The 72,089-nt window shown below is 42.8% G+C and overlaps 1 non-coding gene across 1 annotated transcript; it reads left to right on the top strand.

Annotated features, from left to right (window-relative positions):
• Positions 1-24,460: 24,460 nt before the first annotated feature.
• Positions 24,461-24,617, top strand: LOC144592511 (U1 spliceosomal RNA). Its single transcript, XR_013547138.1, has one exon. It is a non-coding gene; the product is annotated as a U1 spliceosomal RNA (small nuclear RNA).
• The last annotated feature ends 47,472 nt before the right edge of the window (positions 24,618-72,089 follow it).

A 72,089-nucleotide genomic window follows, 5' to 3' on the forward strand; every position in this document is an offset into this window, starting at 1 on the left:
GCCACGACTGAGCATATCAGGGTCCTTTGGGAAATGAGATATATGGAGTAGAACTGTCAGCAAAACAATGTAGAATCTTTATCAACATGATCTTTTTATATTTGCTGTTGTTTAAGTTAACATACATGCATGTTATATGACTTTTGGCTGTCTGGTGTTTGATTCTCTCGCCTATAAGTGGTTTGTTTGTTCATCACCAGTACAAATAGGGTCCTTTGATTTTCACATTAGCTTCTCTACAGCAGAGAGATGTAAATGATGGGTTGTCCGTCACTCATTTTGTATGTTCCATTACGGCACTGAGAGAAGAGAAGTATGTTGAATGAAGGAATGGGTCAATTTGTTAAGGACAAATTTAAGGCATCAATCTGACATTACATGGGAAGAAATGTGCATGTAAGTAATAGATAAGGAAACTAAAAAGTCCATAGACAGAGAAGGCTAGTCAAACTGCCCTCATTAATATAATTTATATATATATATGTGGCAGCAGGCAGTAGATAGGACTGTTCAGTACTTTGTAACTTTGTCAGCGGCAGACACGTGGCAACGCCTGTGTACTGTTATGGTTGTATGCAAAACAAAGTATTTCACAGTACCAAGGTACTCTAGGTCCATGTGACAATAAAGTATCATTCATTCACTCACTGTCCGTGAGAAGGACAGTCTACAACATCAGGCAGGGAGATACTTTGCAGATATGATTTGGAACCTAAAGTGACCATGATTTGCACTGGCCGAACATGTAGATGAAGGGTTCCCTGAAATCGCCTGCATCAAACCAGGCATCAAACGTCTTGTGCATTTGCACCAGATTGTGCACCATGGTGACAGAGATCAAGGAAGACCCAAGTCTGCCTGTTTTGCCACTCAGCACATCAAACACAGTCACTGCCAGAACAAACATGACTATCATTATTTGTTAATATACAGAGAGAGTCAGCCCTGGCAAAACTGTAATAAAAGATCTCAGAAACTTTTTAAATATTGAGTTGAACTACATTTCTCAATATAATACATTTTCAAGATGTAATCCCATTGTAAATGTATAACTCTATGGCACAATTTCTTCGCAAAAAAAATAGTGATATAAATGGTGTTTTGCTACCATTGAAATTACATTTGATCACCTGCTATTACCTTTGTACCTAAAATGATTTCTCAAGCTCAACGCACATCGAGTTAATGAAATGCTATCAGAAGATTCTATCGACTACATATCTGCCCGTGTTAAATAAAGATCTGTTGCATTTGCAATTCTGGTTACCATCTGGCATGTTGCCTTCACTCTGCATGTTGCCTTCACTCTGGCATATTGCCTTCGCTCTGCTCAACCACTGTGGAGCAATCACACTTCAATGCCTGCACTGTTGTTCAGAATTTATTGTCATTAATTCCCACGGAATCTCAGTCGGAAACAACTGCTGTTAGCTCATTCACTCCCACAACTCTGCCCATGGATTTGTCAATTGTACATTTCCCTCTCACTCCCATTATATGGTTTAATTGCTAATTTGATATTTTGTAAGACCACAGGTGTGATTATTTAACAGTACTTGGATGAAAAGATCCCCAAACTGAAAGGCCAAAGGAATATGAAGATCAGCAAGGGTCTATCGTTCATGATGATTACAATTATAGCACAGAAGTTAGAATCTCATTGTCCATCTGGCGCCTCAAGGGATTCGCAATTTTTTATCAAGTGGATGTCAACACAGGCAATTAATAACTGTTTAACAAATAATTGGCCTTAAACTGCAATAAATATTAAATCCTTCAAATGGAATTAATGAGACTTCTCTGGATATATTTTATGGTTCACAGTTGGTTGACTTGAGCCATAAGTTAATTTACAGGAATTCAATAGAAGAATTAGCGCACAGGAAGTGTGGGTGTTATGAGCTGGAGTGGCAAATTACCTTCATAACTTAAAGATGTTTCAGTATTATGTGTTGTCTTTGCAAAAAAAATTGTACATGATGAAATGCATCCTGCAAAGTGTTGCGGGTATTGCAGGTATTCCAGTCAGACCCCACTCTGCAGTCAGTGAGCTCCTGTGTGCAGTGGTTTGGAAGTTTGCATCTATTACATTAGTGAGCCGGATCTTTGGCTTGCATAACCATTCATTACACCAACTTTTAAGGAAATCAATGTATGTTTAGTTTAGTTTAATTGAGAGATACAGCATGGAAACAGGCCCTTCGGCCCACCAAATCCACGTCGACCAGCAATCCCCGCACAATAACACTATTCTATGCTCACTAGGGACAATTTACAATTTTACCAACCTGTCTTTGGAGTGTAGGAGCACCTGGAGAAAACGGGGAGATTACTTAAAATTTTTAAGTAATATTTTTCACAAAATCGTATTGTTCCAAAGTGCTCTGCAAGTGGATTTGGAGTACAGGCACTAATGTGATGTTGGAACTGCAATCAGAATGACTGGAAATCAAGGAACTAATTAAAAGCAATGTATTCCTGGACTGGAAGCACAGTTATAACTCTAGGGAGAAGAAGCAGCTCTGAAGGCAATAAAAACGCATGACTCAAAGAACAGATGATAATTGGGAAGACAACATATCAAGGGATTCATTGATATCACAGCATTTGCATATATTCATTGATATCACAGCATATATTCTGTGACAACACATTCAAGGATCCTTCTGCTGAAAGCCAAGAATGAAAAATAAACCAAGGACAAAGAGGCAGTCAATGCCCATTGGAAGAAGCAATTTAAAGAACACCTCAATAATGATTCTGACCGTGACATGATTGTTCTTCATTCTATCGCAGACTATATTCGAGGTTTTCAACTTTTGTCTATAGTCTGTCATTACAGATTCATCCTGCTGACTAGCATTTTATTTCTAAATATATAAAACAAATATCTACTAAGTTCTGACAAATTGGTTATTGGAACCCACAACCTTCCAACTCAACGCTCTGGTTTCATGACGGAGCGGCACAGTGGTGCAGCGGTATAGTTGCTGCCTTACAGCGCCAGAGACCCGGATTCTACACTGACTACGAGTGCTGTCCATAGGAACGTTTGTACGTTCTCCCTGTGACCCCGTGGGTTTTCTCCGAGAGCTCTATATTTGCGTGGAGCTCGGAGAAGCAGGAAGTTTGAAAAAGGAAAAAAATAGTTCATTGGCTGGAAAGTTTGTTACAAAAGAAGGTGACTCACAGGTAAAGGCAGTTTAAAAAGAGCGGTAAGACCCAGGTTGTAGTGGAGCTCAGAGAAGCAGGGTGTTTGACAACGGAGGAAAAGAGTTCATTCGCTGGAAAGTTTGTTACAAAAGAAGGTGACTCACAGGTAAAGGCAGTTTAAAAAGAGCGGTAAGACCCAGGTTGTAGTGCGGTACTTGCGTGGAGCTCAGAGAAGCAGGGTGTTTGACAACGGAGGAAAAGAGTTCATTCGCTGGAACGTTTGTTACAAAAGAAGGTGACTTATAGGTAAAAGCAGTTTAAAAAGGGCACCAAGACCTTCAGGTAATTTACTCATCAATTTACTAATCAGCCCTAAAGTAGTTGATTAGCTAGCAGATAAAAATAAGTGCAAATGTAGTGGAGTGGTGTGACGCTTTGGCTCAAGAGTCTTTGGTGAGGAGACTACGCTTGTTTGAACTTTGATTTTTGTCACTGAAGAAATGGCAGGCAAGTTGGTGCAGTGTGTTTCCTACAGGATGTGGGAAGGCAGGGACACTGCTGGAGCGTCTGGAAAATACACCTGCAGGAATTCTGTCCAGGTGCAGCCCCTGAATGAACATATAGTATAAGAAAATAACTGCAGATGCTGGTGTAATGCATTATTATCTTCCCATCCCCTCTGAAGAAGGTCTCGACCCGAAACATCACCCATTCCTTCCTGCCTGACTTGCTGAGCCACTCCAGCACTCCGCGAACAAACACCCTCAACCTGCACCAGCATCTGCAGTTATTTTCCTTCAAAACTAGACCATCATTAACACTTCTAAACACTTCTAAACAATGACCCCTGACACCAGAAACACTGCGCCCTGCTACAATATCTCTTACATGAACTGCTTCTTGCCTGCATTGCCTTAACTCTTTTAGTTTCAAAACTCCACACATGCATCATTCTTCTGGTATAGCCCTCCAAAGGGCGCATATCCTATTACACCTATTCTATTATGTTGCTCATCCTCAAAACCACTTCATCTTCCCCTTCACTCTTACCTCCTAATCTAATAATCTTCCTAGTCGTTCAAAACTCTTCCTTCACACTATCAACATCCTCAGCCTCCTTATCATATAATTCAGTTTGTCTTACCACTAACATTCTTGAAGTACAAATACTCTCTAACACCATCTCCATTCTTCTCAATACGCATTTCAGAATAGCCAACCCGACAAAACCCCCAAAATCCTAATCACCCCAACTATTCGACTCCTTCATGTTATCCATTTACTCTCTTATTTTTGTAATAAAACTAGTAATATTCTCTGTCTGATCCCTAACTCCCATCATACAACTACCTTTTACTATAGCACAGACACCTCCTTCCAGAGCCAACAAATAATCTAGGGCATATCTGTTCTGCATAGTAAAGAGCCTAAGTTCAGTAAGTCCCTGGGTAATCATGTCGAGGGCCCCCGTGGTTGCATTACCCAAGATAGTGAGACCACAAATGAGGTAATTGCGATTATTGGCAGCCAAATAACCTCCAGTGAAGCCTAGACTAAAGAAGCTCGCCCATCCCTATCCCACAGAGCTCCCATGTGTTCCTAGAGATGTGGGATCTTTCCACTTTGAACAAAATTCTTCTGAAACAGTTTTAGTCACCAACCTTTGACGAGAGACCCACTGGGAGGGACAGGCAGTAAAGGGTTCATAAATAAGGTGGGTTTAGACGTTGTGTCTGGAGATCTTCTCGGGAAGAACCCCATGGTGGAATAAATCTGATGTGCTAATCCAGTATCACGTGTGATTATTCAGACTGAAGGTAAAAAATTTGATTTAACACTGGTACAAATCGAAGGTATTTATTCACAAAATGCTGGAGTAACTCAGCAGGTCAGGCAGCATCTCGGGAGAGAAGGAATGGGTGACGTTTTGGGTCGAGACCCTTCTTCAGACTGAATGAACATGTTGGGGAACTGGAGAAGCAGCAGGATGACCTCAGAGCCATCTTTTCAACTATTGAAAATAGTGCTCCTAACTTTAAATTTCACTTTATTGATTCTCCATTCACTAACTGTTTACTATAGAGTCCTAGAGTGATACAGTGGAAACAGGCCCATTGGCCCAACTTTCCCACACCAGCCAACATGTCTCAGCTACACTAGTCCCACCTGCCTGTGTTTGGTCCATATCCCTTCAAACCTATCCTATCCATGTACCTGTCTAACTTTTGGGATAGCCCCTGCCTAAACGACCTCATATTCTCACTTTAATACAATCAGTCCGTTACATTTTCCAGCAGAGGTTTGATGGGCTGAATGGCTTCTCCATGCTGAACTATTCCATTAGCAAATAGCTAAGTAAGGGTGTCATAGAGAAATTTGGATGAACATTTAATGTTTTATTTAGAATGATAAAAAATGTAAAATAAACTTCAAATTAATTAGTTATGCAAACAATTCATGGTGGTTGGTAACAACCAGCTTTCAGTGGTTTCTTGAGTTGTAAGTAATTGCCCTGAGCAGGGAGGAAAGCTCATTTTTTAAATTTGTTCTCTAAATGTTTAAAAATGCAACTTGCACTGACGTACATAAATGATCATAAACAGGCCATTTTGAGATCAAGTAGTGCAAAAATAATAATTTGTTGATAAAAGGAATTTGATAGAGAGGACAAAGAAGATTTGTTTGCCTCCATTACTCATAGAGTCACACAGAGTAGAAACAGGCCCTTTGGCCCAACTTGCCCACACTGACCAATATGTCCCGTCTATTCTCGCCCTACTTGGCCGATATCCCTCTAGATCTGTGCTATCCATGTACTTGTCTAATTGTTTCTTAAATGTGATAGTCCCTTCCTCCTCCAGCAGTTCGTTCCATACACCCACCACCCTTTGTGTGAAAAAGTTACCCCTCGGATTCCTATCAAATCTTTCCCCTTCACCTTAAAACTATGCCGTCTGGTTCTTGATTCCCCTACCCTGGGCAAGAGACTCTGTGCATCTACCTGATCTATTCCTCTCATAATGTTATACACTTATACACCTGTATGATCATCCCTCATCCTCCTGCGCTCCAGGGAATAGAGTCCCAGCCAACTTAACCTTGCCCATGAAAAGTAGGAAAATAACTGCAGATGCTGGTACAAATCAAAGATAGACACAAAATGATGGAGTAACTCAGCGGGTCAGGCAGCATCTCAGGAGAGAAGGAATGGGTGACGTTTCGGGTCGAGACCCTTCTTCAGACTGAAAATATAATCTCAGAATCACTGATGATACAGCCCTTATTGGAACTTTACAAGAGCAATGCATCCAGTCTAAACTCCATATCTTGCTAATTTGTTCCTTTAGGATATTTATCTGGAATGCTAAGATTAGACCTGCACTGCTACTCCTGACTGTACCTCTGACCCTAACCATTCGTAGCCTTTAGAAAACCCTCATATCACTTTTGGTTCTTTTGCCAATCGGCCTCATTTAGCATCCTTGAGTTCTCAATCCCTACAGCCCTGGAAACAATTTCTATCTGGTATGTCTATACCCTTCATGATTTTAAATATCTCCACTATATCCGTACACAAGCACCTCTGTTCTCAAATGAACAAAGCCAGTCTAGAAGATAAGAAACGGAAGTACAAATCAAATATTGAATCACAAAGAGGTGTCAAAAGAATCATGTTATCGTGATAAAGAATTTCAACTTCCCTGATATTAATTGGCATTGCTTAGTGTGAAAAGATTAGATAGAGTAGAATAAAGTGCATCCAGGAAAGCCTTGTATGCAGAAGCAGTTTTTTAATAATGGGTGGGTAGTTCCACTTGGAATCGGACAGTGCTAGACCTAATCCGAAGGAATGAAGCTGAACAAGAGGCTGTAGGGGTCAATAACGGTAGGACCTATACCTTAAATGTGAGGTTAGAGGAACAAGGGTGTGAAGAAAGCATTTGAAAAATTTTGCTTTCACAAGCTGGGGCATAGAATAGAAGCACAAACTTTATGAATAATTAGTTAGGCCACAGCTGAAATGATGTGTGCCGTTCTGGTCATCACATTAGGGGAAGGATATGATTGCACCAGAGATGATGACAAATGTAAAATATTGCATGGGAAGGAAGGATTCAGTTATGTAGAGAAACCAATGGGGCAGTTATGAAGATAAATCAATAGGGCATTAAACTCTACCTGCTATTTCTCTGCCCATTTCAAAATTCCAGAAAAGGGCCAGAAGTTTAATCCGAGTAAGTGTGAGGTCTTGCACTTTGGGAGGTCAAATGTAAATGGAAGATATATAATTAATGTCAACACTCCTAACAGCATTGATGTACAGAGGGATTGTGGTGTCCAAGACTATAACTCCCTGAAAGTGGTAGCACAAGTAGACAGAATGGTAAAGAAGGCATATGGTACGCTTGCCTTCATCAGTCAGGGCATTGGGTAAAAGTGTCAGGGCGTCATGATGCAACTTTATAGGACTTTGGTGAAGCCCAATTGGAAGTATTGCATGCAGGTCTGAATGCTCCAATACAGGAAGGAAATGGATGCTTTGGAAAGAATGCAGCAGAGGTTTACCAGAATGATGGAACTGAAGATGCTGGTTTACAAAAAAAGACACAAAGTGCTAGAGTAACTCAGCGGGCCAGGCAGCAATTCTGGAGAACATGAATAGGTGACACCTTGGGTCCAGGCCTCGGGTTGGGAACCTTCTTCAGATTCAGTCATCAGTCTAAAGATGGGTCCCAAAGTGAGTCCATACCAATCCATGTTCTCCAGAGATGCTGCCGTGCCCACTGAGTTACTCCAGCACTTTTTTAATGGTGTTTTACCAACATGTTGCCTGGATTAGAGGATATGAGCTGCAAGGAGAGAATGGACAAACTTGGATTGTTTTCTCTGGAAAGCCAGAGGTTAAGGGGAGACCTAATAGAAGTCTGTAAAATTATGAGAGGCATTGATTGGGTAGACAGTCAGAACCTTTTCCTCAGGAAAGAAATATCAAATACTTGGCGTTAAAGTGAGAAGGGCAAAGTTTAAAAGAGATGTGCAGGGCACAGGATGGTGAATGTCTGGAAAGCACTGCTGGGGATGGCGGTGGAGGAAGATACAACAGTGGCATTTAAGAGACACTTGGATAGGTACGTGGATATGCGGGAAATGAAGGGATGATGTGCAGGCAGATAAGAGTTTGTCTTGGCATCATGATTTCCTGTTTTATTTCCTTTCTAAACTTCAGGTTCACACTTGTATGAACAACTTGCTCTTTTCTCCTCACTGTTTTACTTTATGTCATCAATGGAGCTCAAACCTAACAACCTCCCACCTTTATCACTCATGGGGAAACTAGTAAACCTATTGCTGAAACATCTCCACATTAAGGGCCTCCTCAGCCCCCTTTGTTCAGTTAAGGTTGGTCTCCCAGTTTAGCCATAAATATTAAATATTGCTTGGTGTTCTAGTGCTTTTCACAAATTAGTATGTCATAATCATACAAACATTTCAACAGAAACTATCACATGAGGTATTTGGAGTCTGTGGGAGATGATAAACAATGAGAATGCATTGAGCAAACACATTTGCAAGCTATGTCTCTGCCAGATCTCTTTCACTAGCTGTCTGACCGAGGATGTCTTTACCTGAGACAGTAAGTCTTATTCCCTTTCCACAGATCCTGCTTGACCTGTTGATTATCTCTTCTCCATTTGTTTTGCCAGTGTACTTGATTAAAATCTCCACACCTCCAAATGTTTTTGAAATGTCATTGATAGTTGACTGGCTTGTTCTCTCCACATGTGCTGCCTGACCAGCAAATGTTTCCAGCATGTCCTTTTTTAATTTCTGATTGTTTATATCAACAGTAATTTACTTTTGTAATGGGGTGTCTTAGTTTATTAGTAACAGGGTACAACATTCTGTGGAATTCTTTACTCCCCCTCTTCTCTGATTCTCACTTGACACATGTAATGAAAACTCTTATTAATACAGTCAATAATACAGTCAATACAGTTTAGTTTATTGTCACGTGTACCGAGGTGCAGTGAAAAGCTTTTGTTGCATGCTATCCTGTCAGCAGAAAGACAATATATGGTTACAATCAAGCCATTTACAGTGTATAGATACATGATAAGGGAATAACGTTTAGTGCAAGGTAAAGTCAGCAAAGTCCGATCAAGGATGGTCCGAGGGTCAACAAAGAGATAGATAGTAGTTCAGCACTGTTCTCTGGTTGTGGTAGGATGATTCCATTGCCCGATAACAGCTGGGAAGAAACTGTCCCTGAATCTGGAGATGTGCGTTTTCACAATTCTCTACCATCTGTCTGTTGGGAGAGGGGAGAAGAGAGAGTGGCCAGGATGCAACTCATCCTTGATTAAACTGCTTGCCTTGCCGAGACAACGCGAGGTATAATTGGAGTCAAATGAAGGGAGGTTGGTTTGTGTGATGGTCTGGGCTGCATCCACAATTCACTGCAATTTCCTGCGGTCTTGGATGGGGCTGTTCCCAAACCAAGCGGTGATGTATCCTGAAAAAATGCTTTCTATGGTACATCTGTAGAAGTTGGTGAGTGTTGTGGAGGACATGCCAAACTTCCTAAGCCTTCTAAGGTAGTTGTGGCATTGGTTTGCTTTCTTGGCCATTGCTTCAATATGGGGGTCTGGGAGAAATTGTTGGTGATATTGCCTCCTAGGAATTTGAAGTTTTCAACCTTCTCTACTTCATCATCACCAATACAAAGTGGGGCATTGCTTCCTGAAGTCAATCACTAGCTCCTTTGTTTGCTGACATTGACAGAAAGGTTGTTGTCTTAATACCAAGACACGAGGTTCTCAATCTCCTTCCTTTACTTCGTCTCATCATTATTTGATATCCGGCACACAATGGTGGTGTCCTCTGCGAATTTGAAAATTGAATTTGATTTGTACATGGCTGCACAGTCATGGGTGTACAAGGAGTAAAGAAGGTGGCTGAGAACGCATCCTTGTGGAGCACCAGTGTTGAGGATTATCGCAATAGGAAGGAAAACAGATAATTTACTCAATTTTAATGTAAGCTTTAATTGTTTCCAGGTACGGATAACACTATGTATAATGGAATTACCTCCATATTCTTGCATGTGTGATTTTACGTAATCTCTAAGTTGTAAATATCTAAAATAATTATTAACATGTAATCCGTACTTCTGCTGTAACTCCTGAAACGAAAGAAAAGTTCCCTTATGATAAAGATCTCCCACCCTTTTGATTCCATAACTTTTCCATTGAGCAAAGCCTCTATCTAAGACAGACGGTTTAAAAGAAGGATTATTCGCAATAGGAAGGAAAACAGATAATTTACTCAATTTTAACGTAAGCTTTAATTGTTTCCAGGTACGGATAACACTATGTATAATGGAATTACCTCCATATGTTTTTTTATTTAAATTTATTGGAGCTAAGAGGATCGCACCAATATCGAATGGTAAACAATCCTCTTTCTCCATCTTTAACCAATCCGGTTGTTGATCAGAATCATCCAACCAGCAGGTTATATTTTTAATATTAACCGCCCAATAATAAAATAAAAAGTTAGGTAAAGCAATTCCTCCATTAATTTTAGACTTACATAAGTGTCTTTTATTTATTCTATGAGTCTTGTAGTCCCAAATAAAATTAGTAACAATTGAATCAATTTTTTTTAAAAACTTTTTTGGAAGGTAGATCGGCATTGCTTGAAATAAGTATAGTAGCTGTGGCAGAAAGATCATCTTTATAGCATTACTACGACCAACTAATGATATAGGAAGTGTTTTCCAAAATTGGATATTTCTGTGTAATTTAACAAGTAAAGGAGGAAAATTTGATTTAAATAAAGAAGTATATTTCCTAGTCACGTAAATTCCAAGATATTTAAACTTTTCATAGGCAATTTTGAAAGGAAATTGTTGAAGTATGGCCGGATTATGCTCCATTATTGGCATAATTTCACTTTTATACCAGTTAATTCTATAACCTGAAAATGAACCAAATTGAGTTATGAGATTTAATAAATTCGGAATGCTAATTTCTGGCTTTGTAATATATATTAATACATCATCCGCATATAAAGAAATTTTATTGGTTGTATGTTTAGTGTTGTAGCCATAAATATGTGAATTTGATCTAATACTCTCAGCAAGTGGTTCTATAATTAGGGCAAATAAAAGTGGTGATAGTGGACATCCTTGTCTACAACCCCTAGCTAAATGAAATTTAGATGACAGCATTTGATTAGTTAATATTCTAGCTGTTGGGGATGTATATAAAAGTTTCACCCATGCACAAAAATTTTCACCTAGTTGAAATTTTTCCATCACTGAGAAAAGATAGGGCCATTCTACTTGATCAAATGCTTTTTCAGCATCTAGCGAGATGATTGCTAAATCTTCATTTAATAGTCTATTTGAATAAATTATATTAAACAAGCGTCTCAAATTGAAAAATGAATATCGTTTGGCTATAAAGCCTGATTGATCGGGGTGTATCAAATTGTCTATAACTAGACTTAATCTCTGAGCTAAAATTTTCGCTAATATCTTCTGATCAGTATTTAAAAGAGCTATCGCCCTATACGAACCAGGGTCTTCAGAATCCTTATCTTTTTTAGGAATGAGGATTATTGTTGATTCAGTCAGAGTTTGTGGCAATCTCTGTTGTTTAAAAGCGTGACTATATACAGTTTGCAAACGTGGAGAGATCAAACCACTGAATTTTTTATAAAATTCATTATTTAAGCCATCAGGGCCAGGAGTCTTCCCATTTTTCATGGATTTAATAGTCTCTTCAACGTCTTTCATAGTTATTTCTGCGCCCAGTAAATTTCTATCACTCACATTCAAACCAGGAAGGTTACATTCCTGCAGAAACTTTTGCATCTGCGCAGAAGTATCTGTTATTTTTGATGAATATAATGACTGATAAAATTGCAAAAATCTCTGATTAATATCCTTAGGTAGTTTAAGCAAATCTCCATTTTCTGATCTAATTTTATGAATTGTAGAATCATCTTCTAATTTACGGAGTTGACGTGCTAGCAATTTCTGTGGTTTATCTCCAAATTCAAAATGTTTTTGTTTAGTATATTGAAAAAGCCTTAAAATATGAGCTGAAAGGATATAATTTAACTTATATTTGAGAACTGCAATTTTATTATGTATTTCAATAGAGGGAGCGATGGCATTTGTTATGTCTAACTGTCTTATCTGACTTTCCAGGTCATTCTGTTCAGCTCGGTTCTTCTTGTTTTGAGACGCTTGAAAAGCAATAATACATCCTCTCACAAACGCTTTAAATGTTTCCCAAAGCAGGGACGCAGGTGTTTCAGGAAGGTCATTTGCGTTAAAAAAAATCTCAAATTGCGATTTAAGATAGTCATAACATGCTTTTTCATTTAAGATTTGCGGGTTAAATCTCCAATTAGTCTGTTTCCCCATTGCTCCTTGGAGTTTTACCCTAAATGTTAAAGGGGCATGATCGGATATAATAATATTATGATATTTTGAATTATACGTATAAGGAATAAGTTTGGAGTCCACCAAGAAATAATCAATTCTTGAATAAGTTTTATGCACAGGTGAATAAAATGAATACTCTCGGCCTGAAGGATTATCAATCCTCCAAACATCTTTTATATTTGCATTATTTATTTAAGAGTTTAATAATTCACACGACTTGGATTTTGTTTTCCTTTGAGTTGAAGATCTATCCAAATAAGGATCTAATGTACAATTTAAATCTCCTCCAATTATCAAATTATATTGTCCAAATTCTGGAATGGTATTAAATATTTTTTTTAAAAATAACGGATTATCAAAATTTGGTGCGTAGACATTCACCAATATCAATTTTGTAGAATATAGTTCTCCCACTAATATAACATATCTACCTTCAGTGTCGACTATAGAGGAAGTATTTATAAATGGTATACCCTTACGAATTAAAATAGCAACACCTCTTGATTTGAAGGGAAACGATGAGTGAAATACTTTATCAATCCATTTGCCTTTCAGTCTATTATGTGCTACATTTTTTAGATGAGTTTCCTGAAGGAACATTATGTCTGCATCAATAGATTTTAAATGTGAAAGTACTTTACCTCTTTTAATTGGTTCATTAACACCCTTGACATTCCAACTACAAAATGTAATACCTTTAACCCCTGTTTTCCTAATAGAATCTTGCATCTTAACCGATAAATGGTCTATAATAAAGCAAATGGTCTGGCACCCGGACTACAACATTTTTCTTGAATGAGGGGTGGATGATTTTTTGTACAGCGTAGAGTGCCTCCCGGAAATATCTCCCAAAAGTATATAATTTCTGAAAAAAGACATGATAATAAAAGTTAAATCTAAAAAAAAAATCAATATCTAAAAGGTTAAAAGAGTGCAGGAAAAAAGAAGAGACAACTAAAGCTACAACTACAATTAGTGCAGTTAGTGTTAGCCACCCTAAGGTGGCAAAAAATCTAAGGACTTCCGTAAGATGTAAAAAAAAAATTAATACTAGCTCCGTTTGTTAACACAGTTATTATTTGTTTTTTGTTTTTTAAAAAGAGAGATAAACGGGGCAGGCCCGAAACTAATTAGTCTATATTAAATCGATTTTTCTATCTAAAGTGTATTAATTAAGTATTCAAAGTAAGGTTTACATAAATCAAATATTACTTATACTTCTTATTAGTGATGATTAATAAAAATATACATGTTTTTTTAATTAATAATTATTAGTTACGGTTAATATACGTATAGTATATACACTAAACTTAAATCTTTGAATTTTCATATTTTTAAAGTCCAATTAAATGTCTGCCAATTAAGATAGCCATGAAATCATAATCAAGCCTTCAGCGACCTTTCGATCTCCCGAGCAAATTCCAGTGCTTTATTATAATCAGTAAAAAAGGATTCTTTTTGATTGTAGGTCACTCGGAGTTTTGCTGGATACAACATACCAAATCTGAGCGCTGGGATCTTCTTAAGAATAGATCTTGTCTCGTTAAACAGTGCTCTTTTCTTAACCACCTCAAAGGGATAATCTCTGAAGATACAAATCTCATCGCCTCGGAATGATAAAGCTCTGTTACTAGCAATTCTTGACAACATATCTTCTAAAACGTGAGCATTATGCACCCTCAGAATCAAATGTCTTGGAGGCGCATTAGCACCTGGCCGTGCTCTCAGTGCTCTATGGGCTCGATCCAGCAAGGGCTTTGAATCCATTTTCAAAACTTCCTGTAATAACTCAGCAGTAAAATCACGAACGTTTTTATCTTTTTCTTTGCCTTCTTTAACACCAAGGATTCTTAAATTTTGTCGTTTTGAATGACCCTCTAAGTCAGTACATTTTTCGGTTAATCTCATCACTAAATCAGAAAGACGCTGAGTCTCCGACAATACTACTTTTGTAGTTTCAGCACTCGTCTCGGCTAAAATTTCCAAGTCACCTATAGCCTCATCATGTTGTTCTATTGACGCGGTAATGTGGTTCAGCTTACCAGAAAAATCAGAGTCCAACTTTTGTAACTTGGAGGTTACTTCCTCCATGTGTTCATTCATTTCAGCCTTTGATTTATCCAACTGCTCCTTAATAGTAGATAGTATATCCCCCTTCATTCCTTTAAGGGAAACTAATTCAGCTTTCATCTCTTGTAATTCAACTGTCATATTTACCACTTTAGACTTCATATCTGAAAGCTCCTCACCCACAACGCTGCGAAATTCTTCCAATCCAATTTTTTTAGGCTGTGGATTCCGGGTTGTTCGTTTGGCAGTTTCTTCCTGACCCGCTGCTGAGGTTTGAGCTGTAGCAGAGGCTTCCATCTGACTTGGTTCTTCTTCTTCCACGGGTCTTGTTCTGACCGTTCCTTTTTTAACGATTTTTAACGGGGGGGTGCGACTTGTCGAAATTCACTTTTAAAAGTCGCGATCTGATGATGTCACCCACCCTTCGTTGAAAATTGCCGGTAAGTTGCAACGGGCCCGACCCGTTCCTCTCTTCCTAAATCGGAATATTCACGGAGCTAGTTGACGTGCGACTTGTTCAGTCCATAACGCCACCGGAAGCTCCCTCCAAATGTTTTTGAAATGTCATTGATAGTTGACTGGCTTGTTCTCTCCACATGTGCTGCCTGACCAGCAAATGTTTCCAGCATGTCCTTTTTTTATTTCTGATTGTTTATATCAACAGTAATTTACTTTTGTAATGGGGTGTCTTAGTTTATTAGTAACAGGGTACAACATTCTGTGGAATTCTTTACTCCCCCTCTTCTCTGATTCTCACTTGACACATGTAATGAAAACTCTTATTAATACAGTCAATAATACAGTCAATACAGTTTAGTTTATTGTCACGTGTACCGAGGTGCAGTGAAAAGCTTTTGTTGCATGCTATCCTGTCAGCAGAAAGACAATATATGGTTACAATCAAGCCATTTACAGTGTATAGATACATGATAAGGGAATAACGTTTAGTGCAAGGTAAAGTCAGCAAAGTCCGATCAAGGATGGTCCGAGGGTCAACAAAGAGATAGATAGTAGTTCAGCACTGTTCTCTGGTTGTGGTAGGATGATTCCATTGCCCGATAACAGCTGGGAAGAAACTGTCCCTGAATCTGGAGATGTGCGTTTTCACAATTCTCTACCATCTGTCTGTTGGGAGAGGGGAGAAGAGAGAGTGGCCAGGATGCAACTCATCCTTGATTAAACTGCTTGCCTTGCCGAGACAACGCGAGGTATAATTGGAGTCAAATGAAGGGAGGTTGGTTTGTGTGATGGTCTGGGCTGCATCCACAATTCACTGCAATTTCCTGCGGTCTTGGATGGGGCTGTTCCCAAACCAAGCGGTGATGTATCCTGAAAAAATGCTTTCTATGGTACATCTGTAGAAGTTGGTGAGTGTTGTGGAGGACATGCCAAACTTCCTAAGCCTTCTAAGGTAGTTGTGGCATTGGTTTGCTTTCTTGGCCATTGCTTCAATATGGGGGTCTGGGAGAAATTGTTGGTGATATTGCCTCCTAGGAATTTGAAGTTTTCAACCTTCTCTACTTCGTCATCACCAATACAAAGTGGGGCATTGCTTCCTGAAGTCAATCACTAGCTCCTTTGTTTGCTGACATTGACAGAAAGGTTGTTGTCTTAATACCAAGACACGAGGTTCTCAATCTCCTTCCTTTACTTCGTCTCATCATTATTTGATATCCGGCACACAATGGTGGTGTCCTCTGCAAATTTGAAAATTGAATTTGATTTGTACATGGCTGCACAGTCATGGGTGTACAAGGAGTAAAGAAGGTGGCTGAGAACGCATCCTTGTGGAGCACCAGTGTTGAGGATTATCGTAGAGGATGACTTGCCCCCATCCCCACTGATTGGGGTCTGTTGGTCAGGAAGTTGATTAGTTTTGTTTAGTTTTGTTTAGTTTTGTTTAGTTTTGTTTAGTTGTGAGATTCAGCATGGAAACAGGCCCTTTGGCCCACTGAGTCCAGGTTCGATCATCCATCCACTAGTTTTATGTTATCCCGCTTTTGTATCCATTACTTGCACATTTGGGACAATTTACAGAGGCCGATTAACCTAGAAGCTGGCACATCTTTAGGAAGTGGGAGGAAACTGGAGCACCCGAAGGAAATTCACACGGTCTCAGGGAGAATGTGCAAACGACACAGAGACAGCATCCCAAAGTAAGGATCGAACCTGGGTCTCTGGTGGTGTGAGGCAAAAGCTCTATCAGAAGACATATCTGTGTAGGGCCTCCTTTATGTACAATATTATATACAGTTCTAAAAACTTGACCTGTGTTTGCTTCGTCCTTTTTCAGTGACATATACACCACATTTTTGATTGCTTTTTTTTCCGCTGTTTCATTGATTTTTTGGCATCTGATATGAGCTTCATTATTTTTGTGCTTAAAAATCTTTTTTCTTAAACTCATTAACTTGTTTTGCTTTGTCATCACTCACTCCTACTACATTAACACTGCACCACTCACGAGACAAATGAATTCCTTGTGTTCGTTCAAGTCCAAGATGATACTTGCTGCCTACACTACATCCTAGTTTTCTGTTTTTAACAATTAGCCAGGGATATTCTTTCTTTTTGTTTAAGTACATTTCTTGTATCCAACAGTCTGGAAGATCACATTTTTCAATATCTTTTGAAATGTCTTCACATGCAGCATCAGGCAAAACAGCTGCATCAGTTACATTATAATTTTCAAGTAATTTTGCCTTCTTTTCTGGCTGAGTGTTTTCATTATCATTTATTTCTTCATCGATCTGAAGACACTGTCTTTCGAAGTATCTCAGTATGCTCATTTTCACAGGGGTACACAAATCTGAAATTTATAGATATTTGATAGTGATTTGATAGTGATATATAATAAAATTTGATAGTGATACATAATAAAATATTTCCGCTTGCACTATTGTTTTGCTAAATAAAACCACCCACAATGAAATATTCACCATTCACGATTTAGGCTGAAATAAACTATTGGTACTACTTATTTCATTTTCTCCCCATCCATTCTAATTTAACTGAAACAACTGAGGCACAGCGGCAGAGAGGCACAGCGGCAAATAAAATGACGTGGAATAATAAAATAACGTGACTTTACCTGAGCCCGTGCTCGCGGTCTGGTAGCCCTGACAGTGAGTTAAGAAATTCCTCCCTTTAATTTTATTCAAAGGAACGCGGTGTCATTAATACATGGTCAAAACACAATTACATTTACTGAGGAATGTGGATCGATGCATTGATGACACATTGTATAACTACTACCTGTTAAATACTGGGTGTTAACAAGTGCTAACAGTGGCAGTTAACAAACCGTTTTCGTCTGAGTTGAATAAAGTGATAAACGACTTGAATCTTCCTGCAGTACTCATTAAACCCGAGCTGGAAATTGAAAACTAGGGGAACGCTGTCCCCCTGCCTACTCCTCCATTTCCATCACTGCCAAAATGGCCTTGTCTGCTGGGTGGATTTCTGTTAGAAGGACCATTAAAAAATTTTAAAACTTCAAGTGAAGGAGAATTAGTTGAAAAGTTGCTGCATGTAGCTGACAAGATTTCAGCAGACATTTAAAAAAGGGCTTCCTTTGTGAGATGAAATCCCCTTGTCAATTCCATAAATCATGGAGCTACAAGACAGCTTAATAATCTAAAGATAGAGTTACAAATATCTCTGAGGACAGTACCGAGAGACCTGATTGTCAAACCTGAAAGTCATTAAATGACAAAAGGAATTAAATAATTCATATGAGAACATATTAGGTTAATCGGCCTCTTAAGTCAGCTGCACCATTTAATAAGATCAGGGACCGTGATCTCTTATGCCCCTGAACTTCTTTATAGATTAATAAAATATTAATATAGACCTGAAAAGAAACTAGGAAAAAAAAAGCCTGTTGCATTTCAGACTTCAACAAGATCCAATCAGCTGTGGAAAATCTTCAAATTGGAAATCTGCAATGCTGTGACTTTTCTGATTTAGTTATGCCATGTGTTCCTATGTGCGTGAGGAATTATTGACAACTAAAGTTATCATTGTATGTTTTGGTTGAACAAATTCCTAACAAAAACGCCATTGAATCCTATTATATTATGAAAAACCTATGTATTCATTCTATGTATTTATTTATTTGTTTATTTTATTTTTTATTTTTTCCGTTCAATACAATGCAACAAATTGACCATACAGTTGTGAAAGTTAAATAGTACAAAATAGACAATAGACAATAGGTGCAGGAGTAGGCCATTCAGCCCTTCGAGCCAGCACCGCCATTCAATGCGATCATGGCTGATCACTCTCAATCAGTACCCCGTTCCTGCCTTCTCCCCATACCCCCTCACTCCGCTATCCTTAAGAGCTCTATCCAGCTCTCTCTTGAAAGCATCCAACGAACTGGCCTCCACTGCCTTCTGAGGCAGAGAATTCCACACCTTCACCACTCTCTGACTGAAAAAGTTCTTCCTCATCTCCGTTCTAAATGGCCTACCCCTTATTCTTAAACTGTGGCCCCTTGTTCTGGACTCCCCCAACATTGGGAACATGTTTCCTGCCTCTAATGTGGCCAATCCCCTAATTATCTTATATGTTTCAATAAGATCCCCCCTCATCCTTCTAAATTCCAGTGTATACAAGCCTAATTGCTCCATCCTTTCAACATACGACAGTCCCGCCATTCCGGGAATTAACCTAGTGAACCTACGCTGCACGCCCTCAATAGCAAGAATATCCTTCCTCAAATTTGGAGACCAAAACTGCACACAGTACTCCAGGTGCGGTCTCACCAGGGCACGGTACAACTGTAGAAGGACCTCTTTGCTCCTACACTCAACTCCTCTTGTTATGTTTATCAAAAATAAAACAATATAATCACACATGATCCAGACAAAGCAGCGGGTGGAATCAGAGTATTTGTGCAGCCATCTGTTTCAGAAGTCTTGGAATTCTCTACTCAGACAATCCCAACTATGGTCATCCCAAGAGCAGATTTTGTGAATAAACTCAATAATGCACATTATTGAGCAATTAACGTGTTCACATCTCCTCTGTAAACCTATTTAAGTAACTTAGTAAAGCTCATAAACCCAATAAACCAATGCCCATTTTAACATTCTACATGAAGTCCTTCAAAAAGATTGGTTAGCTCAGTTGGTTGTCATTTACACCAGTGTGCAATTAAACTCATTGTTCATCTGAAGCTCACAGAGTAAATAATAAATATACAATATTTATAACTATAACAATAGATACAACTAGCCCAAGTGGACCCGTTGGGCCCAAACCTCTACAGCATTGGTGCAGCACCCTCTCCTCCCCCCTCCTCTCCCCTCCCCCCTCCTCTCCCCTCCCCCCTCCCCCATCTCCCCCCTTCCCCCTCCCCCCTCCCCTTCCCCCCTTCCCCCCCTCCCCTTCTCCCTCCCAACCTCCCCCTCCCCCCCTCTCTGTCCCCTCTAGTGCTAGTGTTGAGTGCAAGGGTGGAGGAAATGTAATGAATCATTTTAACCGGCCAGGAGGTTCAGGAGCCAGTTGCCGTTGGAGGCCCCATGGTTAAGATTAATTTCAGTTCAGTTTAGTTTATTGTCATGTGTGCCAAGGTACAGTGAAAAGATTTTGTTGCGTGCTAACCAGTCAGCAGAAAGACAATACATGATTATGATCGATCCATTTACAGTGTTTAGATACATGATAAGGGAATAACATTTAGTGCAAGGTAAAGCCAACAAAGCCCGATCAAGGATAGTCCAAGGATCACCAAAGAGCTAGATAGTAGTTCAGCACTGCTCTCTGGTTGTGGTAGGATGATTCAGTTGCCTAATAAGGTCGAGCTTATTCAGTATTATGGTGTTTTATGGTATTTAGGCTGATGTCTGGTCAATAAATGGTATTCTGACATACTGTAGGTGTTCTTATTGTCAAGGTGATCCAGAGCAGAATGCAGTGCAAGAGATGTTGTGTCCTCCGGAGATTTTTTTCTTCTGTACATAAAGGGTCCTTGATTTTCTGGAAGACTGGTGCAGATGTGGGCTATTACCACTTTTTCAAAGAACTTCATTATGGGCGATGTTTGAGCTATCGTGTGTTAGTTATTAAGACAGGTCACTTTGCTTTCCTTGAAGACTGGAATGAGGACATCTTTCCGGAAGCAAATGGGGACAGTAGACCGTTGAAGTGAGGCCTGAAGATGTCGACAAAGACTGTGGCCAGTTGATTACTGCGCAATACCAGAACCTGTACAGGGACTCCATGCAGGTCGGCCCCGATCAAACAAATAACCTCCATGGCAACTGACTTCTGCTACGAAGATGTATGGGACAGAGACAGCAGGAGATAAGGGAAAGTGCCTAAGTGGAACTTTGGTTGCAAGATCCTAAGGGGAGTAAGAGGCGTCCGTGGCTGACAAGGGAATTCAAGGACAGTATAAAAATAAAAGAGAAATATAACACAGCAAAGATAGGCAGGAAGCCAGAGGAATGTGAAACTTTTAAAGAGCAACAGAAGATAACTAAAAAGGCAATACAGGGAGAAAAGATGAGGTACGAAGGTAAGCTAGCCAAGAATATAAAGGAGGATAGTAAAAGCTTCTCTAGGTATGTGAAGAGGAAAAAAATAATTTAGACAAATGTGGGTCCCTTGAAGACAGAAACAGGTGAATTTATTATGGGGAACAAGGAAATGGCAGACGAGTTGAACAGGTACTTTGTGTCTTCCTTAGTGAAGACAGATCCAATCTCCCAGATGTACTAGTGGCCAGAGGACCAAGGGTGATGGAGGAACTGAAGGAAATTCACATTAGGCAGGAAATGGTGTTGTGTAGTCTGATGGGACTGAAGGCTGATAAATCCCCAGGGCCTGATGGTCTGCATCCCACGGTACTTAAGGAGGTGGCGCTAGAAATCGTGGATGCATTAGTGATCATTTTCCAATGTTCTATCAATTCAGGATAAGTTCCTGTGGATTGCAGTCTAGATAATATTATCCCACTTTTTAAGAAAGAAGGGATAAAGAAAGTATAGAATTATCAACATCGGTGGTGGGGAAGATGCTGGAGTCAATTATAAAAGATGAAATAGCAGCACATTTGGTTAGCAGTAACAGGATCGGTCCGAGTCAGCATGGATTTACAAAGGGGAAATCATGCTTGACTAATCTTCTGGAATTTTTTGAGGATGGAACTAGGAAAATGGACAAGGGAGAGCCAGTGGATGTAGTGTATCTGGACTTTCAGAAAGCCTTTGATAAGGTCCCACATAGGAGATTATTGGGCAAAATTAGAACACATGGTATTGGGGGTACTGACATGGAAAGAAAATTGGTTGGCAGGTTGAAAGAAAAATTAACGGGTCCCTTTCAGAATGGCAGGCAATGACTAGAGGGGTACCACAAGGCTCGGTGCTGGGACCACAGCTATTTACAAGATACATTAATGATTTAGATGAAGGGATTAAAAATAACATTAGCAAATTTGCAGATGACACAAAGCTGGGTGGCAATGTGAACTGTGAGGAGGATGCTGCGAGGATTCAGGGTGACTTGGACAGGTTCGGTGAGTGGGCAGATGCAGTTTAAAGTGGATAAATGTGAGGTTATCCACTTTGGTGGCAAGAACAGGAAGGCAGATTATTATCTGAATGGTGTCATGTTAGGAAAAAGGGAAGTACAATGAGATCTGGGTGGCCTTGTACATCATTCACTGAAAGTAAGCATGCAGGTACAGCAGGCAGTGAAGAAAGCTAATGGCATGTTGGCCTTCATAACAGGAAGAGTTGAGTATAGAAGCAATGAGCTCCTTCTGCATTTGTACAGGGCCTTGGTGAGACCACACCTGGAGTATTTTGTGCAGTTTTGGTCTCCTAATTTGAGGAAGGATATCCTTGCCATTGAGGGAGTGCAGCATAGGTTCACGAGGTTCATTCCTGGGATGGCTGGACTGTCATATGTTGAAAGAATGGAGCGACTGGGCTTGTATACACTGGAATTTAGAAGGATGAGAGGGGATCTGATTGAAACATTTTAGATTATTAAGGGATTGGATAAGCTAGAGGCAGGAAACATGTTCACGATGTTGGGGGAGTGCAGAACCAGGGGGCACAGTTTAAGAATAAGGGGCAGGCCATTTAGAACGAAGATGAGGAAAAACCTTTTCATCCAGAGAGTTGTGAATCTGTGGAATTCTCTGCCTCAGAAGGCAGTGGAGGCCAATTCTCTGGATGCTTTCGAGAGAGAGAGTTAGATAAAGTTCTTAAAGATAGTGGAGTCAAAGGATATGAGGAGAATGCACATTGTGGATGATCAGCCATGATCACAATGAATGGCGGTTCTGGCTTGTAGGGCCGAATGGTCTACTCCTGCATCTATTGTCTATTGTCTATTTTCAAAGCAGGTGTAAAAAGCACTGAGCTCATCTGATAGAGATGCATCGTTGCCAGAGGTCGCCCCCAATTTGGCTTGTGGCCCATGATGGTATTCAAGCCCTGCCACAGTCAACTGGCATCTACTTGATGCCACCTGCTTGTTTAAATGGAGTTGCTAGCTTGTTATGGAAATTGCTCTTGGCTTTTCTGATAGCACTTCGGGTGTCATATTTGACCTTCTCATACAGTATGGGATCATCCCTCTCAAGATAGTAATATGCCCACAGCTTTTTTCTTATAACATTTATGATCAGTACCAAAAGAGTTTAAGTAATTATAAATATGACTTGCAAACCAATTCCCTTGTTATACCTCCTGACAATGTGGACCACTTTCCCAGGCCCATCACAAACATTGCATCAGCTGTGCAAGGGTGATTAATGGCTCGAGATTCCTGGTCAAGTGTCTGGAACAGCGTCATTCAAGGTGGAAATTATCACATTCAGGCTTCGCTCTGGGGAAACGGGATTCTCAGATGTGTGGCACTGTGGAAAAAAACGGGAACATAATCAAAGATACAGTTCATCATTACTTCCTCTTTGACGAGTCAGATTTTCACTTTCAACCCATTCTTATGTAATGTGTAGGAAGGAACTGCAGATGCTGGTTTAAACTGAAGATAGACACAAAATGCTGGAGTAACAGCGGGCCAATCAGCATCTCTGGAGAGAAGGAATGGGTGACGTTTCGGGTCGAGACCCTTCTAGCAGTCTGAAGAACGGTCACCACCCGAAACGTCACCCATTCTCTTCTCTCTTGTCCCGCTGAGTTACTCCAGCTTTTTGTATCTATCTTCATTCTTATGTAATGTCTGGCAAATTCTAAATTTTTAATTGTAATCTGGTAAAGAATTAAATAAATTACAGATTTGAAGTCTCCAACAATTCAGTCTAGACAAATTGACCCGCCCTACTTTTCCTCATTACACATCCTATCATTTCAGGCTCTGATGCAACAGGAATGTCTTGGGTTAATTGGCTGATTCTGTGTGTGCTTACAGTTGTATCACTCTTGTCAGAGACTAACTTTACTTAATGACTTCAACTGGCAAGTGGCTGTTTCAGCTTCTTCCCATTTCATAGTCTTATTTCTCCGTGACTCTTAACTAATTGTCCCACAGTCCCTGGTTCAATCTAAGCACTTGCAGACCAAGAGTCAAAAGTAATGTTTTTAAATTGGAAAATTAAAGGTGCCTTTAATCAGATTGCTGACTTTCATTCTACGCTCTCCAATCCATATTTTAATTCAGTAAAACTATGTGCTCAGATCTAAATAGGCTCCATTACTACACATTACGGAGCAATAAACTGCGACTTCACATCTCTTACTGTGAGTCAGTAAGGTGGTCCAACAAGACTCCAAGCACAAAGACCCAAGATATGTACTTATCTGGCAGGGAGAGACCGTGATCAAAAAGGCAGTTCTCCCAGGATGAGGTTATCCCATTGCACTTTGTGAGTCCTGATGCCAGCGATGTCCCCAAATGCGAGATACTCAACTGCAACATTTGTGGTAGCGGATACTGTGTTCGTGCTCAGAGGGTGGCATGGTGGCGCAGCGGTAGACTTGCCGCCTTACAGCGCCAAAGACCCGAGTTTGATCCTGAATATGGGTTTTTGTATGTACGGAGTTTGTACGTTCACCCCATGACCTGCGTGAGTTTTCTCCATGATCTCAAGTTTCCTTCCACACTCCAAAGACATACAGGTTTGTAGGTTAATTGGCTTGATATAATTGTAAATTGTCCCAAGTGTGTAGGATAGTGTTATTGTGCAAGGATCGCTGGTCGGCGTGGACTCAGTGGGCTGATGGGCCTGTTTCCGCGCTGTATCTCTAAACTACGTAGTCAATTCAAACATATCTTTAGAAAATGTCTAAATGAAGAATCGAGTTGGAAAATTAATAAGATGGTTACCATTTTTTGCTCACAATGTTTAAGAACAGTTTAATCATATTGCTATGGATATCAAAATGGCTTTCAATTTGCTTTAAAAAGGGATTAAACCCTATTTCCTTAAGCATGACTTGTTTCGGTGATAGTAAAGTGCTCTTTAATAGGATTATAGGCATTGGCTCAGAAATGTATTCCTCTCACATGCGACAAGGTTCTGCACAGTAGGCTGCTTTGAAAGGTTAGATCTCATGGGATCCATGGAGAGATAGCTGAATGAATAGAAAATTGGCTCACGGAAGGAAGCAGAGGGTGATGGTGGAAGATTCTTTTTTCTGACTGGAGGTCTGTGATGAGTGGTGTGCCTCAGAGTTTAGTGCTGGGCCCATTGGGGTTGGTCATCCACAGTATATCAGTGATTTGGATGAGAATGTACATGGCATGATTTACAAGTTTGAGATGACACAAAAGTGGGTAGGTAGTATTCTAGAGAGTGAAGATGGTTGTCAAAAATTGCAGCAGGATTTTGATCAGTTGGGCAGGTGGGCTGAGGAATGGTTGATGGAATTTAATACAGAGAATTGTGAGGTGTTGCATTTTGGGAAGTTTAACATGGGCAGGACCTACACTGAGAATAGAGTTATAGGGAGCATTGTCGAGCAGAATGATCTACAATGTTGAACATAGACTCAAAATGCTGGAGTAAACGGATTTCTCTGGAGATGCTGCCTGACCCGCTGAGTTACTCCAGCATTTTGTGTCTATCTTCAGTATAAACCAGCATCTGTAGTACCTTCCTACATATAGTTCTTTGAAAGTGGCATCACAGGATGGTCAAAAAGACTTTTGGCACATTGGCCTTTATCAATCAAGAGTATTGAGTATAGAAGTTGGAATGTCATGTTGAAGTTACATAAGACGTTGGTGAGGCCACATTTAGAGTAATGTGTTCAGTTTTGGACACCATGTTACTCGGAAAGATGTTGTCATGCTGGACAGGGTGCAGAGAAGCTTTACGTGGGTTTCCAGAACTCAGGGGCCTGAGCTGTAAGTAGAGGTTGAGCAGTCCAGAACTCTATTCCTTGGAGCGCAGGTGGATGAGGGGTGATCTTATAGAGGTGTACTACAAAACTCACTCCAGCAATTCTCGGCAAACCCCTCAAGTCACTTACAACCAGTGATATGAACATTGATTTCTCCAATTTCATGTACCCCAGTGACCCACTCCCCCAAGCATCCTGCTTCCTCCCCCTCTTCTATACACTCATCCCCAGTCCACAAGTCCCACATTTCCCTTTCATCCATCTTTTTTTCTCCTCCCTCCTATATCCCTCCATCCACATACTCCCTCTGGCTTTACATTTCATTCCTTCTCTTCTTTCCTTATCTGACACTTTTTTGTCTCCTCTCCACCTCTAGCCTTCGTCGCTTCCTCCGCCCATTATGCAGCATTTTGAGCAGTCAGTCTTGGACACAAATGGCTACTTTATAAATCACCCTAAAACTACAGTACTCTCACCCATTTTTCAATCAAGAAGCTTCTGTCAATCCATAGAAGGGTACACCTTGCTAAAGAATTCAGCTTGTCTGTACGTTGTGTCACAATGGCTGATTTTCTACCAGCTCCCAAAATTTTAATAATAATAATAATTAATAATAATAATAGATGTACACACAACTGAGTGAATGACACATTATGCAGGTGTAAGAAGCTCAGGATGCGGCAGGGAGAATTCTGTTGTCCTCTCTCACCTTGGATGACTTGTATGTGAGTCACACTTTCCCTACTTTCCTGGCATCAGCATGGGCAATCAAACTTTCGACCCTATGACCAACCTAGTCAGGTCATTAGTGACAATGAATATCTGTTCCAGGCTCATCCTGTTGATAAGGTTAGCATCACCTTCCAAATCGTCTAAAGCTAATTTATACACCAATATTCCCTGGATACCTAAAAGCCATTTGCTCGACCATGAAGAATAAAGGTTGAGAGTTTAGGAAAAAAAACCTGCAGATGCTGGTTTAAATCGAAGGTAGACACAAAATGTCGGAGTAACTTAGCGGCTCAGGCAGCATCTCGGGAGAGAAGGAATGGGTGACATTTCGGGTCGTGATCTTTCTTCACACTGAGAGTTTGTCAGATTGTGGTATTAAAACTTTTGCAAGGATTCTACAGGGTAGATTTTCTCTTACTTCATAGTATTCAGGAACCCTAGGTAAAAAAAATGTTAGACCAAGGAACATTTTGTTTCTCAAAATTTGTGCTAAACACCTCCAAGAATTCTACCTGTCAGTCGTATTCTCCGACACATGTTCAAGTGCAATTAAGTCAATATATTTTTCAGTTCAAGGGATTTATTTTTTGAAATGTAAGACACGTCTAAAATTAAGTCTGACAACTTAATTTTATGTTATCCATATTATTTATTGGATGTTTAATCATGTTTTTGTCTTGACGGGTTTGTGAGGGAAGCCTGCCTACCTGCCACGTTTTCACGGATACAGTGTTCCTCTTCTCGTGGCAGCTGAATCACTCCATGTGGGCAGTGCAGCAGCCACAACTTACTCCCTAGAAGACTTTTCAACTGGACAGTTGCAGGTTCCTATCTTGTACCATCAAAGAATTTTGACTTATGGACCAGCTCTGTCCTTATCCATAACTATTTCAGAGCTAATAGAACCATTGTCGCTGGTCCCAAAGTGCTCAGCCACTCACACCTCCGTCAGCTTCCCTGCCCAAAACCTTCAGAGTAGGTCAAGATTGCCTTCTCCCTTGTAGTGCCTTTACATATTGCCTGAGGAACCTTTCCTGAACACACTTGATAAACTCCAACCCATCTAAACCGGGCGGCATGGTGGCACAGCAGCGAGTTGCTGCCTTACAGCGCCAGAGTAACCTGGTTCGATCCTGACTATGGGTGCTGTCTGAATGGAGTTTGTACATTTTCCCCTTGACCGTGTGTGGATTTTCCAGGTGAGATCCAATTTCCTTCCACACTCCAAAGATATACACGTTTATACGGTAATTGGCCCTGGCGGCAGCCCAGTTGACGGACAATGAGATGTGCGCCTATCGTATCACCGTTTCGGGCCTGCGGTTGGAGGACGTTCCCTGTGGCACTGGAGGTGCAACGCTGCTGTGTGATGTATCCACCGGGCAGCCGCGCCCCGTCGTTCCCGTTGCCTGGTGGTGCAGAGTGTTTGAGGTGCTTCACGGGCTGGCCCACGCTTCCATTCGGGCGACGACAGCCCTCGTGGCTTCCCGTTTCATGTGGCACGGGTTACGTAAACAAGTTGGGCATTGGGCGCGCACCTGCATCCCATGCCAAACTGCCAAAGTACAGCGGCATGTGCGAGCGCCGCTCCAGGAGTTCATCGTCCCTTGCCAGTGGTTTGAACACATCCATGTGGACATCGTGAGGCCGCTGCCGCCTTCACGGGGTTTCACCACCTCCTGACCGTGATTGACCGTTTCACGCGGTGGCCGGAAGCAGTTCCACTGGCAGACATATCTGCCTCTACTTGTGCCCATGCGTTGGCGGCACACAGGATTGCCAGATTTGGAGTGCCGCTCGACATTACATCCGACGGTGGGCCGCAATTCACCTCCGAACTGTGGTTGGCCATGGCTCACCTACTTGGAGTTGACCTGCACCGCACCACAGCGTACCATCCGCAGGCAAATGGCCTGGTGGAGTGCTTCCACCGCCAGCTCAAGGCTGCCCTGAAGGCCCGGACTGGGTCGACGTGTTGCCGTGGGTTTTACTGGGCGTCCACACTGCGCCCAAAGAGGACTTGGCCACCTCCTCGGCTGAATTGGTGTACGGGGCCCCGCTGACAGTGCCTGGTGAGTTCGTTCCATCAGCCCAGGGTCAGGCAGAACAGCCCTCGGCCGTCCTGCAACGCCTTCGGGAGATGGTGGGCAGCTTGCACCGGTGCCGACGTCTCGACACGGTTCGGTTCGGCCGCACGTCCCTTCCGCTCTGCAGGACTGTCCATTTGTTTTCCTGCGCCGGGATTCTCACCGGACGCCCCTTCAGCGTCCATATGAAGGGCCATTCAGGGTGCTCGCGTGTGGCTCTGCCACTTTCATTTTGGACATGGTGGGTCGTCCTGAGACGGTCTTTATTGCGCGGCTGAAGCCGGCGCACGTGGACATTCACCAGCCGGTCCTAGTGGCACGGCCTCGCCCTCGGGGTCGTCCTGCATCCCGGCCCTTACCCCCAGCGTCCCCGCGGCCTTCTTCGCCTAGCAGTGTGGTTCCTGTGACCGCCATGGTGCACACACGGGCTGGTCGTCTCATACGTCCCCCTGTCTGTTGTGTACCTCCAGTTCTTGGGGGGCGGGGGTCCTGTGGTGGTACCCAGGGATTAGGCCGCTCCCTGGATCATCCCCCTCGGCACGGGTTGGACAGGGCTGGGGAAGGGACTAGTGCTACGGGGTTTGCCTGAAGGGGCTAGAGAGATAACTCGTGCTTGAGACTGAAGAGAGTGTGGATGTTCTGTTGCTGGATTAAATTACTGTTAATACTTCTGGCGTCTTGCCTGATTCCTACCGCGTCCAGTCCCGCTACAGTACATTTGAAAGCTGTAATAAATAAATTCTTCTCATTCTTACAATTTTTATTTGCTCTTTACATATACCAGGATAGAAAAAATATTTTTATCACCTGTTATCTCATAAATGCAGAGTTATTCCATTAGAATGATATGAAATGTTTTAACCTTGGGAGAAAATACTTTTTAAATGTCAGCAATTTAGCTGAGTTCAGACCCACTCAGATTAGATAATGAGCAGTTCTACTTTAAATCTGACTGGAGTACTTCTGATGGGTCTTTTAGAATATTTCATAGGCAGTGTGAATACATAGTGCTTACCTTTTGCTAGTTTTTAATTTTACTTCCAGTGTGCTGCTCCTTCCTTTTCTATTTCTTCCTATTCCATCTTAATTCATTCTTATCTTTCATTTAAATGCATTGAGGTATCAAAGCTCAGTCAGCGCTGAAGGACAACTTACTGACAACTTAATCTGGTGGAGTTCCTGATTTACAATCTTTGGCCCCCCTACTCTCTTGCAATCCAATTTAGACCATAAACTCAAAAGATTTTAAATGAATTGCGATAATAGTAATAAGGCAGCGTGGGGGTGCAGCTGGTAGTGCTGCTGCCTCACGGAGATATAGAAGCCCCCTGTTTGATCCTGACATCGGGTGCAATCCCTGTGGAGTTTGCACATTGTCCCTGTAAGCGTGTGTGTATCTGTCAGGTGCTCCAGTTTCCTGCCACATCCCAAAGACGTGCAAGCATGTAGGTTAATTGGCCTCTGTAAAGTTGTCCCTCCTGTGCATGGTATCCCATCAGCAGCAAGAGTATTCAGAATTACAATCAAGCCTTCTACAGTGTACAGATATAGGATATAGGGAATAATGTTTGGTGTAAGATAAAGTCTAGTAAAGTCCAGGAAGGAACTGCAGATGTTGGTTTACAAGGTAGACACAAAATGCTGGAGTAACTCAGCGGGACAGGCAGCATCTCTGGAGAGAGGAATGGGTGACGTTTCGGGTCGAGATCCTTCTTCAGGTCTGAAACGTCACCCATTCCTTCTTTCCAGAGATGCTGCCTGTCCTGCTGAGTTACTCCAGCACAGGGGTTCCCAACCTTTTTCGTCCCGTTTACCCCTTTGCAACTTTTCGAAAGTAAATTTACCCCCACCCTGTTTTGTTCAGTAATTTGAGTTTACACTTCTGCCATTATAAAGCAACCGACAAAGGGGAAATTTTAAAGTACTGTTTTTAACATTATTATTTTAAGTTCAAATAACAATAATAAAGCACATAGTGTAGCGACCATAGAGAATGGTCCAGGTCGTCGAACCCTCGGATTGGCCAGCGAGGTCACGTGGGAACGCGACCGTGGGGATTGGTCCAGGGAGCGACATCGCTGATTGGCCAGCGATGTCAGGTGCGCGTTTGGCGCCCGATTTAGTTAGTTCGGCGAAGTCTTCCAAGAAGACAGTAAGTTTGTGATGGTTGTCCTTTACCTTGTTGTTTAACTCTGTATTCGAATATTGCGGCTGCAATAAACTTCTTCTACAACCAGCAAGTTTCGGACTCGCCATATTGGTGACCCCGACGTGATCTGGACGATCACCGACTAAACAGGAACCCGACGCCTCGTTGATGATGACCGCGCCGGGCACATCGGAGTCAAGCGCGGCAAGCGTTCATCTTCCGTTGTTTTGGACGCACGCACCGCAAGCTTGGTTTATCCACACCGAAGCTCAATTTCATATAAAGAAGGTGTCGGACGAATCCACGATGTACTACTACCTCGTCAGCGCCCTATCGCCGGACACAACCAAGCGCGTGATGCGGTTCATCGTGGATCAACCTGCGGAAAACAAGTACGAGGCCATGAAGAAAGTATTACTGCGAATCTTCGGGTTTAATAAGCATGGTGGTGCGGCAAGACTTCTGCACCTACCGGATCTTGGAGACCAACTGCCTTCCGTCCTCATGTCCGAAATGATGATGCTAGCCGGTGAGCATACGGACTGCCCTATGTTCGAACAGGCATTCCGCGAGAAACTTCCCGAGGATGTCCGACTGCTGCTCACGGATTGTTCTTTTAAGGACCCCGAAGCATATGCAGCCAAAGCGGACGCGCTCATAGCAGCAAAAAACAAGGCAAGTGGTTCGATCAACAAAGTCTCGACATCAGTGACCACGCCACAGCGACGGCAAGATGGCGCCACATCTCCCGCCAATTCTCCGAAAGCCCGCCAAAAAGATCCGCACAAGCGCGGCTGGTGCTATTATCACCTACGATGGGGTAACGAATCCCGCAACTGCCGTTTGCCTTGTACCTTCGCGGGAAATGCCTCGGCCGATCGTACATAGGGGCAGTTACGATTGGCCAGAACCGGCGCCTCTATGTCTATGATCGATTCACGGACACAGAATTTTTGGTAGACACGGGAGCCATCGTCAGCATAGTGCCGCCGACCGACCTCGAAACCAGATCGGGTAAGACAGGTCCCACCCTCATCGCGGTTAATGGCAGCCCAATTCGCACTTTCGGTACACGGAAGATGTCCCTTGTGTTAGGCCTCCGCACGTACGAATGGCCGTTCATCATAGCCGACGTCAAACAAGCGATCCTGGGCGCAGATTTTCTCTGGGCTTTTTCACTGGTTCCTGATGTCCGCGGTAATGACCTCCGACCCTCCGCCGAAGATGAGCACGTCGCTCCGACAATCGCCTCCTCGCCCAGCCCTACTGTCCAGGCCGTCGTCGCGGCCCCCGACTCGTATGCTGCGATTCTGGCAGAGTTTCCAGAGCTGCTCATCCAACGTTTTGACACGCCTTCGGCCAAGCACGGCGTGGTCCATCACATCCGCACCGAAGGCCCTCCCGTTTTCGCTCGGGCCAGGAGACTACCGCCAGACAAACTGGTGGTGGCACGGGCGGAGTTCAGGAAAATGGAGGAAATGGGAATTGTCCGTCAGTCTGACAGCCCGTGGGCCTCGCCGTTACATATGGTCTCCAAGGCATCTGGGGGGTGGAGACCATGTGGCGATTATCGGCGTCTCAATGCTGTCACCACGGCTGATCGTTACCCCATACCGCACCTACAGGATTTTTCATCTGGGCTGGAAGGAGCGGTGGTGTTTTCCAAAATCGATTTGGTGCGAGGATACCATCAGATTCCGGTGCGTCCGGAGGACATACAGAAAACAGCAACAATTACTCCGTTCGGGTTGTTTGAATGGTTACGTATGCCTTTCGGTTTAAAGAACGCGGCACAGGCTTTCCAGCGACTGATGGACCGCGTGGGCCGGGGTTTACCCTTTTTGTTTATTTATTTAGACGATATCCTGGTCGCCAGCCCCTCAGTGCAGGAACACCAGGCCCACTTGCGGACCGTGTTCCAGCGGCTCCAAGACCACGGGCTCATTATCCAACCCTCCAAATGTCAATTCGGCCTTCCTGCTCTTGATTTTCTAGGGCACAGAATTACCCCTGCCGGCGCCTCCCCTTTGCCCGAGAAGGTGGAGGCTATCCGGGCATTTCCCAGGCCCACCACAGTAAAAGGGCTACAGGAGTTCGTAGGCATGGTTAATTTCTACCATAGGTTCGTTCCGGCAGCTGCGCGAGTCATGCGCCCACTTTTCCAATGCCTTGCAGGGAATCCGGTAGAGTTGATATGGTCCCCAACCGCAGAGTCGGCTTTTACAGCAGCTAAGGCAGCCTTGGCAGACGCCACCATGTTGGTCCACCCGAGCCCCTCCGCCCCCACGGCCCTGACGGTTGACGCCTCTGACGTGGCGGTGGGCGGGGTTCTGGAGCAGCAGGTCGGTGGCCGTTGGCAGCCTTTAGCGTTTTTCAGCCGGCAACTAAATTCGGCCGAGCTGAAATATAGCGCATTTGACCGAGAGCTTCTGGCTCTCTATTTAGCTGTTCGGCATTTCAGGTACTCGGAGATCTGTTTCCGGACCCTTCAGACCAGCTGCCTACAGTCCCATCAGTGTTAGCGTCTCTCAGGGAACGGGTGGGCTCCCTGGCTCCAGTTCCGACTTCACGTCATGGGTGTCCCATGGTACATGAACCGCCTTCCCTGAAGGACTGTGAGTTCGTTTTTCTGCGAAAAGATTCCCATCGCGCCCCGTTGCAGAGGGTCTATCAAGGGCCGTTCCGGGTTTTGCGTAAGGGAACGGCTACCTTCACCTTAGACATGTGCGGCAAGAGTGAGCTCGTCTCGGTGTCCCGGCTCAAACCTGCCCATTTGGATCCGGATCAACCAGTCCTGGTCGGTCAAACCCCTAGGAGAGGCCGACCTCCGTTAGTTCCGCTCAGTCCAGGACCCCCCGTTCCGACAGTTCCTCCAGAACCCCCCGTTCCGGCAGCTCCTCCAGGACCCCCCGTTCCGGTAGTTCCTCCAGGACCTCCCGTTCCGGCTGTTCCGCCAAGTCCGGAACCCCCGGCTCCTGTGGTTCAGGCTGTCCCTCTCCGTACTCGTTGTGGTCGCGAAATCCGGCTCCCTGCTAGGTTCCGCACCTCGGGTTCTGGGGGGGGTCATGTAGCGACCTTAGAGAATGGTCCAGGTCGTCGAACCCTCGGATTGGCCAGCGAGGTCACGTGGGAACGCGACCGTGGGGATTGGTCCAGGGAGCGACATCGCTGATTGGCCAGCGATGTCAGGTGCGCGTTTGGCGCCCGATTTAGTTAGTTCGGCGAAGTCTTCCAAGAAGACAGTAAGTTTGTGATGGTTGTCCTTTACCTTGTTGTTTAACTCTGTATTCGAATATTGCGGCTGCAATAAACTTCTTCTACAACCAGCAAGTTTCGGACTCGCCATAATAGCAATGTTATTTCACTTATTTATGAACAACTAATGATGAACAGATACCGGTATACCAGAACCAAACACATTCAGTCAATATGTACAAATCCAGAATCAACAAATGTACCCCCTGGATAGGCGAAAGTTATCCCCTGGGGGTAAGTTTACCCCAGGTTGGGAACCCTAGTTCTGGCATTTTGTGTCTGATTAAAGATAGTCCGAGGGTCTCCAATGAGGTAGATGGTAGCCCAGGACCACTCTAGTTGGTGATAAGAAGGTTCAGTTGCCTTCTAACTGCTGGGAAGAAACTATCCCTGAATCTGTAGGTATGCATTTTGGTGTATAAGAAGTAAAGAAGGGGGCTGAGAACACATGCTTGTGGAGCACCAATGTTGAGGATTATTGTAGAGGAGTAATTTGTCACCAATCCTGAATGAATGAATGAATTAATGAATTAATGATTGATTGAATGAATGAATGAATGAATACTTTATTGTCACATGTGACTTGTCACAGTGATATTCTTTGTTTTGAATACCCAAGGTGTGCAAAGGGTCGCCACCTAAAGGGCATTGTCAAAATTGCAAAGTATTCCACTCCAGGCTCTCCTTTGTTTTCCCCCTCCCCCCTCATGGTCCGTCCTCCTTTGTTCCCGGTGGCACGTCCTCTGGCTCCCATGTGGCCCGGCCCCGGCGCCCTCAATGACTGCCAACCTCGACTGGCGCCCTCGACGACTGCTGACCATGACCGGTGCCCTCGGCAACCTCTACCGCCGGCACCCTCATTAACTGCTGCACTGACCTCCTCGACGATCGCCGACCCGACCTCCTCGACAACCGTAGTCGGTTTCACTCCTGGCCCCTCTGCGGTGTCGACCCAGATTCTGGCTGTGGGGCTCCACCAATGCAGAGACCAGCCATGGGTTTCTGCCGACCCAGAGTCCAGCCACGGTGATCTGCCGCCTGGCTTCTATGCGGCTTCCTGGGAGGCCTCGCCAATTGTGGTCTGTTGGTCAGGACGTCGAGGATCCAAGTGCAGAGATGAGTGCTGATTTAAAGTTCAACGAGCTTAGGGATGAGCTTGGATGGTACCAAAAGCAGGTTTGGTCGCATTTATGGAGAGAAAAATTCAGTGGAGGCAAAAATGTTTTAATGGGGCAGGACGATCAAGGATGTGGAGAACAGATAGAAAATGCAGCAATTGTTATCCTGATTTGAAGAGCACGCTCAAATAATTCATCTTTTCCCAGAGAGTATTGACCCACTGGCATGTTTTAATAATGGTGTTAGCAACCTATACACAAGCAGTTTGATGATTAATAATGCATGCAAGTTGGTGACAATCAATGAGCTTTCTGCATTTAAGAAAGGTGATCTGTGCAAGAGTACACAGATGTGATTATTTTCAAACAAATTATAGATTTTATCCAGAACAGAGGGATGGCAGGACTTTCATATGAAGAAAGACTGGATAGACTTGGTTTGTACTCGCTGGAATTTAGAAGATTGAGGGGGGATCTTATAGAAACTTACAAAATTCTTAAGGGGTTGGACAGGCTAGATGCAGGAAGATTGTTCCCGATGTTAGGAAAGTCCAGAACATGGGGTCACAGTTTAAGGATAAGGGGGAAGTCTTTTAGGACTGAGATGAGAAAGTTTTTTTTCACACAGAGAGTGGTGAATCTGTGGAATTCTCTGCCACAGAAGGTAGTTGAGGCCAGTTCATTGGCTATATTTAAGAGGGAGTTAGATGTGGCCTTTGTGGCTAAAGGGATCAGGGGGTATGGAGAGAAGGCAGGTACGGGATACTGAGTTGGATGATCAGCCATGATCATATTGAATGGCGGTGCAGGCTCGAAGGGCCGAATGGCCTACTCCTGCACCTATTTTCTATGTTTCTATGATATCTGTTGGGGAAAAAATCAGAGCAACTGCAAGAGAAATTCCCTTAGTGAGAGAGTAGTGTTGGCCCAGGATATACTTGCAGTGAATAACAGAGGCATTTAAGTAGCAACTAGTTTCTCCTGAACAGATAGAAAATGAGGTGAGACACCAAACATCCGTAACAATAATAAAGAACCCATTCTCATCCTTCTTGATCTTTGATGTGGTTGACCAAAACATTCTCTCCATAATGTTGCCCCTCAATAAGTCAGGCTTCAATGATGACAGGCTGTATAGCAGGGTTTGTTTTCCCTGGAGTGTGAACCATGCAGGGAGATTTATAATATCATGAGGAAAGTAGATTTAGAGGGCACCTGAAAGCCAAGCTTTTCACACAGGTGGAACAAGCTGCCAGAGGAAGTCGTATATGTAGGTCCAATTACAATAATTCACGAACATAGAAAGGAAATGTTCGGAGGGATATGGCCCAAATGCAGGGAAATGGGGCCAGATCAGATAGACACATGGTTGCCATAGACAAGGGGGGCTGTACCCCATGGTTCTGTTTTGTGTAATTCTAGGATTGTAATATTTCAAGTGGATGGGAGCACACTGGTGGGGTTCCAGTCTTTTCAAGAAGGAACTGCAGATGCTGGTTTAACCGAAGATAGACACAAAAAATTAGAGTAACTCAGTGGGTCAGATAGCATGTCTGGAGAAAAGAAATAGGTGACGTTTCGGGTCGAGACCCTTCTACATCGTCCTTCTTCGTAGGGAACTACAAAGTGCTGGAGCAACAGCAGATTAGACAGCTCCTTTGTAGGGAATGGACAGGTTACTTTTGTTTGAAGAAAGGTCCTGACCTGAAACCTCACCTGTCCATCCCCTCCACAAATGCTGCCTGACCCACTGAGTTACTCTTGCATCTTGCTTTTCACAGAATCTTTTATAAAATCTTTCACTTGATTTTATAACAACTTTTCTCAGGACTGTCTCCTTTTCTGATGAAAGGTTATTGGCCAACATACATTAACTCTCTCTCACTCGACAAAATCAGCTTGAGCTGCTAAGTATATCTAGCCTTTGCTGCTTTTGCTCCAATTGATTTGTTAATGGCAATCGCAAAATAACAAAAAAAGCAAGGGCATGCACAAGCTGGCAAATATCACAAGAATAAAGGCTGTTTTCTTGTTACCCACCTTAAAAAAACATTTTTTTTACATGGGCCTGAATTACAGAGGGTTTTGTTTTTAGAGGGTAGCGTGGAAACAGGCCCTTCGGCCCACCGAGTCCGTGACAACTAGCGATCCCCCACATTAACATTACCCTACACACATTAGGAACAATTTACATTTTGAGAACGCCAATTATTCTTGGAGTGTGGGAGGAAACCGAAGAACTCGGAGGAAACCCACGCGGTCACGGGGAGAATGTACAAACTCCGTACAGACAGCGCCCGTGGTTGTGATCGAACACGGGTCTCTGGCGCAGAAAGTGCTGTAAGGCAGCAGCTCTGCCTCTGCGTCATTGTACCTGACGTTCCCGAGCCCAAAACCTGAAGTTTAATTCGCAAACATAGACGTTGAAGAGAATGAAAAAGGAACATTCCTTAATATTATTGGTTTATGTTGCCTAACTTTTTTAATGGTTTGTAAAATACTTCCAATTTTTTTTTTCAATAGCATCCTTTCATTAATTTTGAAAATGCATTACATTTTGTGTTGTGCAGCAAATGTTATCCTGCTTTGAAGAGCACGCTCAAATAATTCATCTTGTCCCAGAGAGTATTGACCCACTGGCATGTTTTAATAATGGTGTTAGCAACCTATGCACAAGCAGTTTGATGATTAATAATTCATGCAAGTTGGTGACAATCAATGAGCTTTCTGCATTTAAAAAAGGTGATCTGTGCAAGAGTACACAGATGTGATTATTTTCAAACGAATTATAGGTTTTATCCAGAACAGAGGTGATATCTGTTGGGGAAAAACATCAGAGCAACTGCAAGAGAAACTCCCTTAGTGAGAGAGTAGTGTTGGCCCAAGATATACTTGCAATGAATAACAGAGGCATTTAAGTAGCATTCAAGGCAGTTATGAGGGGTCATATTATTTCGTATGAAGCGTCTTTAAAGAAATCCAGAGAGAGACGTCTACAAGAAATTGATTCGGAGCTTTCTCCAATGGAGACGTTGTATCGGAGCACAAACAACCCCCAAACGCTGCAAAATATGCTCAGTCTTAAATATGAGTATAACACGATTCTAACAAATCAAGTCAGTGACCAGCTACTGCGACTGAAACAGTGATATTTTGAATTAGGGGACAAACCGCATACATTGTTAGCCCGTCAGCTTAGAGGGCAACAAGCAAGCAGGGCCATACATATAATAAAATCAGGCAAGGGTGTTGCTTTAACTGATCCAAAATTAATAAATGAACGCTTTGAGGAGTATTATCAAGAGCTGTATAAATCCAAAGCTAACGGTGATATCAATGCATGGTTAAAAAAGTTGGACATACCAAAATTAGATAGTGCCTCTTGTGAGGCCTTAAACTCAGAACCCTCCTCTGTAGAAATCAAGGATGCAATTAGGTCGTTGCAAAACGGCAAGAGCCCTGGGCCAGACGGTTTTGGAGTCGAATTTTATAAGAAGTTTGCTGACCAGGTAACTCCGATTCTGCACAGGATGCTCTCCCACTCAATCGAGTTGAAAAAGCTCCCACCGTCATTGTACAATGCTAATATTTCTCTCTTATTGAAACAAGACAGGGATGAAACCAATCCCTCCTCATACCGACCAATTTCTATGCTTAATTTGGATTTCAAGATTTTTACTAAAATAATGGCGACTAGACTAAATAAGTGTATAGAATCCATTATCCATACGGATCAGACCGGGTTCATCCCCAATAGGTTCTCTTTCTTTAATGTTAGAAGAGTAATGAACATTATGTATCACAAATTCGATAGTTCTTCCAAACAAGCCATTCTGTGTTTAGACGTAGAAAAAGCTTTCGATCAGGTTGAGTGGGGATATTTACTCAGAGTGCTGGAAGAGTTTGGTCTTGGAGCCTCTTTTATTTCCTGGGTACGTCTTATATATGCTCATCCCACCGCTTCCATACTCACAAACCAGGATAGGTCACCCCCTTTTGCCCTTCAGAGGGGTACGCGACAGGGCTGCCCCCTCTCGCCGCTCCTCTTTGCGTTAGCCATTGAGCCGCTGGCAATCGGCATAAGAGGGCATGCGCTTATAAAACCGATAATACTGGGTGGGGTGGAACATAAGATTTCGCTTTATGCGGATGATATTGCCATCTTTGTATCTGACCCTGAACATTCTGTTCCTTACCTATTCCAGCTTATTAATTCCTTTGGCGAGGTCTCAGGTTACACTATAAATTGGCAGAAGAGTGAACTTATATCGATAACAGCAGAATTAGACCCTGTATTCTTAGCCAACATGCAGTTTAAAACAAATCCGGATAGTATAAAATATCTGGGCATTAAAATATCTAAAAACCCCAAGACCCTTTTTAAAATTAACTTTACCGAAAGGTTGAACAAGCTAAAGGAGAACATAGAGAAATGGAGAACGTTGCCTATTTCCTTGATTGGCCGCGTGAACGCAGTAAAGATGGTCTCCCTGCCGAGATTTCTGTATTTATTTCAGAATGTTCCTGTTTTTATCCCCAAATCCTACTTTAAGTTAATCGATTCTATCATTATGCCATTTATTTGGGGATATAAAGCACACAGGATCTCAAAAGCTTATCTTCAAAAAACGAGGGAACATGGGGGACTGGGGTTACCGTGCTTTTTATATTACTATTGGGCGGCCAATGTTAGAGTCATGGTATACTGGCAGTATGCATATGAACGGGGAGTTGGATATGACCTGCCACCTTGGCTGGCGATTGAAAAAAGCTTAACCCCAAAAACTTCTCTCCCTGCTCTCCTTTTTTCATTACCCAGATCTCTCACCTCTCTTAGAGAGGATCACTTCACTCTGTCCAATGCTCAGAGAATATGGCACCAAATTAGGAAAGCTTGTGAGCTTCCGAATACGTCAATGCACGCCCCAATCTGGCATAACCACGCTTTCCCCCCATCATTTACAGACACAGCATTCAAAGAATGGAGCTGTAAAGGGATAGTTACAATAAAAGATCTTTACATAAATAGACACTTTGCATCATTTGATCAGCTACAATCCAAGTTCTCATTGCCCAAAACTCAATTCTTCAGGTACTTACAGCTGAGAAATTATGTTCGACAAAACAATTCGCTTTTTGAGTCCCTGCCCGAAGACGACTTGTTGTCCAAAATTTTGCTGGGTCCCCCGGAAGCAAAGAACCTAATCTCATCGTTTGTAGGTATCTTTTTAAACAAACTAGATAAATCTACTTTAAAAATAAAACAAACCTGGGAAGAAGACCTTAACATTGAAATTGATGACGATGTCTGGAAGGAAGTACTGAAAAGTATAAAATCCTGTTCTATTAATTCTAGGCTACAACTGATTCAATTCAAGGTTATACACAGATTACACTACTCTAAGGTTAAGCTGCATAAAATCTTTCCTGATCTCTCACCTTTGTGTAATAGATGCAAGACCGCTGAGGGTACACTCGCTCACCACTTTTGGACTTGTCCAAAACTTCACAACTTTTGGTGTCTTTTATTTCAATGGTACTCCACTGTTTTAAACGTCACTTTAACTCCGGACCCTGAAACTGCTCTATTCGGGTATTCCACAACGCTTGAGAAGCTAGACCATAATGCTCGCACAATCTTGGTTTATGGTATGGTAATTGCCAACAGATGTATTTTGAAACTATGGAAATCAGACTCTGCTCCTCAGTTTGAGACTTGGTTAAGAGAATTAATGGGCATATTACACGTAGAGAGGTTGAGATATGAATTGTCTGGCAACCCTCAAAAGTTCTTCAACATATGGAACCCAGTGCTGCAGCATATTAAGGACAAGTAAAACTATCCCCTCAATGCCACATGCTTTTGTACCTTCTTTGAATCCAGCAGTGAAAATACTGAAATATTTGACTTGTGAAAATTACCTTGCCTCATGTTTTTGTGCTTTTGTCTTTTTTTGTTACATTGTAGTTATGTTTTTTTTAAATGTATTTTTATTTATTTATTTGTTTGTTTTTGTTTGTTTGTTTTCATGATTATGTAGGGAAGGGGAGGGATGGGGTTTACTGTTGTTGTTATATGCATTGTAATCAATTATAAAATAAAAAAAATTAAGAAGTAGCAACTAGTTTCTCCCGAATTTCCTATTAGAATTATCGCTGAATGTAATACCTGTCACCCCAGTTCTGGGCTCATTTGAAAGCAGAAGCTGCTCAACATCTCTCCCGTAAAAATGCTTTGATAATGTTGCCACGTTCCCTAATTTTTAACTCGACCTCATTCAGTTATTCCGTTACTGTACTTTAATTTTCTTTTGCATTAGTCATGTGTCAAGAGGGTCAAGAGTGTTTAACCAAAACAGAACAATGAAATCCATACCTACAGCAGCATAACAGGTTTGTCCACACAGCACTCAATAGATAACATATTAAAACAAACCAGTAAAAAGTCCAATAAATTCAATAAAAAACAACATTAGTACACAACAAACCAAAAGCCAGAAGCCCCTAGTGCAACCAAGACTCATTGTAGTTTGGAGTTTATTTGGTATTTGTAGTGTTCAATAGCCTGATGGTTGTTGGGAAGCTATTCCCAAACCTGGAGGTCACGGTTTTCAGATTCCAATACCTTCTTCCCACAAGCAGGAGTGAAATGAGAGAGTGACTAGGATGGTGTGAGTCCTTGATGATGATGGCTGCCTTTTGAGGTGGTATGATGGACCGGGCAGTGTCCACCACTTTTTGTAATCTTCTTTGTACTTGGGCATTCGAGGTGCCGAACCAGGTCATGATGAAACCAGTCAATATGTAGTATAAGAAAATAACTATAGATGCTGGTACAAATCGAAGGTATTTATTCACAAAATGCTGGAGTAACTCAGCAGGTCAGGCAGCATCTCAGGAGAGATGGAATGGGTGACGTTTCGAGTCGAGACCCTTCAGTCTGAAGAACGGTCTCGACCCGAAACGTCACCCAAACCAGTCAATATGCTCTCTACTGTACATTTTGCACTACAATCTTGTAGCTTTCTGCTGTTTTGCATTCATCATTGTATTAATTATGGTATTTTCCATTACTGTAGGTATACTGTTTACTTTGAGCTGCATATGAATAAAGCATTTCACTGTGCTCGGCTGCATATGAAAATAAACTCAACAAACCTAATCTTAATATTATTCACATTATTTCTCAGCTTGTGCACTGCCTTAAGAAACTCCAACGGGAGTCCTGGGTTGCGCTGTTCAATAAGTTGGTTTTACATTGAAAGAGTTAATGACTATTAACTTTGCATGATGGGATGCTTGGCCATTGTCTGCAAACCTGCTTGTATGCTTTTGGGGCTTCTATATTGTTGAAAGTGGAGGAATGCTAATTGCTCATAAGGATCTGTCTGGCAGCTGAAACTTACAATCCCTGGAAACCACAGAAATAATAAAATGGTAGAATGAATGAACAGGATGAGCCTGAACTTTGGGTCCTGAATAGCTGATGTTTGCAAGATTGCACCAGGCAGGATACAACTATGTGATTCCTAAAGCTTGAATGCCAGCTTCGACACTATATCCTGTAAATGCCTGGGAAGGACGTCTGGGGAAGACGATGGACAATGCTCTTGCTAAGATTAGGATGTGGATAACTGTTGACTACTTGTGGGAGTATGTAAACAGGATCTTCTGTGGTATGATAAGGATCCTTACCTTCGACTAATGACTTATTGTGTGGAATATTTTATGACTGTAGGGTGTCAAGTATATTGTGTTCGATAAAGTTTGCAAAATAAACTTCCGCAAGCTGAACTCTGTTTCACCTACCTCGCTCTCATCCTCCCTCTCTGAAATAATGTCCGCCTCTCCCTTCGTTGACCTCCACAGCCCCTCTGACCTCACTGACTACTACAACCGCACTCTCTCCTCCTGCCTCGACCAGCTTGCACCTATAAAAACCAAAACAGTTTCCTTCACCCACTCTGCTCCCTGGTTTACCCCTGAACTCCGCGTGATGAAAACTCATGCCCGTCAACTTGAAAGACTCCGCAACAAAACAGGTCTCACAATTCACTCCCAAGCCTACAAAGACCACATACAGCACTATAAAGATGCCCTCTCCCATGCCCACTCCACCTACTACTCTCAAATAATTCACTCTGGCTCCGGAAACCCCAAAACACTCTTCTCTACAATAAACAAACTCCTCAGCCCCCTGGACACCATCTCCCAATCATTCACAGTTGACAAATGCACCACTTTCCTTTCATTCTTCCAAAGCAAAATAGACAACATCTACAGCACCTTAACCACCAACGCACCTGCTCCCCCTCAAACCACCTGCCCCCCCTTATCCTGTCAGCCCCTGCCTCAGTTCTCCCCAATCTCCACCACCGACCTCTCTGACCTCTTCACAGGAATAAAAACTGCCACCTGCTCTCTGGACCCCATCCCCTCCAGCTTTGTCAAGGCCTGCCTTCCTGCTCTCTCTCCACTTATCACTGCAACAATAAACTCCTCCCTGTCCACTGGCATCGTCCCGCCATCCCTCAAAATCGCTGCTGTCACCCCCATTCTGAAAAAACCTGGTCTAAACCCTGACACCCCAAACAACTTCAGACCAATCTCCAACCTACCCTTTCTGTCCAAAGTTTTGGAACGTGCTGTAGCTTCCCAACTAAAATACCACCTCTCTACCAATAACCTGTATGAAACTTTCCAATCTGGATTCCGCTCAAACCACTGTACTGAAACTGCGCTCCTCAAAATCACAAACGACATTCTCCTCTCCTCCGACGCTGGCAACCTCAACATCCTCATCCTACTTGACCTCAGCGCCGCCTTTGACACCATAAATCACTCCATTCTCCTCACCCGACTTGAAACCTCCCTTAACATCACCGGCACAGCCCTATCCTGGTTTAAATCTTACCTCTCTGACAGACACCAGTTCATCTCCATTAACAACTGTAAATCCCCCACCGCTCCCCTCCCCCAAGGTGTCCCCCAAGGCTCAGTCCTTGGCCCCCTCCTCTTCATCCTCTACCTGTTCCCCCTTGGTCAATTAATCCGCCGTCATGGTCTCAACTTCCACTGCTTCGCCGATGATATCCAGCTCCTCATCTCCACCAAGTCAATCTCCTCCACCACACACTCTACACTGACAAACTGCATTACTGAAATAAAATCTTGGCTTCAATCAAACTTCCTCAAATTCAATTGCAACAAATCTGAAATCATCATCATTGGTCCAAAAATGCTCACCAAATCCACCCAAAACTTCATCCTCAACATTGATGGTCTCCCAGTATCCACCTCACCTCACATCCGGAATCTTGGAATCATCCTTGATCAAACCCTCTCCTTCGACAAACACATCAAACACATCACAAAGACAGCCTTCTTCCACCTCAAAAACATTGCCCGTCTCCGTCCATCCCTCTCCTCCACAGCTGCAGAAACCCTCATCCACGCCTTCATCACCTCCCGTCTGGACTACTGCAACAGCCTCCTCTATGGCGCACCCTCAAAAATCATCAATAAACTTCAATACATTCAAAACTCCGCTGCCCGTCTACTCACACACACCTCGATCCGTGACCATATCACCCCCGTCCTTTATAAACTCCACTGGCTCCCCATCCCCCAGAGAATCCAGTACAAAATCCTCCTCATAACCTACAAAGCCCTCCATAACCTGGCCCCATCCTACCTGACCGACCTCCTCCACAGGCACACTCCCACCTGCACCCTCCGCTCTGCCGCTGCCAATCTCCTATCCCCCCACATCCGGACTAAACTCAGATCCTGGGGGGACAGGGCTTTCTCCATCGCTGCTCCCACCCTATGGAACTCACTACCCCAAACCGTTAGAGACTCCCCCACACTCACCACATTCAAAACATCGCTGAAGTCTCACCTGTTCAGTACTGCCTTCAACCACTGAAGGTCACCTCACCTACTGTCTCCTTTCTCTGTTCATTTATTTATTTACTTATTTATCTATTTATTAATTTCCCTATGTTCTCAAAATCTCTGTAAAGCGTCTTTGAGTATATGAAAAGCGCTATATAAATAAAATGTATTATTATTATTATTATTATTGATTTGAAGGGAATGTTGTGTTAAACATTCTTGCTGCAAATTCTGTTTAAAAATGCTGCAAAAATGCTGTATCTTTGAGTGGAAGCAGGGGGAGTGTTAAATGTGGTCATACACCCTTAGCACTGGTCCCCCCCCACTCCCGTCTGACGATAATTAAAGATTTGCTTGGTTTACCTTTAACTGTTTGTGTTGTTGTCTGTTTTAAGAACCGAACTTTAACAACATGGCCAAGTTCCAGAGAACAGATGTGAAACAAAACAACCAACTAAAAGACTAAACCCCTGCCAGTCATCTTTCAGTTGATAACATGTGAGTCTGAGGAAGAAGGTTATGGATGTAAAACCTACGACAGAGATTTGATAAGAAAAAAATAGACAGTACCCCTGTGCATTAGCCAAAGAGTATGGGGTGTCGTGTTTCAGCTGAATCAAGACACTGCTTGCCTTCTCAAATGAGTATAAAGATCTCAATATCCCACTCAGTATTTTGCCCTTAAACTATATCGTTGCAAAATCATGTGGGTAGGTTGCTGTACCCAGGCAGGTGTGGAAGCACCTTAATTATCGGTAGGGGAGCCATGTTAATAGCTATCATTAGTGTGGGTGATGTTTTTATGTAGCTCCCCTGTGGCAGCAAGGGCGTGGGCTGTAGTCTATCTTGTAAGAGGCTTTGTGCTGAAAAGTGAGGTTGAGAATAGATGCTCATCTTTTTAATTAAAAGTATGGAATTCAACACTGAGGCTGTGAAGAAAGGGCGCACTGCCTCTCTTGGCATTGTGGTGTCTCTCTAAAAGTTGCAACAATTCATTCCATTCTTGTCGCTGTGGCTCAGTGTGCCAGGGAACAAAGCAGGATGAAATCAGTGATCTATTTATAGGAGAATGAGTGAGTTTTAATGGGAAATTATAAAATAAAAACCACTTACTTTCCTTCTACAATTCTGAAATGTATTCATACACCACCCTGAAGAACTGAGGCAAATGACATTGATTCCCAAACAAATGACAGAAGTTATAGCTGCTGTGCTTTGATACTTCTTCATTGTGTCATTACTCTACAACTTTTTTAAATGCAAACATGTCAATTATATATCGTCACAGTTCTAACCTTGATCCCTATGCAAGGAATAAGAAATTACATCAAATTGTGTGATGTGAAAATAATATGGTTTTGCAGTAATTATCTTAACCAAACTTGTATTTCAGAAACCTTGTCAGAAAATTGAGCGAAATACTGCACCATGGTCACCACGCTTTAACGTATTCACACATATTCATGTTTTATGTTAATGAATTGGTGTTCAATATAAGCAGGAAATGCTGGGAAATAAAAAGCGCGTGATACCGGCAATTAATGTGTGAGTCTAGTTCTTCATTCTGCCGTCCGGAAAATAACAAAATTAGCGATGAGGATGGGATTGTATAGGATTTGAGACTGAGTTTTTTTTCCGTGTCAAGTTCCTCAAGCCAGTATAGCCTTTGTGCCCCCCGACAAGCACCAACTGGCCATAGATGAGTTCCGCAAGATGGAGGAAACACCGCTCAGACAGCCCGTGGGCATGCCCACTTCACATGGTCCCCAAAGGGTCTGGTGGCTGGAGACCCTGTGGGGACTACCGCCGTCTCAACGATGTCACAATGGCTGACCAGTACCCTGTTCCTCACATCCAGGACTTTACAGCAAACCTGGACGGTGCCAAGGTTTTTTCCAAAATCGACCTGGTACGCGGCTACCATCAGATTCCGGTCCACCCGGACGACATCCCCAAGACGGCTATCATCACCCAATTCAGGCTTTTTCAGTTCCTACGGATGCCTTTCGGCCTCAGGAACGCCGCCCAGACTTTCCAACGGCTCATGGACATGGTGGACCGCGGGCTGGACTTCATGTTCACCTACATCGACGACATCCTCGTTGCCAGCCACTCTCGCCAGAAACACCGCGCACACCTCCAGCAGCTCTGCCAGAGGCTCAACGAGCATGGCCTGGCATTGAAAGTCTTATTAGCTTCACAGTGAACATGACCCCTGTCAAGGGTCAATGCCCGATCGCCTTAGTCACAGGTTTCTTAAATTAAGTGTGGCCATTGCCAGCACCTCAACCACAAGATGCTTATTACTACTGACTTAATGTCTTCCACCATATAGTGCAAGCATCTCAACATCAGTATGAATGAGCCAAGCGTTGGGTCAAAGATAGAATGCTAGGTTCTAACTCAAAAGGAAGATTTACTAAAACTCACTTCAATACTTGACCATACAATGCAGATTGATTTAGACTTTCGACTTTTAAACCTGTGAAGTAGAGCACTGAAAAAGGCCCTTCGGCCCACCGAGTCCTCACTGACCAGCGATCATCCTATACGCTGACCTGCACACACTAGGGACAATTTTACAACTTACTGAAGCCAATTAACCAACAAACCTGTATGTCTTTGGAATGTGGGAGGAAACCAGAGCACCCAGAGAAAACCCATGCAGTCACAGGGAGAACATGGAGTTATAGAGTCATACAATGTGGAAACAGGCCCGTCTGCCCAATTTGCCCACACTGAGCAACATGTTCCATCGACACTAATCCCATCTACCTGTGTTTGGCCCATATCCCTTTAAACCCATCCTACCCCTGGACCTGTCTCTGTCTAAATGTTGTGATAGTACCTGCCTCAACTAGCTCGTTCCATACACCCACCACCATTTGTGTAAAAAAGCTGTCCCTCAGGTTTCTATTAAATCTTTCCCACCTTACCTTAAACCTATGTCCTCTGGTTCTTGATTCCCCTACTCTGGGCAAAAGACTCAGTGTGTTTACCTGATCTATCACCCTCATGATTTTGTACACCTCGAAAAGATCACCCCTCATCCTACTGCGCTCCAAGAAATAGAGTCCTTGCCTGCTTAACCTTTCTCTACAGCTCAGGCCGTCAAGTCCTAGCAACATCCTCATAAATCTTCTCTGCACCCTTTCCAGCATGACCACATCAAGAACATACAAACTCCGTACAGACAGTACCCTTAGTCAGGATCAAACCCGGGTCTCTGGCACTGTAAGGCATCAACTGTACCGTTGCTAAACTGTGCTGCACAAAGTACCTTAGCACTATGTGAAAAAGATGCTGTATTTTTGATATCAGATGAAGGATCTGTTTAAAGTGGACATTAACAATCCTGTCAGTAATTCACAGAAGAAGAGAGGAGCTTGGTAAGTTGGTTCATTAGAACCTGTTCAGTGGTGAAGCATTGCACAAATAGAATCAATGATTTAAACAGACTGGATTTTATACCATATTGCAGCAAAATTCAAATAAGGTAAAGGGAATTGTCAGCAAATAAACTGACGTCATCTTGTCTTCAACACTGATGCAATATACAGTGCATTCAGAAAGTATTCGGACCCCTTCACTTTTTCAACATTTTGCTACATTACAGCCTTATTTTAAAATGGATTAAATTCTTTTTTTTAAATCATTAATCTACACACAATACCCCATAATAAAAAAGCGAAAACAGGTGTTTAGAAATTTTTGCAAAGTAATTAAAAAGAAATAACTGAAATATCCCATTTACATAAGTATTCAGACCCTTTGCTATGACACTCAAAATCGAGCTTATGTTCATCCTGTTTCTATTGATTATCCTTGAGATGTTTCTCCAACTTGATTGGAATCCACCAGTGGTAAATTAAATTGATTGGACATGATTTGGAAAGGCACACACCTGTCTATATAAGGTCCCACAGTTGACAGTGCATGTCAGAGCAAAAACCAAGCCATGAAGACGAAGGAATTGTCTGTAGACATCCGAGACAGGATTGTGTCGGGGCAATTTCTGCAGCATTGCAGGTCCCGAAGAGCACAGTGGCCTCCATCATTCTTAAATGGAAGAACTTTAGAACCACCAGGACTCTTCATAGAGCTGGCCACCCGGCCAAATTGAGCAATTGGGGGAGAAGGGACTTGGTCAGGGAGGTGACCAAGAACTCGATGGTCACTCTGACAGAGCTCCAGAGTTCCTTTGTGAAGATGGGAGAATCTTCCAGAAGGACAACTATATCTGCAGCACTCCACCAATCAGGCCTTTATGGTAGAGTGGCCAGACGGAAGCCACTCCTCAGTAAATGGCACATGACAGCCAGCTTGGAGTTTGCCAAAAGGCACCTAAAGGACTCTCAGACCATGAGAAACAAGATTCTCTGGTCTGATGAAACCAAGATTGAACTCTTTGGCCTGAATGCCAAGTGGCACCGCTCATCACCTGGCCAATACCATACCTACGGTGAAGCATGGTGGTGGCAGCATCATGCTGTGGGGATGTTTTTCAGTGTCAGGAACTGGGAGACTAGTCAGGATCGAGTGAAAGATGAACGGAGCAAAATACAGAGAGATCCTTAATGAAAACCTGCTCCAGAGTGTTCTGAACCTCAGACTGGGGCGGAGGTTCACCTTCCAACAGGACAACGACCCTAAGCACACAGCCAAGACAACGCAGGAGTGGCTTTGTGACAAGTCTGCGAATGTCCTTAAGTGGCCCAGCCAGAGCCTGGACCCGATCGAACATCTCTGGAGGGACCTGAAAATAGCTGTGCATCGACGATCCCCATCCAACCTGATAGAGCTTGAGAGGATGTGCAGAGAAGAATGGGAGAAATGACCCAAATACAGGTGTGCCAAGCTTGTAGCGTCATACCCAAGAAGCCTTGAGGCTGTATTCGCTGCCAATGGTGCCTCAACAAATTACTTTGCAAAAATTTCTAAACAACTGTTTTGGCTTTTTTATTGTGGGGTATTGTGTGTAGATTGATTTAAAAAAAATGAATTTAATCAATTTTAAAATAAGGCTGTAACGCAGCAAAATGTGGAAAAAGTGAAGGGGTCTGAATACTTTCTGAATGCACTGTATCTCAATGAGATAAAGCTTAGATAAAAATATTGCCAAATTATCTGCATGTTGTTTCGAAAAGCATTAGCATATCAGTACCCTGCACAGCAGAATGATTGCCTCAGTGTCATGGTCAGTTATGTACTTTAATTCAATTGTCTCCAGCTATAATTTATTCTTTCTTACTCCATCAGAAAATTCTTTCTGGAAATTGATAATGATAAGGATTTTTTAATGGTACCTGGATAATTTTAGTGAAGATAATGCAATAGTTGAAAACTGTAGAGATTGTAGAAACTGGTAAGAATGTAGACTGTGAAATGATTGTAAACTAACGCAGTGATTCAGGCAGATTGCAATTGTTGAGATTAAAGCCATACAGATTTTCTAGGTTGTAGGAAGTGGATGGAGAGAAGGCAACGACAGTAGCTGAATATGGCAGCCCCATTTGGCACAACAGCATTAAATCTAAAAAAAGTACAAGAATGATATCAACAACTGCCTACTCTACATATTTTCAGTGTGAGCTCAGGGAATAATAATTTCCTCAATAACTCAAATCATGTCAAAAACACTTTACACAATATTGCAAGCAAGTCAGCTTTTAGGACTGAAAAAGTATCACATCTACTTGGCCAATTATTACACTCCTACTTAACGTACACATTTTCCACACATAGAAAATAGAACAGTGCAGCACAGAAACATGCCCTGCAGCCCACAATGTCTGTGCTGAATGTAATGCTAAGATAAACTACTCACCTGCCTACACATGATCCATATCCCTTTATTCCAGCTTATCCAAGTGCTTATTAAACACCATAATTATATCTGCCGCCACTGTCATACCTGGCAGCCCATTCCAGGCTCTCACCGCTCACTGTAAAAATGTTGCCCTGCTCATCTCCTATAAAACTTTGCCCTTTTCACCTTAAAGCTATGCCTTCTAGTCCTTTACATTACCATCCAGGCAAAAAGATTCTGACTGCCTAACATAATTCTCTCATAATTTTATATGGTTCTATCAGGTCTCCTCTCAACTTCTGATATTCTAGAGATAACAATCCAAGTTTGTTCAACCTTTCTTGTAGCTCATACCCCCTTTTTCAGGCAACATTCTGGTAAACCCCCTCCATACCTTCTCCAAAGCCTCAACATCCTTCCTGTAATGGGGTGAACTGAATTGCATGCGATACTCCAAATGCAGCGTAACCAAGTTTTTATACAGCTGCATCATGACTTCCTGACCCTTATACTCAATGTCCCAACCAATCAAGACAAGTATACCTTATGACATCTTTACCACTCTATCTATTTGTATTGCCACTTTCAGGGAGCAATGGGCCTGGACCCCACAATCCATTGCACATCAATGTTGTTAAGGGTCCTGCCATCAACTATATATTTTCCCTTTATATTCGACCTCCCTAAGCACAACACCACACATTTGCTCAGATTAAACTCTATCTGCAATTTCTCCAACCATTTCTGCAGTTGATCTATATCTTGTTGTGTACTTGATAGTCTTCTTCACTGTCCACAAATTTAGCAATCTTGGTGTCATCTGCAAACTTACTAACCAGCCGATCTACATTTATATCCAAGTCATATTCAGCATCTGCAGTTATTTTCTTATACTTAAATTAATGTACTAGTTCTCTGAGCTTCTGTGCAAACTCTATTTCTGAGGACCATCTGGTCTCTCGTTTCTTTTTTCATCTCTGCTCTCACATCAAAGAAAAAGCTGAGTAATAGTTACCTTACTGTCCGTTTAAAAGGTCACTGCCTTTCAACAGGCAATGTGCTGAAACCTTTCCTTGGAAGTGGCAATTTGTATTAGACATTCAAAGTGAAAAAACAAGCCACTTGAAATGGTTGAATTCAGTGTTAAGTTTTAATAAAGCCCAGGTCAGAAATAGATCAGTGAGGATGTGATAGAAAATTAAAGTAACAACTGAAGCTCAGCCTTGTGTTTTCTGAATAAATGGAGCTTACTGCAATCTGGCTAGCTAGTCTGCAGCTGGTTCTCCAGTGTATGGGAGACCAAATGCAATGCACCATGAGAGGTGACATGAGTTTATCACTGTTTCATCTGGAAAAAGTGTTTGGTTCCATGGATGATGGGCAGATAAAAATACAGGTGTTGCTTGGGAGATGTCATGAAAAGGGAATGGGTGCTGGTGAAGATCACCAATTCACTGGTCAGACCATATTTGGAGTTTGGTGAGCAGTTTGGGGCCCCATATCTGAGGAGGGATGTGTTGGCCTTTGTGAGGATTCAGAGGAGGTTTATGAGAATGGTCCCAAGGACGATTGGGTCAACATATGATGAGCATTTGACGGCACAGGGCCAGTACTCACTGGAGCTTAGCAGGATGAGGGGGAACCTCATTGAAACGTAACAAATAGTGAAAGGCCTGGATAGCGTGGATGTGGAGAGGGTGTTTCCACTAGTGGGAGATTCTACGACCAGAGGGCACAACCTCAGAATAAAAGGGCGTACCTTTAAAAAAGAGATCAGGAGCAATTTCTTTACTCAGTGGGTAGTGAATCTATGGAATTCATTGCCGCAGCCAGCTGTGGAGGCCAAGTATTTCGGTATTTTTAAAGTGGAGATTGACAGATTCATGATGAGTAAAAGTGTTAAAGGCCATGGGGAGAAGGCAAGAGAATGGGGTAGAAAGATAACTCAGCCATGATTGAATCGATGGGCCGAGGAGCCTAATTCTGCTCCTATGACACGAACCTAAGGAGGGCTTGAGTTAAAAAGAGAGACTGGGTGGGCTGCGGCTTTTTCCCCTGGAGCCAAGGAGGCTGAGGGGCGACCACAGCCAATAAGAACATATAAGTCAAGCTGGTGCTCATTGACTACAGCTCAGCATTCAACACCTTCATCCACAAACTCAGGGAACTGCATCTCTGCTCATCCCTATGTATTGATTCCTCTACCTCCTCATCAACAGATCACAATCAGTACGAATTGGCAGCAACACTCGCTCCTCGATAACCATCAGCACAGGAGCACCTCAGGGCTGTGTGCTGTTTTAAAACTGTTTCTAATTTTGTTTCACTGGGTTGTCTAAATTTATACTGATTAGGTAATTAATTTATTGCATCATATGAAAGGCGCATTCCCAATCTCGTTGTACCCCTGTACAATGACAATAAAGATATATTGCATTGTATTGTAAAGAAGGTCCAAATATATGAAGAATGTCCTGAGTAAATGAAATGTTTTGGTACAATACACTCAGTTTCTCAGGATGCAAATTATTAATGAGAAGGCACTAATGGTAACCTCCTCCATTGCCATTATTTTCTTACCTCAATTTAGTACATTGAACGGTTACCTCAAGATTGTGCTGCAAGCCTCATGATTTCAGGAACTGAAAGTCAGTAGTACTAAGTTTGTCAGTCAGTTGGAATCCGGCATATCTCAATTATCTCACCATGAATAAGTCCACCGTCAAGTGTGGCCAATGCTGGTTGTGCACAGAGCTATCACATTTCCAGTTAGGATGAAGGGAAAGGCAGGTGGGAGTGAGGGAGCTTGGATGACAAGAGAAACTGAGGCTCTGGTCAGAAAAAAGGAGGTATGTGACAGGTACAAGCAGCTGGGATCTAGAGTTTTGGGAACTGAGGAGCAGGCGAAAGAAGGAAATCAGTAGGGCAAAAAGGGGACAGGGGATGGCTCTGGCAGATAATATTAAGGAAAATCCTGAGATTTTATGTACGTTAAGTGAAAAAGAATAACTAGAGAGAGAATAGGGCTCCTCAGAAACCAAAGTGGTCATCTCTGTGTGGAGCCACAGGAGATGGGCAAGGTCCTCAATAAGTATCTTATCACGGAGAAGGATGTAGAGATTGGGGATCTCGGGACAGTTAATGGGGATTTCTTGAGGACAGTTCGTTTTATAGTCGAGGAAGTGCTGAATGTCCTAAGGCATTGAAGGTAGATAAACCTCCTGGGCCTGATCAGATATACCATTGGTCACTGTGGAAAGCTAGAGAAGAATTTGCAAGAGCCCTAGCCAAGATATATGAATCATCATTAGACACGGGTTAGGTGACAGAAGACTGGAGGGTGGCTAATGCTGTGCCCCTATTTGAGAAGGGCTACAAGGAAAAGCCTGGGCGTAACATCTGTAGTAGACGTTACTGGCGAGGATTCAAAGGGGTAAGAACTATATGCATTTGGATACGCAGGGAGCTGATTAGGGTTAGTCAGCATGTATGTGGAGACTGTGTTTTTTATCGAAATTTGATTGAGTTTTTTGAAAAAGGTTGATGAAGGCAAAGCTCCAGACATTATCTAACTGAACTTCTAATGACACTCATGATAGGGCGATCTCACGTGATATATTTTATTTACATTAGTAAGAAGGTCCAGATGACTCATGTCCCACACCAGCAGAGCGCATGTGCAGTGACATTCATGATCTCAGGCTTGTCCCATATCCTCATATCCCCCTGTTTCAAATACTAGAGGGCATAACATTTAGGTGAGGGGTCAAAATTTAAAGGGGTTGTGTGAAGCAAGTTTTTATTTACACAGAGAGTGGTGCATTGCCAGTGGTAGTGATGAAGGCAGATACCATTGTGCCATTTAAGAGGATTTTCGAGACCAAATGTAGATTGGGCGATCATTTTGCTAAACACTTTCACTCAGTCTGCCTGATCTCCCATTTGCCAAACACTTTAATTCCCCTTCCCATTCCCATACTGACCTTTCTGTCCTAGGCTTTCTCCATTGTCAGAGTGGGGCTAAATGCAAATTGGAGGAACAGTATCTCATATTTCCCTTGGGCAGCTTACAACCCAGAGGTATGAATATTGATTTCTCTAACTTCAAGTAACCCCTACATACCCTCTCTCTCCATCCCTCCTCCACCCAAGTTGCACCAGCTTCTCGTTCTCACCTAGCAAACAGCTAATAATGGCCTGTTTCCTTTATCATTGTTACTTTTTTGCATATCTTTCATTCATTTGTCTTATATATCTCTACATCACCGTCTATATCTCTCGTTTCCCTTTTCCCTGATTCCCAGTCTGAAGAACGGTCTCGACCCAAACGTCACCCATTCCTTCTCTCCAGAGATGCTGCCGGTGGCGCCGAGTTACTCCAGCATTTTGTGTCTATCTTTGGTGTATAACCAATATCTGCAGTTCTTTCTTTCATTCTTTCATATATTGTTATCTCCTTCCACCATAAATGCTATAACAGGTTAATCCAACATTTTGTGTCTATTTCAGGTAAGGAGGGGTCGATTGGTAGATGCGTCAGGCATGGAGAAAAGGGTGGAAATGGTACCCAGGGCTGGATGTGATTACAAAGATAGGATGTAGACGGAGACAGGAAGACTGGTGGGAGAACTGGGAAGGGGGAGGGGATAGAGAGGGAAAGCAGGGACTATCTGAAGTTAGAGAAGTCAATGTTGATCCCATTGGGGTGTAAACTACCTAAGTGAAATGTGAGGTAGTTTACACCCCAGCGGTATCAATGTTGACTTCTCTAAGTTCAGATAGTCCCTGCTTCCCCTCTCTATCCCCCCCCCCCCTCCCCAGTTCTCCCACCAGTCTTCCTGTCTCTGTCTACATCCTATCTTTGTCCTGCCCCCTCCCCTGACATCAGTCTGAAGAAGGGTGTCGACCTGAAACGTCACCCATTCCTTTTCTCCAGAGATGCTGCCTGACCCACTGAGTTACTCCAGAATGTTGTCTGCCTTCATTAACATATTATCTTCAATCAAATCACCCCTAAACATTCTCTCCCAGATGCTAAGGCCAAGCTCTCAACGTAATGACATCTATGCATTTATTTAGAATCCATAGCTAATATAAATGCTGATGGGAGAAAAAACACATTAATATAATGAAATGTTAAAACTATGAGTTGTATTGGCTGACAGGCATTTGACGTCTGATTCGTTGATTCGTACATAAATGTGATTAATAGGAAGCTACACATTTTGCTGCAAGGTTTTCTAAGAATACTCGGGCCAAACTTGCTCAAAACTTTTTCATGACAGCTCAAAGAGAAGAGAATGACAGAATGACTAGAACAAAGTGCGAAGACTCAAAATCATGCAAAACACAAACTGGGATGTCAGTGTAACCCAGTATGTGATTAGGAGCTGGATCGCCAACTACAATGTGCAATTTTGACTTTCAAAAGCAAAAAAAATGTACCTTTAGAACTCCCTTCTCTACCTCAGGCCATTCGCATGGTTTGAAGTCAATCAATGGAATATAGTTGAAATAAACCCACTAGGAAGTTCAATTGTAAGTGGGAAAAATTCACAAACAGCAAAGTGATGACAATCAGATGGAAAAGCCCAGAAACTGGATCATGCAGCAATATGCTTTAAGCACGACATGACTAAAAACTGATTTTACTTCAAGTAGATTGTGTAAGTTGTGAAATCATGCCCATCCCAAAATTTCTATTGGATACTAGTGTGTGCAATCCATATTAACACAGCTGAATTTTTCTCAGTATCAGGTGTGCATCTAAAGACACCATTGACTTCCATCTCCACTGAGATAACTTGGAGATCAAACTGCCATACAACCACTAACATGAGCAGTCACAGAAGTAAAGGACATGCATCTCAGCAGGGCAATGTTGTCTTATGCTCTTGCTCGAAGCATCTTTTAAAGGGATGCTTTAAGCCTCAGAAATGAATGCAGGCTGAAAATCCATACTCTGTGTTTCAACCAACAGGGAGAGACATGTCCAGCGTTTAGTTATTCATTCAGTGGGTCCTGAGAAGTGATACTGTTGGCATTTCATTCCATTTCTGTAGACGTTGTGAGCGGCCTACCATGCCTGTCAGGCGGGATCAAAGATCAGGACATTAGTGAAGAGACTGTCTCCCACAGAACCGTAAGCTAGATGAATAGGAAAGCTCGTGGGGAATGACTCAGTTAAACAACAATGGATCCTGATGGAGGGGCACTTTTCATAAGGAACCTGCAATCCCACAGTTCCCAATGAAAACTAAAGGGCCTGTCCCAGTTAAGTGATTTTTAAGGCGACTGCCGGCGACTGTCAAAGTCGTAGCAGATCGCCAAAATTTTCTTTTACCCGACGACAGTGACCACGACAATGCCGAGTCAGGTCGATACAAGTTACTTTTTTTGTGAAACTAGCACCTGGCTAAGAGATTACACCGTCTTCGGAAACATCGCAAAATTCCCACGCTTACCTGACCGTCAAACTGTCGCCTCCAATCTACCTGTCAAATGTCCTGAAAGTAAATAAATTGGTTAAATAAAACTATCTTCTAGTGTCTTCAAATGCCTTTTCTTAATTTAATATTACGTGCTTCTAAATGCATCTGCGACAACCTAGCGAACATGGGGACGGCATGCGACAGCGCCCGAAATAAGCTACGATACCTGGCGACAAGCCAGCTGTCGCCGAGAAATTTCTATCTGGAATTTTTTTCCGCGACGTGCCGAGATCCGCTACGATTCATTGGACTCCTCACGATCATGCCCACGACACCCCGGCCTAGTCGCCGGCAGTCGTCTTAAAATCGCCTGTGGGACAGGACCTTAACTGATGCACTGCATAGTCCATTCCTTAACACCACCATAGTATACCAGTAACCAGCCAGCAGAGCCCAGTTAACCTATAAAACACCATCACATACAGGTCCACCTGCTCTGATTTTAACACATAAATGATTCAATTATGTAAATAGTTTACTGCATCTTGATACTTCCTGATAAATAGCTTCTCACCTAAATGACTATGACAGTCTCAGAAATTATGTCTTCCTTGAAGCAGCTCTGCTCTGCAGGATTAAACATTGATTGAGACCTTGAATGCTTTGGAGCACTGCGCAACATCAAGACTAGCTATTATCAGTATATGCTTTGCTGCTGAGAAAAATACATCACAATATATTGATGATCTAATCCTGCAGTGGGGAGAGACTTGTGCTGGGGAGGTAACTCTTCATGCCAATTTGGAACACACTCATTCAGTAATGAGAAATCCCTCGTGTAAATACGTTAGATTTCATTTAAACCATTGTATCAAAGAATCATAGAGTCATACTGATGGAAACAGACACTTTTGCCCAGCTCATCCATGCTGACCAAGATGCCCCATCTAAGGTAGTCTCATTTACCTGCGCTTGGCCCATATCTCTCTAAACGTTTCCTATCTATGTATCTGTCCAATGTCTTTTAAATGTTATTAATTTTGCCTGCCTCAACTATTTCCTCTGGCAGGTCATTTCATATACCCACCACCTTCTGTGTGAAAAGTTGCCCCTCGTGTTCCAATTAAATCTTTTTCTTCTCAACTTAAACCTATGTCCTCTGGTTCTTGATTTTATGTGCATTCACCCTATCTATTCCTCTCTTGATTTTGTACATCTAGGATCTCCCTTCAGCCTTCTGCATTCCAAGGATTAAATTCCTAGCCTGCCCAATCTTTTCCTGAAGCTCAGGCCTCTTAGCCTTGCAACATCTCTGCACCTGTTCCAGCTTAATGTCATCTTTCCCACACCAGGGTGTCCAAAACTGAATACAATACTCCAAGTGCAGCATTAACGTCCTGTACAACTATAACACAATGTCCAACTACGATACTTAATTTCCTGACTGATGAAGGCCAATATTCCAAGTGCCTTCTTCATCATTCTATTTACCTGTGACACTACTTTCAAGGAACTATGTATTTATAGGGAACTATGTACTCCTACTCCTAGATCCTTCTATCTACAATATTCCTCAGAGGCCTGCCATGCACTGTGAAGTTTCTGTCCTTTTTGGACTTCTCAAAATGCAACATCTCATGCTCAGCTGAATGAAATTCCATTACTTATTCCTCAGCCCTCTTACCCAACTGATCAAGATCCTGCTGTAATTCTTGATAATCATCTTCACTGTCTATAATATCACCTATTTTAGTGTCATTCCTCTGTCCCTCTCTTCCCCTCCCCCTTCCCAGATCTCCCACTGTCTTCCTGTCAAATGACACTAAAATAGGTGGTATTGTAGACAGTGAAGATGATTATCAAGAATTACAGCAGGATCTTGATCAGTTGGGTAAGAGGGCTGAGGAATAAGTAATGGAATTTAATTCAGCTGATCATTGGAGAGACTGCACTATAACTGTGATTATCGTACTAGCATAGACAACCATTCATGACTGACACTCTCTTGCCCTGTCTTCACCTTTCAGTCAGTGCATCAAAGAAGCTCCTAAAGTATTGAGTGAAAAATTCATTTCACTTTGCAACATTGCTCATTATTTGCAAGAGTCCCTGTCTCAAAGGCTGCCATAATAAGTGTCATAAAAGTACTTGGAGGGTACATATCTCTCCTCAGTGTTGGATGCAAAGTTTCAAACAGTGTGAGGTGAGTAGGTGCCCAATCTGAGCTTAATGTCATGGGCCTCCTCCAGTGCCATAGTGAGGCCCACCGGAAATTGGAGGAACAGCACCTCATATTTCACTTGGGCAGCTTGCAGCCCAGCGGTATGAACATTGACTTCTCCAACTTTAGATAGTTCCTCTGTCCCTCTCTTCCCCTCCCCCTTCCCAGATCTCCCACTGTCTTCCTGTCTCCACATATATCCTTCCTTTGTCCCGCCCCCCTGACATCAGTCTGAAGAGGGGTCTCGACCCGAAATGTCACCCATTCCTTCTCTCCTGAGATGCTGCCTGACCTGCTGAGTTACTCCAGCATTTTGTGAAATAAATACCTTCAATTTGTACCAGCATCCGCAATTATTTTCTTACACAATATGAGCTTAATATGAGTTAATGTGGATTTCTTTAAAATAATAAGGATATGATATTATCATCTTTGCACCTTATTTTTGTCCGTTTCCATAGGATTGAAGAATACTGCATTTAAAAAAATATATATTTTGCCAATGAGATATTAAATCACAATCTACGATACAATAGAACTTTATTTATCCCAGGAGGGAAATTGATCTGCCAACAGTCATAAAGCACAAAATACATGAAACATGAAATTAGAGTGATGAGTGGAAAGGATTGGGAATGTGCAAAGATTTTTTTGGGGGGGGGGGGGGGAAGGGGGAGGGGTGTCAGTCTACAAGGAAGAAGGTTCTCCTGTGGCGTTCTGTCCTGCATCTTGGTGGAACCAGTTTGTTGCTGAAGGTACTCCTCAGGTTGACCAGTGTGTCACGGAGGGGGTGAGCTGTATTTTCCAAGTTGCATGTATGACAGATATTACATACTAATAGTTATATCCTAAGGACTCTCAAAAGATCACAAACATGTAACCTTGATTCCTTGAGTTAATCTCAATAGGAAAAAGTTGACGTCCTCACTAGATTCAATTAAAAAGGATGTCTAGATGTTGCATATCATCACATTCAGCATGGTATCTGTTACATGTAAACTTACACTGCATAGTGGCAAAAGATAGACACAAATGCTGGAGTAACTCAACGGATCAAACCTCTCCGGAGAAAATGGATAGGTGCTGTTTCGGGTAGGGACCCTTCTTCAGACTGATTGTGCTAGAGAGAGGGGGGGATAAACTGGAAGTGAAGAAGGGACTATTCAGATTACTTCAGGCAAGGAGGTTCCCTGATCGGCTGACTGTTGGCTAGAGGCAGGTGTAAGCCTAAGAGCGATACATTGCTACGAACTGTGAAACTAGTTAACTGACTTTTAGTGGAGGAAGTGGGGAAAAGTGTGGGTAGTGGAGGGAGGGGAGGGGATGGAGCTGTTTGTAGAAGTTATCTAAAATTGGAGAATTCAACATTCATACTGTTGGGTTATGATCTACCCAAGCAGAATATGAGGTGCTGTTCCTCCAATTTGTGTGCGACCTCACTCTGGCAATGGAGGAAGCCCAGGACAGAAAGGTCAATATGTGAATGGGAAGGGGAGCTAAAGAGGTTACCAACCGGGAAATCCAAAAGGCCTTGACTGACTGAGCGCAAGAGTTCAGCGAAACGGCCGCCAAGTCTACTTTTGATCTCGCCGATGTAAAGAATTGAATATTTCAATTTTGAGTAACTTCTTCAAACACCTCCCTCCTCTCTCCCTTCCCCTCCCTCTTTCCCCCGCCCACCACCCTTCCTCCACTAAAAGTCTGTAACAAGTTCCACAGTTTGTAACCATGTATCCCTCTTGGGCTCACACCTATCTCTAGCTAATAGTCAGCCTATTAGGGAACTCCCTTGCCTGTCATCTGTTGCTGGCCCCGATTTGTCCTGTTTTTCTCTTTGCTTCCAGTTCTTTCCCCCACTCTCTTTAATACAGTCAGTCTGAAGAAAGGTCCTGACCCAAAACATCACCTGTCCATTTTCTCCAGAGATGCTGTCTGACCCGCTAAGTTACTCCAGCATTTTGTGTCTATCTTTGATATAAACCAGCATCTGCAGTTCCTTGTATTACTGTATAATGGTGCAGTTAGTTTCCTTTGAATATATCTGATTAAAACAAAAGGTGCTGGAGAAACTCAGTGGGTCAAGCAGCATCTGCAGAGGGAATGAACAGGCAAAGTTTCAGGTCAGGATCCTTCTTCACACTGAACAAGCGATGTTTTGGGTCGGGACTCTTCAGGCTGGGTCTTTTATTCTTTGCACTTTAAGCATGGTTTTATTACTAAGCACTATACTACTTAGTATTATCCTTTACCTTACTTCCCTCAAAACCTCTTTTAATCTTTTCTTTTAGTGGCTTAAATTTTCTTTCCTTACTGTTGAAAAGCAATTAAATTTCATATTTCACAGAAGTTCATCTAATGGGAAAATTAAAGATTGTGCAGTGTGCACTCAAAGCAAATCCTAAGAAAAGACAGCTCAGGATAATAACTGCTAACTATCCAGTGAATTACCTTTGATGAGAAATTATGGATATAATACAAAAAAATACAGAATCAGGCCAGTGCACAGAATGATCCCCAGCCAATGGTGCAATAATGATCAGGTAATCTGTTCTTTAGTGATATTGACTGAGAAATTAAAATTGCCTGGGCCTTCAAAACAATTAATCCCCTGGTATATTTTATATACAACCAGATTGTGGATGAATATAACTTCAGAAAGTTAAAACATTCTTCAGTATACCACTGGAACACCAGTCAGGTACTTAAGCCTTTGGTTTGAGGGACAGAACTTCCAGCCATATGATTTAGAAATGACAAATTGCTGCTCTTGAGCCCAAGCTCACAGCTTTCTTCCATCTGTTACTGTGGAGATTTTAGCACCAGAAACATCACTTCTGCTCGTCTGGGAAGAGGGCAAGATTAATGGAGATCTTAGGTACTCAGTATATCGGTAATGAGTACTTAGCATCTTGAGTACTGAGATGCTTAAGTGAAACCATGTGCGCTTCACACATCCTGTGTATGTTGACATAGAACAGTTGGAGAAGAGGGGAAGATGGTTGATGTCCAGAACTCCTGTTCTGTTACAACTACCAATGTCAGAACAAGATTGCCAGATGGCAGCCACATTATGTTAGCCCACCTGGGGTTTGCGCACTTTGTGTTTGTTTCTGGGCCACAGTACTTGCATAGCAGCAGAGCGGAGTCATGGCAGCAGTACATCAGGCCTGTCCATTATGACAATTGGTAAATAATTTCCAAACTGCTTGTCATCCATCATCAGGTGCCCTTTCATGTTCTCACTGCAAGCAGAGACTGTAATATTGAACTGTGAACCGCCTGGGCAGCTTGCAGCCCAGCGGTATGAACATTGACTTCTCCAACTTTAGATAGTTCCTCTGTCCCTCTCTTCCCCTCCCCCTTCCCAGATCTCCCACTGTCTTCCTGTCTCCACCTATATCCTTCCTTTGTCCCGCCCCCCTGACATCAGTCTGAAGAAGGGTCTCGACCCGAAACGTCACCCATTCCTTCTCTCCTGAGATGCTGCCTGACCCGCTGAGTTACTCCAGCATTTTGTGAATAAATACCTTTGATTTGTACCAGCATCTGCAGTTATTTTCTTACATAACCCTGACAAACATTCTATTGAATTTTTAACCAACTCCCGGATCTTGCTGTAATAGTAATGGCATTCACTTTTTCCAGGCTAAGAGTGCAGGGGAGCAAAATGTGTTCCTCAGCTGGCATCCTTAAAAAGCTGATGACCTTGACCTTATGCCATCAGTCCTTTCACTTTAAAAAGGACAAAGTGCTGAAGTAACTCAGTAGATCGGTGATCAGACAGCATTGGACTGACCTGCTGAGTTACTCCAAAAATTGGTGTCCAGCATCTGCAGTTCCTTGTTCCACTCCTTTTATACTATTCGTTCGCCAAAAGGGCCACTTATCTCTCCACATTAATTTTTTCCAAAGGTTAAAAAATAATTTTAGTTGATCTGTGATGATCCTCACAATTGAAACAATGGATTTGATTTTAACAGCGAGCAAATAAGATTCACTTTAACAGGCATCTCCATCGGCATGAATGAATTGGGTCAAATAGTCTGTTTCTATGATGTATAACTTTATGAGCTATAACTCTGGGGGTAAGAATGTGGGGTAATTTGAGAGCGCAAGATATCAGCAGCAGTAGCACAGATATCATGGGCCCATGATAATGTGTTGTTGTTTACTGGCTGCAAACCCCACAACCTGCACCTTCTCTGACATAAATCCAAAGTATTCCTTGGAGTAAATGTGAGCTGTGTAGTTGCATGAATATCAAGCCACTCATTCTTTTCATTGGTATTCAATATTAAATGCATATTCCAAAAGGCAATATGCATTTAAATATTGAAAAAATCCTTAAATATAACAACTCAGAAAGAGGCCATTTGGCCCATTGGCTCATGTCAACTCCCAGGTAAACAAACCCATTAGTATTCTTTCATCTCATGCTATTTCCCTGTAACATGCCCTTCAACTAGGGCAGCATGGTGGCACAGCAGTAGAGTTGCTGCCTTACAGCGCCAGAGACCCAGGTTCGATCCTGATTACGGCTGTTTGTTTGTATGGAGTTTGTACGTTCTCCCTGTGCCCTGTGTGGGTTTTCCCCGAGAGCTCCGGTTTCCTCCTACACTCCAAAGATGTATAGGTTAGTAGGCTAATTGGCTTGGTAAAATTGTAAATTGTCCCTAGTATGTGTAGGATAGTGTTAATGTGCAGAGATCGCTGGTCGGCGCCGAATCGGTGGGCTGAAGGGCCTGTTTCCACGCTGTATTTCTAAACTAAACTCTCTTTGATTATTGTTGCCATAAATTTATGCTTATGCTTTTTAGTAGCCAAATAACCAACCAGCACACCTTTGGGATGTGGGAGGAAACCAGAGTACCTGGAGGAAATCTCACCTGGTCATGGAGATAATGAGCGACTTCCACATAGACAGTACCTGAGGATGGGACGGGACCCATGCTTCTGGATCTATGAGGCAGCAGCACTGACCCCCTATGCCACAATCTACTGAGTGTTCTGCAGTGGGTGCGTACCTGTGGCTTAGCATAAAGACACCCAAAATCCAAAGGTGGCATTATTATATGTAGAATATATGTAGAGCTCTCTGCCTTTCATATTCTGTACTATTGTGAGTTATGTGCAACCTTATTTTTAAATCAAAAGTGTCATATTTGGAACAGTGAGTACAACTTCATCAGTTTTAAGTTAGCTATAAATAAGCATATGTCTGGACCTTGGGGGAAAGTATTGAATTGGAGGGTTAATTACAACATTATTAGCCTGGGGCTTGAGAGAGTAATTTGGAAGCAGCTGTTTTTGGGTTAAGTTCACGTCTGACACGTGGGAGTTGTTTAAAACCAGCTCATCAGAAAAAGGAGATGGGGAAGTGTTCCGACCTGAATCATCATCCACCCTTTTTCTCCAGAGATGCTGCCTAACCCGTTGAGTTACTTCAGCACTTTGTGTCTATCTTTGGTATAAACCAGCATCTGCAGTTTCTCCTACATTTCCTCTGGGTACTCAAGACTCCTCCCACATCCCAAAGACATGCGGGTCAGTAGGTTAAGTGACCTTGTAATATTGCGCCTGATGTGTAAGGAGTGGAGGAGAAAGCAGGATAATATTAAAAATCTAATGTGAATGGGGGATCAATGGTTGGCGTGCACACAGAGGGCTCAAGGGCCTGTTTCCATGCTGTATCTCGCTAAACTAAATATAAAGGAAGCAGGAAAGAACCCAAGCAGAGGATTAGGAGGACCAAAAGGAACCATAAAATGTCCTTGGCAATCAGATTATAGAATGTCCCAATGTGTTTTATACATACATCAAAAATAAGAGGGTAACTAAGGAGAGAGTAGGACTACACAAGGATAAAGGGGGAAATTTATGCTTGGAATTATAGGATGTAATCAAGGTACTAAACGACTTTTCGATTGAGTAACTTGATTGAGTTTTTTGAGGAGGTGATAAAGGAGAATAATGAAGGCAGAGTGGTGGATGTTGTATACATGGATTATAGTAAAGCTTTTGATGAGGTCCCATATGGTGGGCTGATCCGGAAGATTAAAATGGATGGGATTCATGATGACCTGGTCATCTGAATTCAGAACTGGCTTATTCAAAGAAGACAGAGGGTAGTGGTGGAAAGTAACTATTCTGGCTGGAGGTCTGTGACCAGTGGAGTTTCGTAGGGATCTGTGCGCTGGGACGTCTGCTGTTTATGATTTATATAAATGATCTAGACGTAAATGCAGATGGGTTGGTGGGTCAATTTGCTGAGAACTCCAAAATTGGAGGAGTACCAGACAGTCAGGAATGCTATCAGAAGATACAGTGGATTATCGATCAGCTGCAGAAATGAGCGGAGAAATGGCAAATGATGTTTAACTCAAGCAAGTGTGAGATGTTGCACTTTGGGAGGTTGAATGTAAAGAGAGTATATAGTTAATGGCAAGACCCTTAACAACATTAATGTGCAGAGGGATCTTGGCGTCTAAGTTCTTAGCTCACTGAAGAAAGCAGCACAAGTAGATAGGATTGTTAAGAAGGCATATGGCACGCTACCTTCATTGCTCGGGGCATTGAATATAAGAGTCAGGAAGTCATGACGCAGCTCTATCGGACTTTAGTTAGGCCGCAGATGGAGTAAAGCTCACAGTTCTGATCGTTCCATTACAGAAAAGATTCAGAACTGCTTTATCCCAGAAGACACAAGGTAGTTGTGGAAGAATGTTATTCTGGCTGGAGCTCTGTGACTAATGGTGTTCCACAGAGATCTGTGCTGAGACCACTGTTGTTTGTGATATAAAAGAACAATGGATGAAAATATAGATGAGTTGGTTAGTAAGCTTGCAAATAATACAACATTGGTGGAGTCGCAGGCAGTGAACAAAGTTGTCAAAAGTTATAGTGGGATATAGATAAGTTAAAGAAATGGATGGAGAAATTGCAGATGAAGATTAATCTGCGTTAGTATGAGGCGTTGCACTTTGGGATGTCAATAATATACAAATGCACTGCAGTTACTCATCCAGGCTGCTCCAACAGCAATTCCCAAACCTTTTCCTCCATTGATAAGGGCAACAGGTGCATGGGGTCCCTTGACAGTTCCCATCAAACTGCGAAGTTTATATTGCCAACTGTTCATTCTAGAACTTGCTCTCCACCTTAGTTTAGTTTAGTTTAGTTTAGAGATTCAGCCCACCACAGTAATACTATCCTAAGCACACTTGGGACAATTTACCATTTTATCGAAGCCAATTAACCTACAAACCTATATGTCTTTGAAGTGCGGGAGGAAACTGGAGCACCCGGAGAAAATCCACGAAGGTCACGGGGAGAACGTACAACTCCGTACAGGCAGCAACCCGTCGTCAGTATCAAACCCGGGTCTCTGGCACCGTAAGGCAGCCATTCTACCGCTGCGCCATGGTGCCGCCCACGTAAAACTGAGAAAGTCTGCAACAGTTCAAGAAGGCAGCTCACCTCCACCTCATTAGGGCCAATTTAGGCTGATTGTTTTTTTTAGTTTGTGTTAAATGTATGTTTTAGTGTTCTTTAGCTCGTTTTATGTGGGGGGTGGGGGGAAACTTTTTTTTATCTCTTACCTCGACAGAGATGCGATTTTATTTTTCCATATCGTATCTCCATCCACACTGCGGCCTAACATGGCGGCGTTGGCAGCCTCTGCTGGAGATCGACCAGGAGCTCCAACCGCAGGAGCCTGCGGGACATAAAATCATGGAGCGGGCGACCCCTGGCGGGGATTGCCCCGAGCTTCGATTGCCCCGATGCGGGGGCTTCAATCGCCCCGATGCGAGAGCTTCAACCACCAGCTGCGGGAGCTTCGATCACCCCGACTGCAGATGGTTCGAGTGCCCCGACCGCGGGGGAATAAAGAGGGAAGAAGATTAGACTTTTTTGACGAATGTGGGGAATCCGCTGTGGTGGATGTTTATGTTAACTTTTATGTAGTTGTGCGTCTTGTTGCATTTTTTTAGTATGGCTGTGTGGCAATTTGAATATCACTGTACCTTAATTGGTACACGTGATAATAAAAGATTTTTGAAACTTTTGAAATAGATCATCCTTCCAGCGGCATCTTTACTTTTGAAATTATAATTATAATTTTGTTAAATGTCTGCCATTGCTTACCTGCCATCTTATTTTTGCGTATACCTTTGTAACCGCCTTTATTTAAATTTGCAACAGTAATTTCAGGCTTAAATTTCTTATGGTGAAAGGTTGTGTGACATTCTATCATGTTACAATCATTCTTCTCTTGAGGATTCTTCACCATGAGTTCATTATTTAATTGTCTCAACGCCTATGACCAGACCTAAACAATCTTGTTCGTACAAGATATCGATCTAAGGAACTATCTTGAATTCACTTTATAAACTCATCCACAAATTACTTTCATTTTGTGTTATTTGTTTACTAAGTCATGAGATCACAAGAATAACATCAGTGCAAACTGGGGATGAGAGTGAGGGATCAATATTAGTGTACACTGAGGAGAGGGGAAAACCTTGTGTAGAGTCTGAGGGCAAGGGTAGTAGGATCACTGTGGAGTGGGGGATGAGCAGCAGTATGAACGGGAAAGATGAAGTTGTGGGAAGAGTAGGATATGAACTGAAGCACGAGGGAGAAATGTATGTGAGAATAAACAGGGGGGCTGGACTGGGTACAGCGAAGAAAGGCATCTTATTGAAGGTTGCAATAAGAACCACGTCGTAAAAGTGCAGTAAAATGGTAAAAGTGTGAAGGAGAAAGGATGTAAAGATAGTTTGGAGTAAGAGACACGAGGATGGGAAGATTGATCCTCACGATGCAGATAGGGGACCCATTGTGCACACATGATCCAAATGGGATGCAAATGGTGATAAGTTGCTGTGTGAACTGGGGTTATGTGAAAGAGGAAAGAGGAAAGAGTCCTACTATTTATTAAGAAGAAAGCACGAGCTTCCATGGGATTTAGGGAGAGAGGGAAGCATAGAACTAACTAATTCTGCAGATCAAATATAACTGTCTGGGAGATATGTAAAAGGTCGGCTGAGTCAGTTTGACCCTTATATATAAACATTGAGTAGAAGTACTAAGTTCACCCCTGCCTACTTTCAATGTCTCATGATGTAACTCTGTATATTTTGTGGAAGGTAAGTTGGAAAGATTCCCTGTTGTTTCTGTGTATGTTGGCTGTGCTAATCTTAACGTTACAATCAGAGACCCTTGCAATTTTACATTCTGCCCATCTGAATAGCAATGTCAAACTTGGAGCAATAACCCAACTGCTGGAGGAACTGTGAGTCAGGCAGCATCTGTGGCAGTGGGGATTAACACAGATTCTGCCCAACCTGTTGATTAGCAGTATTCTTTTCCCCCCCAGATTCCAGATTCCAGATTCCAGCACCAGCTCTCTTGTGTCTCCGGCAATGTCAAAGTTATCTGGCTGCTTGCAGCACAATGCAGTGAGTAAATAGGATCTAATTATCAGACTTAGTGAACTGGGAATAACTTCATGTGACACGCCAGCAGGTGCAAGTGGTAGCAATCATTGCCGGCTCACCCTGAACATTACCAGAACTCGCATTGGTTCTGAACACAGAGATTGCTGCTTATCTCACTCGGAATGCGAGAGTCATCTAATTGCCCACTGTCACCCATAACATGAAACAGCTCCTGGGATTCGAGATTCAGGCAAGTGTGACTAAGTAAAATGCTACATACAATCTGAGGTAAATTGAGCAAATCAGATTGGTAGGAAATGTTCAACGAAAAAGCACTTAATGTCAGATGGAGCCAGCTTACAGCCTTAAAGGATTAGGCCTATACTTAGCAAAAACTAAACTGCCATTTGTGTCTAAAACGATAACAGACATCAAAAATCAATAGAAAAGATATAAAAAATCAAAAGCAGAGCAGTCTCTGATAGCCATGAGAAATGCAAAGAACAAAATGTGACAAGACTGTGTCAGAGCCATGTGAAGCCAATGAAAAATATTCTTGGGATATTAAAATTAATACGAGGTGAACCATCAGAAGGGAAATCACTTCTCGAAAACTTTTCACAGCCTGAGGAAGGAAACTATTTTTATTTAGAGATATAGTGCGGAAACAGGCCCTTCAGCCCACCGAGTCTGCACTGACCAGCGATCACCCCGTACACTAGCACTATTCTTTACACTAGGAACAATTTACAATTTTACCAAAGCCTACAAACCTGTATGTCTTTGGAGTGTGGGAGAAACTGAACACCCGGAGAAAACCCGCAAGGTCACAGGGAGATACAAACTCCATACAGACAACACACGTAGTCACGATGGAACCCAGATCTCTGGTGCTGTAAGGCACCACTGGGCTGTCCCACCCACCGGGTCCACACCAATCAGCAATAACCCTGTACCCTAGCATTAACATTACCATTACCCTAGCATTTCCTAGCAGGAAACATGTTCCCAATGTTGGGGGAGTCCAGAACAAGGTGCCACAGTTTAAGAATAAGGGGTAGGCCATTTAGAACTGAGATGAGGAAAAACTTTTTCAGTCAGAGTTGTGAATCTGTGGAATTCTCTGCCTCAGAAGGCAGTGGAGGCCAATTCTCTGAATACATTCAAGAGAGAGCTAGATAGAGCTCTTAAGAATAGCGGAGTCAGGGGGTATGGGGAGAAGGCAGTAACGGGGTACTGATTGAGAATGATCAGCCTTGATCACATTGAATGGCGGTGCTGGCTCGAAGGGCCGAATGGCCTACTCCTGCACCTATTGTCTATTGTCTATTATCCTACACACACCAGGAACCATTTTACAGACATCAAATAACCTGCAAACCTGTTTGTCTTTGAAATGTGGAAGGAATCCTGAGCACCTAGAGAAAACCCATGTGGTCACAGGGAGAATGTACAAACTTTGCACAGACAGCACCTGTACTCAGTATCGAACCAGGATCTCTGGCGCTGTAAGGCAGAAATTCTACCACTGGGCCACTGTGCTTTTATGTTGCAATAAAATATAGTCAAATATCAGGATCACCAGACTAGAATCCTCTTCAAATGTCACTTCTGAAATATCTTCAGTCTGAAATACTAGACACAAGAGAATACAGATACTGGAATCTGGAACAACAAACAATCTGCTGGAGGAACCCGGCAGATCAAGCAGTATCTGTGCAGGGAAAGGAATGTCCTGTTGCAGGGTTTCAACCCAAAACCTCTTTCCCCCCACAGATGCTGCTCGACCCGCTGAGTTCCCTCAACAGATATTTTGTGCAATGAGAGATGTTAATTTAAATTACATTTCCACAGATACTGCCTGAGCAGCTGAGCATTTCCAGCATTTCTGTTTTATTTTAAAATTCCAGCGTCTGCATTATTTTGCTTTCAAAACTAGTAGTCTGGTTTTTTTTCAATGATTTTGACTAAAATCATTGCCTAAGACAAAAGAAATAGAAGTAAGAGTAAGCATTGGCCCAATGTGTATGAACTGCTATTCAATAAAATCGTGGCTGATCTAATTGTTGGTCTCAACTCCACTTTCCAGCTCGATTGGCATCATGTTTGACACAGATGGCATCATGATCGACACAGACGTTGTGAGTTAAAAGGCCTGTTCTTGTGCTGAACGGTGCTATGTGCTGGTCATGAAGCAGATCAGATCCAACCTCCCCCCCTCCCTGGACCCGTTTCAGTTTGCATATCGAGCTAAGCGGTCCACTGAGGATGCCATCTCCTCTGCTCTACACCCAGCCCTCACCCACTTGGACACTAAAAACTCATATGTTAGGATGCTGTTCATAGACTTTAGCTCAGCATTCAACACCATCATCCCCCAGCAGCTGGTTTGTAAACTAACAAATCTGGGCCTCAGCCCCCTTCTCTGCAACTGGCTGCTGGACTTCCTCACTGCCAGACCCCAGTCCGTACGGGTCGGCAGCAACACATCGGACACCATCACGCTGAGTACGGGTGCCCCACAAGGATGTGTGCTAAGCCCCCTGCTCTTCACCTTGCTGACCCACGACTGCACACCCACCTACAGCTCCAACCACTTCGTCAAGTTTGCGGATGACACAACAGTGGTGGGTCTCATCAGCAACAACGACGAGACCCACTACAGGAAGGAGGTGGACCAGCTGGCCGCGTGGTGCACAGACAACAATCTCTTCCTGAATGTGGAGAAAACAAAGGAGATTGTTGTCGACTTCAGGAGAACGCACACCCAACACCCCCACCCACTGACCATCAATGGTGCTGCTGTGGAGCAGGTGAGCAGCACCAAATTCCTGGGGGTGAACATCACCGAGGATCTCTCCTGGAGCAACAACATCATGTCCATCGCCAAGAAAGCCCAGCAGCGCCTCTACTTCCTCCGCAAACTGAAGAGAGCGG

The sequence above is a fragment of the Rhinoraja longicauda genome, chromosome 3 (genome assembly GCF_053455715.1).
Source record: "Rhinoraja longicauda isolate Sanriku21f chromosome 3, sRhiLon1.1, whole genome shotgun sequence".
NCBI lineage: Eukaryota > Metazoa > Chordata > Chondrichthyes > Rajiformes > Arhynchobatidae > Rhinoraja > Rhinoraja longicauda.